The following is a 60,948-nucleotide window of genomic DNA, read 5'->3' on the forward strand; positions in this document are numbered from 1 at the left end:
ATGGGTTATCCGGTAACAATACAGACCCACCACAAAATCACAGAACTGATAAATCAAGGAAAGTTTGTGATGACTCAGGCAAGATGTTTACAGTACATGCCACTTTTAACATATCCAGATGTAACAGTACAAAGGTGTACAACAAACAACCCTGCTGACATGGTACCTCTAGACTGTGAAGGAGAACCACACGAGTGTCTTGCAGAAACAATGAAATTCACAAGACTAAGACCCGATTTAGAGTCAACTCCGATAATGAACGCGGAAGTCACTTATTTTGTTGACGGGTCATGTTTCAGAGATCATCTTGGAAACCACGCAGGTTATGCTGTGGTTAAACAAGTAGGAGACAATTTTGTAACAGTCAAAGCAGAAAAATGTGAGCAACCATGCTCTGCCCAAAAAGCAGAACTAAAAGCTTTGACAGAAGCGTGCAAACTAGCAAAAGGAAAAGTAGCAAACATATTCACAGACTCGGCTTATGCCCATGGGGTGTGTTATCTGTTTGCTGCTGTTTGGAAACAAAGAGGTTTCAAACGAGCAGACGGCAGTCCAGTATTACATCAAGAACAGCTAAAAGAGCTGATTGCATCGATGATGCTGCCATCAAGACTGGCAGTGATCAAATGCAACGCCCATCGTAAAGGTAATGATTTAGTCATTAAAGGGAACAACGCCGCAGATGAGGCAGCAAAACTAGCATCAAAGTGCCAGATGGCTATCTTGGCACCAGTGGTCACCTTGGAACCAATGGTGACACCAGAAGACATCATTTTGATGCAGCAGGAAGCAGGTGCGAGTGAGCACTCTCTCTGGGCGCAGAGAGGTGCGACAATGAGTGAAAATGGTTTGTGGAGATCACAAAGTGGACATTTAGTTGCACCAGTAGCATTGTTGACAATGTTGGTCTCAGAAGCACATGGTTTGGATCACTGTGGTAGAGGTAAAGTGATGGAGAAGTTGAAAAAGCAAGGTTATTGGTCGCCTTACATGCAAGCAATGGTGGATGAAATCTTGAGCCAATGTGAAATATGTGCAGAAAACAATGTACGAAAAGGCATAAAATCACCGATTGGACACATTCCGGTCCCTGAGGGACCCTTTAAACATCTTGTGATAGATTATGTTGACATGATAAAGCCAGTGCAAGGGAAAAGGTACATGCTGGTTGTGATCGATCGGTTCAGCCGATGGGTTGAAGCAGTCCCATCAAAGACATTGGGAGCTGAGACAGTGATTAAGTTTCTGACAAGAGAGGTGATTCCGAGATTTGGCATCCCATCAGAAATCAGTTCAGATAATGGTTCAGCTTTTATCCAAAAGGTGTTAAAAGGTGTTTTGTCAAAGCTAGGAATTAAACAACGCTTTGGAGCAGTCTATCACCCGCAGAGTCAGGGTATTGTTGAGAGAATCAATGGGACTTTGAAAGCTAAGCTGAATAAAATCTGTGCTTCTACTAACCTAAACTGGGCTGATGCTTTGCCGCTTGCGCTAATGAGCTATCGCATGCAGATGCACCGCAGCACACATTTAACCCCGCATGAAATGCTAACAGGCAGAACAATGCCAGTGCCTGAATGGAGGCTTCCATTCAAAGGCCCGGCACTTGAACAGCTACAGACAGAGTTGAAAGCATATATGGACCAACTAACTGCTATCCATAGAGCTATCTATCTGCAGGAAAAAGCCAGAAGTTCCTGTCCAGAGTCGGTGGTGAAGAGACCAGTCGAACCAGGAGACCTGGTGTACGTGAAGGTGTTCAGACGTAAATGGAACAGCTCGAGATGGGACGGACCATTTGAGGTCAAACGAGCGACCGCAACCGCCGTCCAAGTTCAGGGGAGTGATACGTGGTATCATTTGACTCATTGTACTAAAGTACACGCCAGAGACACTGTGAAGCCAGACAATGGAAAAGACTGTGAACAGAAAGTTTGCAGCAATGAAACTGGTATTGACATTTCACCTGTGGATGTTGGCAGAGGTGGTGAGCCTAACAACAGCGAGGCCGGAGATGAACTCTCACAGCCTGCAGACAGCACCACAGCATCAGCCAACGTCAGCTCAACCACGAGTGAAACAAGCAACGAGTAATGAGGGTCGAGACAATCGACATGCAACCATGAAATGTGGGACTTCAGTCTATAAAGGGAAATCCACCCTTGCAGAACAAGATAAGTACAACACAACGTTAATGGGTTTGACAAAGTACACACCAGTGTTTTTGCCAGCTGAACTGAAGTTAATGACTCATCTAGGTCTTAAAGAACAGTTAAGAGAAAAAACAAAAAGGTTGCGTAAGAAAAGAGAGACCCATGCTGAATTAAAATGGAAAGCAACGGTAACCGATACAGGATTTCGTACAAAATAAGATACGGAATTTGAGGTGAACATTTATTACAATGATCAAAAATTGTGTGGAAAAAGTGTCAAAAAGGTATATACAGAATATGGGATAAATCAGTGCTCATTTATTCTGTACATAAAGGATGATGGTTTTGAGGTAGAAAAAGAAATAGAATCCCACAGGGATCCCGAGGACATTTACAAATATAACTTAACAATGAAGAATCTACAAAACCACAATGTAGTATCAGGAAGTGGTGATTTAGAACGAATAGGAAATAAGGAGTTAAATGCTACAGTCCAAATGTTTAATGACCGAATTAGGATACATGTGGAGCCAGACAGTGATAAATATGACTTGGTTGAAAGAAACGTGATTATCTCTAGATTACTGCAAAAAGGTGACAGACGAAGGATGTGTAATTCGCATACTAATGTAGGTCATCCATTATCAAGTCAAAATGAAGAAAACATTAATTGTAATATGACTGTTTGGAATGCAGATTGTGGATGGATTATTGAAGCAAATGTAATAGCTTTCCGGATTAATAAAACATACGAGTTGAAATTCGAAGACGTCACCTCGAGTGGAAAAGTAGATTCAACTATATTATGGACCATACCACGTAAAGAGACTTTACCAGAAGATGTAAATTGTTTTCCCCCAACAACTATGGCTACTAGAACTACAGTAGAAGTGAAGAAAATGACTGACCCTAGTGGAAATGTGACGTTACCTACTTCAGTCACTAAATCAGGACTAAATAAGTCGACAACTTCAACGGAAAATACATTAACGGTCACATCAGCGTCTAAAATTTTCAATAGCACAATACAAATTTCAACAAATAATAGTGATATTACAAAGGTAAATACAAGTAAAATGGAAGTGCAACCTACAGAGGTTGCTAGGGACTTGGACAACGTAAAACCTACCGTGATTCGACCTGAGAACATAATAACTGAACCTCCAACAACTGTTATAACTAAAACAAATCTACAGCCAATAGTTTCAAATACAATTAAAACCACAAAGGAAGTGTTAAATACTACTAAACCCTCACTAATAAGATTAATTACAATGGCACCTCCTCCGGTTGAGGTAACATCAGATCAGGACAACAACATAATATTAGAATTCGCAGAACCAGATCCAAAACAGTATGGATGCTCTGAAAAGGAAGGATGTGAAGATTTCTCAGAAGGGTTGGATAAATTTTATGAAAAACAAAATCCAAAAATAGCTACACCAAGAGCAATAAATAAATTACAGGATATTAAATGGCATGGAATCAGACCAAGGGGTGATCCTTTATGGCAAAGAGCCATACGTAATACATGGTATAGCTGGTCATGGTATACAGCAAGAGAGTTAACTAAAAATGATTGCTTAATCTGTACTGCTGCTCCGGGAGCAGTTCCTATGGTTATTCCAGAAAAATATACGTCAAAAGAATGTGCAGGTGTACAACGTCAAAAATGTAGGAATGGTGAGTTCACTTCAAGAGAAGACGCAGTGTCATTCTTTAAATTACCTATGTGTGGTTTGAGTTGCAGACTCTTATATGGCTCAAGGAACTCTCATCAATACTTAGAAAAATGGAAAGGGTATAAATTAGAATCATTGTGTGCAGAATTTAACATTAGTACTACAGATAATGTTCCACCCACTGATTATGAAAAAGATTATGATGCAAACTACGAATGTTTTGTAAGTGGAGGTTTTGAGGACAATGAAGGAATTAATGTAGGAAACACCACTGGAAAATGTAATGTAACCTGGGTATTATCTTGATTTAAGCATGCAAATGTAACACCAGTGTTTGCTACAAAGCCTGTTTGGTTTGAAAACCCAAATTTTATAGAAGAGGACTGTAAAAATATAACTATGACAATTCCCAAACTTTTCTTTTTAGGAGATCAAACGTATCCAGTGGCAGACAGTTACTGGATGTGTGGTGATGACATGCTAATGAACACCTTACCACTTAAGTGGGTAGGGCTCTGTGCATTAGTACGAATGAAAGTACCAATAACTTTAGTGTATGAAGGGGTAAAAGAATTAGCTCAGATTGAAACAGGTAAAAATAGGTCTCGTCAGAGTCTAGACGATTACGGACTAAATGAAGGAGTTTATTTAAATCTTATTGGTCAACCAAGAGGAATTCCAAATTAATTTAAATCACAACATGAAATTAAAGCAGGTTTTGAGTCTATTTTACCCCAAATTACTATTAATAAAAATGTTGAATGGATAAATTACATTTACTATAATCAGCAAAGGATGATAAATTTCACGGTTGAAGGATTTATGGCACTGGGAGACCAAGTACATAAAACAAGTAGAATGGTAATACAAAACAGACAAGCTTTAGATTGGCTTTTAGCAAATAAGGGAGGTGTTTGTCACATGTTCGGTAATCAGTGCTGTACATACATTCCCATGAACACAGCTCCTAAAGGTTCGTTTAGGGCAGTAATGGTTAAACTTATGAAACTTAAAGAAGAAGTAAAAGAGAATGCTGGTAGAAACAACTGGTCGTGGAAAAGTCTGGAAGAAATTTTAGGAGAATGGGGTGTTTTAGCCGCTAAAACAGGACTAACTTTGGTAATAACACTGATTGTAATCTTATTGTTTCTGTGTTGTGTTGTGCCTATTTTGAAAAGGTGGATTGTGGGGACGATGTATAGATGGATGACATCAGGCAGCAGCCATCGAAAAGGCTGACATCCCGGCCGCCTGGTCACGTCTATGGCCTCACACGTATGCTACAGACTCATTCCAAATGGAAAGGAGTACCCGTGATCGAGACGGACTCTTTTGTTTTGCTACGTGTCCATGGACTCATCAAACCAAGCACACGAACTGAAGACTGACTAACCCTATTAACCTTGTTTAAGTTACTCAATCTAAGATTAAATGAATAAAATATAATACAATAAAGCATTAGTAGATAAGGTAGCACAGGCGGCCGGTTAGTTTAATCTGTCATAACATTATATTTTAACATTCGTTTCTGTTTAACCCTCCGTATCAGTTTTATTAGCAAGATAATTTGCATATATATAATCCATGTGTTTCATATGTTGTTTATTGATGGTTGTATATGTTACATTCTATTAGGTACTCTTTTTGAATGATAAGTGATGGATTTCATTGCAAGTAGCATGGCTGATTTCCAATTGATGCCGGTCGACCTGACTGGCGGATGCTCGATGGGGAACCGAGATCCATGGGAGAGTTTTTTCCCCTGAGAACAGTACATGAATAAGTGCCAACAACGGGGTTTTTCGCTTCCATATCAGCTGGATTGATGCCAATGTGAAAGCAATGACTATTTTGTCTCTCTCTCTCTCTCTCTCTCTCTCTCTCTCTCTCTCTCTCTCTCTCTCTCTCTCTCTCTCTCTCTCTCTCTCTCTCTCTCTGAAATGTGTTATTGATTGTAATTTGCACTTATTACAAGTCAGTGTTGATCAACAATTATGTGGACACCGTGATCACATTAGTATATTATCCATTGGTTGTGTAAGCAATTACATTTTTAGATGTGTTATCATTACAGCTAAGCTTGATTAGTGTGGAGTCAGATTTTCTCTTTATACGATGTTTAGTCTATGTACTTTAGTATATAGAGGGTTCCTTAGGAGTGTTACGTAAGTAACGTAACAAGGGAGGATGTGTAGGGGTTGGAAAACATCTGAAGTCTGTTTGTCCTGAAAGCGAGGCAAAGGGAGCACAAGTCCAGAATACGACCAGGACATGACATCCTGTGTGACCCAAACAGAGGTCAACTGACAAGATAAGGTTGTCTGTTTTTCAACGTTTGTGGAGCTGTTCCCAGAAATAAGACCAATGTCTGCCAAAGGAGGCTGGAAGGACGTGGACCAATGGATGCATGTAGAATCTTATTTGTAACACACACCCATCTGTGGGATATAAAATGCATGTACACTATGTTGTAATCAGAACCCTATCTCACACCCGTTCGTACGTGCTTGAGAGGTAAAGCCTGAAATAAATTGGGTTCCCAGTTGGCAAGCAGAAAGACCTCGTTTCCCGTGTCATCATTCTTTTATATAGTTTTATAGTTAAAAATCTCCCACACCACACAAAACAAAAGCTGGAGATTTAATACATCACTGCTTAAAGATGAAGAATTTATAAAATTCATTAAAGAACAGTGGGCCTCATACTTAGAATACAATGATCAACCAGGTACATCGGCATCGATATTGTGGGAAGCTGGAAAAGCAGTGATGAGAGGTAAAATAATTTCTTTCTCATCTCATAAAAAGAAAAAAGAAAACAAAAAGATTCAGGAATTAGAAGAAAAACTTAAGTTACTAGATTTATCTCAAGAAGAAGGGAAGTTAGGTAAAATCCGTGAAGTAAAATTAGAACTAAACCACTATATTGAAAAGCAAAATAGATTTCTAATACAAAGGCTCCGAATAGAAAATTTTGAACATGGCAATAAGTCAGGAAGCTTTCTAGCTAATCAGCTTAAAATAAATAAGGAGAAAACTACTATATTTGCAGTTACAGATTCAACTGGTAATACAGTAAGTGAACCAGAGTGTATAAATAATACCTTCCGCGATTTCTACAAATCTTTATACACACCACAGATAAATCCATCAGAGAAGGATATTAAGCAATTTCTGGATAAAATTACACTTCCTAAATTATCAGATAACCAAAGAATGACACTGGATTCCCCGCTGACAACAGCTGAAACCCAGGAAGCTCTTAAAAGCATGCCTAATAAAAAGGCTCCAGGTCCAGATGGATTCCCCACTGAGTTTTATAAAGAGTTCTGGAATATTCTAGTCCCAACGTTCCACAGAATGTTGCAGGAAATACAGGAAAAAGGTAAATTTCCAGCTAATATGAACTCTGCCACCATCAGCCTTCTGCTCAAGCCAGACAAAGATCCTGTGTTGCCCACTAGTTATCGTCCCATATCCTTAATTAATGTGGATATTAAGATAATCTGTAAAGCTTTAGCAAAAAGATTAGACAAAGTAACTCCTCTCATAATACATCCAGATCAAACTGGTTTCATCAGAGGAAGGCAGTCATCCACAAATACACGCCGATTACTTAATTTAATTGATTATTCCTACAGTAAAAACATTAAAACCAATATATTGTCTTTAGACGCAGAAAAAAGCATTTGATAGAGTAAATTGGAAATTTTTATTCGCTACTCTTCATAAATTCGGTTTTGGCGATTTATTCATAAACTGGTTAAAAATTCTATACAATTCTCCAACAGCCTGTGTCAGGACAAATAATCAAATATCTTCCAGTTTTTGTCTACAGAGGGGCACCAGGCAAGGATGCCCTCTTTCTCCATCACTTTTTGCCATCTTTATAGAACCTCTAGCAGCAACAATCAGACAAACAAAAGCTGTAAAAGGTATAAAATGCATGAAAATAGAGCACAAGATTAGTCTGTACGCGGATGATGTATTACTTTATCTCCAGCATTCAAATAATTCTCTTTTACAAGTAATTAGAATACTAGAATCTTTCTCCAAAGTATCAGATTACTCGTTAAACTGGTCTAAAGCTACGGTACTGTCAATTAATTGCTCTCTCGAAAACTCCCTAAATTTACAAATGCAATCAGGAAATATTAAATATTTAGGTATTACTGTGTCGAATAAATTAACAGATTTACTTAAACTTAACCATGCCCCACTTTTAAACAGGATAGAAGAGGACCTTGAAAGATGGAAATCGCTTCAAATCACACTTATGGGTAGGGTAGCTTCAATAAAAATGATGGTCCTACCTAGAATTAATTATTTATTTTCAATGGTCCCCAATAAACCATCATCTGACTGGTTTAAATCTCTAGACTCTGCCATTTCTAGATTTCTTTGGAAAGATAAACCCCCACGTATTAGCTTAAAGACAATACAGAAGACTAAAGACAGGGGAGGATTAGATCTGCCTAACTTCCATAACTATTACTTAGCAAATAGGCTACAATACATCTCTAAATGGATAAAAAATAGTCTTTTAGATGAGCCTTGGTTAGATATAGAACAGGAAATGTGCAATAATATCATGATTTCAGATCTGCCGTTTATAAGCTCAAATATAAAACGGCATACATGCTTCAAATATATCAACATTAGTTCTACTCTGACAGCATGGTGGGAGTTCCTCAAAATGACAAAGTCATCCCTTATCCCATGCAGTCGTACACCTATCTGGAATAACCCTGATATTCTGCAAAATAATAAAATGATAAACTTTACATACTGGAAGAATAAAGGTATTAAATATCTGGGACATCTACTTGACGGAACCGAGTTCATCAATTTTGCTAAACTAAATATGCAATATGGCATTAGTAAAAATAAATTCTTGGAATATGAACAACTTAAATCTATAATTAAAAATAAATATAAGCATATTAATGGTGGTTTACAAGTCCCAACTAATATAATAGAGTTCTTAGATTTAACCCCCCCCCCAAACTACTGTCTAAATCATACAGGACACTGACTAAAATAGATGATTCGATATCTCTTCCTATAATGAAGTGGGAAAAAGATTTATCAGGCACCTTTGAACAAAATTTCTGGGCTCAGACATGTCTAAGAACTTTCAAATTGACTAGAAACACCAACTTACAACTAATACAATACAAAATCCTTCACAGAGTACATTACACAGGACAAAGATTATTCAAGATGGGTCTGGCACAATCTAATATCTGCCCACACTGCATAGGCAATCATCCTGATAATTATTTTCATGCGTTATGGTTATGCACACCAGTCCAGAGGTTCTGGACACAGATATGTAAGGACTTATCAAGGTGCTTGAGCTGTAAGATTACACCATCCCCATCAGTTTGCCTGCTCGGTAATTTTGAGGAAAGTCCTCTGAAAAAAGAAATAGTTTACATGGTTTTTACTGCTTTATGCATCGCAAAGAAAACTATCCTCATGAATTGGAAAAGTAAACAAAATCTCAGTATCAATCAGTATAGAGATCTTTTGTTGGATCATATTAATCTAGAGACAGCATCTGCTTCCACATCTGATTGGTCTTTTTGGGCTCCTCTGATCAACACCATCACTTAGTGGAATAGGGGGCGGTGGGTTGCTTCCTGCAGGGCGCAGTGGCTGGATGGAGGGGTTCCTGGGGCCCTGGGGGCACTTGGAGTAGGGCGCCTGGTGGATCCGGCTCCGGGGTCTGTTGCCCCCATCTGGGAGGAGTTTGGGAGGCCTACGGGTGGCCTACTGCAGCCGCTTGCGGCGCTCTTTGGGAGCTGCGTGTTGACGGACGTGGGTTACTGACCTGGTAGCTGTGCTGCCGCTGGGTGGGGCCGGGGTGGGTCTGGGGGTCTGGGGTCCCTGGGGCGCGCCGCCCTCGGGCGCGGGCCCCGGCGGGGCCTCGGGGGTTCCGGTTCCGGGGGGTGTGCCGCTTTTGGTGTGGGCCGGCGCGCGCCCGGGTGTCCACCCCTGCACGGGGCCTCTGGTGCGCCCAGAGGCCCCGCGGGGCCCGTTGAGCTGGTAGGGGGGCATGGTCATTAACACCTCTGGGCAGATGCTCTTCTCCTTTATTGGAAAGGCACTCTGCCAGTGGGGGGAGGGGGAAAGGAGGGGGAGTAGGGATCTACCCAGCCTGGATGTCTACTGTCGAATGTATGGTGAGTTGTTTGAACGTTAGTGTTGGGGAGGGATTAAATCCACGGGTGGGGGGGGGGGGGGGGGTTGGGGGGGGTTGATGTTCTGGTGGGCTTGTGTCCGGCCCCCTGTCCCGGTCCTGGTCCGTGTCGTCTTCTGGTGCGGGTTTCACCTGGGGGGTGGGGTTGGGGTGGCTCGTGCGGGCCGGCTGGCCAGGGTCCCCCCCTCTTATTATTATTATTATTATTATTATTATTATTATTATTGTTATTGTTATTTATTTATTTATTAATTTATTTATTTAGTTTAAGTAGGCTTGGTGGGTGGGCTGGGGGGGGGCTTAGGTGTTGGTCCTGGTGGGTGGTTGGCTGGCGGGCCCTGCGGCCTCTCCCTGGCCCCCGGGCTACGGTGGTGCCGCTGGCGAGGCCCCCTTCTCTAGGTGGGGCTTTCGGGGAGCGGGGGTGCCTATTGGAGTCAGTAGGGGAGCTGGCTCCCTGGGTTGGCTTCCCAGTCATTTGCTCCCCATCCCCGGACTCCTCCCTCTGCCTGCTCCATCACGCCGCCACACATGCAGGTCATTAGGGAGGGGGCGTTACTGGAGGTTGCCACTTTCTGGTGACGCCCCTCTCCCCAATTTTATTTTGCATCTTAGACACTTTCACTTCAAACATTTTTCACATCACACACTCATATAGGCCATGGTAGGGGGGGGGGGTGGGGGGAAGACGTCTGGGAGGGGGCTTATGTTGTGTGGGCCTCACCTCGGACGGCTCCCTTCACCTCCTCTCCCACTTAGACATTGAGGGTTCTGGGCAGTCACACGGAAGGGGTGCGCTGGCAACAGCTACCTTCCGAAAGGGGGGTGGGCTGTGCCGTGCATCCCCTTCGGCGCTCCCAGTTTTTAAACGCACTTGAGAACAACATGCAACAACACAACATTTGAGCAGGCGTAGGGAGGGTCGGGGTCTTCTGCACACCCCCGTTCTCCGATGGAGGCAAGGAGTCTGGGGCCTGGAGGAGGTGCGGGCCACTGTGTCCGGGGTCTTGGCGGGGGGCTGCGGTGTGCAGTCAGCGGCCTACCAGGTCTGGGGCTGATGCCTCCGCTCCCCCCAGGGGGCGGGGGGCAGGGATGGCAAGGGTAAGGTGGGGGGAGGGAGTGGGTTTATTAGGTATTTAGGGGGAGGGGGGGCTCTGGCCGGGTGGCTCGTGCGGGTCGTGTTGGCCCGCCCTCTTGGGGGGGCCCGGTCCGGGGGGCGTCTGGTCGGGGGCCGGGGCCGGGGGTCGGGCACAAGCAGTCGTATAGTCGAAAAAATAATAATAATAAAAAACCCAATATGCTTGCATGTTTATTTGATGTTAACACGCGGTTCTTTGTTGTTGCTTTCGCGCGTGCATATAGTGAATGGCAGGGCAAAAACACATGGAGTTCTCACCGTAAAGCGAGACTTCTGTGGGTGCGGGCCGTGAGCTCTTGCAATTGCAAGTGTGGTATTTCCCCCACAGACCACCAGGGCGGCCGAGAAAACCTTTGTTCGAGGGTCGGGGTCTTCTGCACACCCCCGTTCTCCGATGGAGGCAAGGAGTCTGGGGCCTGGAGGAGGTGCGGGCCACTGTGTCCGGGGTCTTGGCGGGGGGCTGCGGTGTGCAGTCAGCGGCCTACCAGGTCTGGGGCTGATGCCTCCGCTCCCCCCAGGGGGCGGGGGGCAGGGATGGCAAGGGTAAGGTGGGGGGAGGGAGTGGGTTTATTAGGTATTTAGGGGGAGGGGGGGCTCTGGCCGGGTGGCTCGTGCGGGTCGTGTTGGCCCGCCCTCTTGGGGGGGCCCGGTCCGGGGGGCGTCTGGTCAGGGGCCGGGGGTCGGGCACAAGCAGTCGTATAGTCGATTTGGGGTGACCCCCCCCCCCCCCCCTTTGGTCAGTGTTGGATGTGAGTGTTATGTGGGAATGTGTGTACAGCGTCTTTTTTTTTTTTTTTTCTGTGTGTGGCGAGTGGGGCACAAGGGAGGGATGGGGTGAATGAGGTTTTTTTTTTTTTTTTTTTTTTTTTTTTTTTTCCGGTATGGGTGTGGTCCGCTCCCTCTCCCAAGAACATCTCAAGTCTCCGATAGGTGCGGAGCCCATCCCCCCACGTCCTGCCCTCCTCCACTTCGTTGGCGGGCGCCTTGGCCCCCTGGCGCATTAGTTGGCTTCGGGTTTGGGGCGGGTTCCCGGGCGTGCGCCGGCCCGCTCCTGGCGGCCTCTTCGCGGGGCCTGGCCCCCCGGGGGGCGGCCGGGGCCCTCGTCGCGGGGGCGGGGCGCCCCTGGGGCCTCTGGCCCTCAGGGCCCATGGCCGGGACCACTTCAGCGGGGCTGGCTGCCGGCGGAGCCCACGGGCTCGTCTCCGCGGCTCTTGAGGGCGTCGGCATTGCGGTGGCTGGGGGATTTCCTCGGGGTCGTCTCTGCTCCTTCCTTGGGGGGGGGTTGCATATATCCTGTGTCGGCCCCTCCTGGGCGACCTGCTTTAGGGACCCCTTTGGGAGTCCGGGGCTACGGGTCCCCTGACGCCTGCCTCTGTGCTCGGGGAAGGTGGGTCTTTGGTTCTCCACAATCACTATCAAGCTATTTCTGGATAATCTTCACCTAAACTAGTGCACTTTCACATCTCCCACTGGTGCTGGGTCCCAGGTATTAAGTGTTCACTTATATACAGTAATCTTATAATTTATTTATTTATTTATTTATGTTGTGTCACTTTCTTTTTTCAAATATCACATTACACATGTCAGCTTACATAATAATATATATGATTTAGCAATGGCATCTAGGTGTTATTCGAGTGTATCTGTTGCTTTATGTCTGTTGGTTGTGCTGTTCTTTTTGTGTCTCTTTCCAGGTGATGGAGCAGACAGAGGACGTTTTATCATTCTCTTCCTTTTATCTCCTCTTTCTTTCACCTCTACTCTTTTTTTTTTCTTTTCTTTCACTTTTTGTTCTTCCTTTACTCTCCCATTGTCATGTCCATATAATTTGAAATTCTCCTTGCAGGAATCATAATAAAGCTATTTACAAGCATAAATCAAGTGGAGCACTATGGCGAAAGCTGTTTGCTCCACTTGTAAAAGTAAAATCTGTCGAGCTCCATCTGGCATTGAGATATCAATTCCTATTGCCATAGTGCTAGACAGGACACTGGGGAAAAGAAAAAAAATAAAAAAATAAAATAAAAATAAAAAAAATAATAATAATTATTATTTTTTTTTTTTTATGTTGGCGAGACGCTACCGCCACCGCCTCGCCAAGCCGCGGTAGCGTCTCGCCAAAATAAAAAAAAATAATAATAATAAAAAACCCGATATGCTTGCATGTTTATTTGACGTTAACACGCGGTTCTTTGTTGTTGCTTTCGCGCGTGCATATAGTGAATGGCAGGGCAAAAACACATGGAGTTCTCACCGTAAAGCGAGACTTCTGTGGGTGCGGGCCGTGAGCTCTTGCAATTGCAAGTGTGGTATTTCCCCCACAGACCACCAGGGCGGCCGAGAAAACCTTTGTTCGACCTGAAATGACTTATTTAATCACCCAAAACGGTATGGAACACATTAATTAACTGAAAAATGTTGCATAGTATGCCTTTAACCTTCTGTGACTGCTTCCTCTTTGTTTCATATGAAGAAAATGTCTTTCTGGTATTTACTATGGAACATATTTCCAGAAAGGGTGAAAACAAGAATGTATTTAAGACAACATGTTAAGTACATATGTAAAATCTGATGAAAATAAATTATTTTTCTAAAAAAATACAAAGTCACCCTTAAAAAGTTAGCAACCACAGATGTATAATAAGTCCAGCTCCAAGATCAACAAACCAGCTGATCCTAGCCTGAGCTTAATAGAACAGCAACAACGTTTTATGCAGTATTAGCCCTCTATGTTGCCGTTAGAAATTTAAAGTCAGACATGTTTTGTATTTGAGAAAGTGTGAATTTATTGACTCTCCACCGAGTTAAACATTGTCCTTTAATCTTCTCCTGCCAAGACAAACAGCAAAATGTGAACTTTTGCCTGTTACAGTAAATACAATACCACTCATTCATTAAAAAAAAAAAACACTTCAAGAAAGAATAGTTACCATCAACTTGCTTGAATCCTGGAATGTAAAGAATAAACATCATTAAGGAAGAATGGAATTATCAGCTAATAAATCTCTAATATTAACTTCAAATTCTGTCATGTAGAAAATCCATTGTTTCCTCACCATTACATTTCCTCAACAAGAAGACGCCAACAATTACAGAAACTTCCAGAAGAAATGCAACACCTCCAGCAACAGGAATCTTTGGAGAAGACGCTGAGAGGGTCTAACAACATGGGCCAAACAGTTAGGAAATTAAGCTGTGCGGTTCTAAAATAGTTTTTTTTAAGGATTTTATGTTGTTTCAAAAAAAACTTAGAGTTTAATGGAAAAAAGTTCCCTCAAGAAATTCGGGGCTTAAATAGTAAAATGTGTTCTATGTCCCTAAATTCCCATGTGATGGACATTTTGTTAAAAATAAAAGGACAAACCTCACAAAACATCTACCTGTAAATTCACCATATTAGCAGAAAAGAGACAACATTCTTCATATAATTCTTAATTACTGACATTACATTTTCTTATTTGTTTTTGGCTGCAATGCTCTATAAGAGCCTGTTGATGGGGACAAGTAACTCATGCCTTTTGGGATCCTTTTTCTTCTTCACCAGCATATGTGCTCAAAGTGGTTTTAAAATGCCTTGTCCAAATATGCATGAATATACCAAGAAATAATGTGCTCTTAAAGGGTACTACATATGTGGCTTAATCATTTCAGTTTGCGCTCCTAAATTAGTGGAGCCATCACAGAGGTCTATCTTACCCCAGTTTGTACGGATCACAGATTTATCCAGTGTGACTATTACGTCATCTTCAGCACCAGAGAGCTGAAACACACAGTCATATCTCCTCCAGATCCAGGCTGGACGGATGAAATGTTGGGTTCAGCACTCATCTGGAAGGTCCCATCATTGTTCATGAGGATCTCTCCTTTTTCCACACCCTCGTGAATCTCCTCTCCGTCTTTCCTCCAGAATATTTCAGCTCTGTCAGGGTAGAAACCTGTAGCGTGGCAGGTAACCACAGAGGAGGGAGTCTTCTGGAGCAGAGATACAGACGGGCTTTCTGCAGAGAGAAAATATTCCTAAATATGATACGTATCATTCCTGCTGATTCAGGTGTTGCAGCTATTAAATATAGTGTCAAATACCTGACCTCTGCAGAAAACTCCTCCCATGCTGGACATAATTCTTTAACCAGGCAGGACATTTGTTGTTGTAGTAGTTTTTATTACTTTGTAATTTAGCTTTATTCCCCTCCCATGTGAGTTTTATGACCACAGCTTGTGATTTAGGAGCAGTCCATGTCAGTGTGTTCAGGTCCAGGGCTAAGAAGTCCTCACCATTAAACCCATACTGATTATACCCTTTAATGTCCCCAGTCTCATCATCCCACTCACAGCCATTCATTCTCTGCAAAATGTAGGGACCTGAAAGACAAGAACAAACGAAGAAAAAATAGAAACACAGCTTTTACATGTACAGTTACATCTTATGGCTGAATAAGACAAATGTACATTTGAGACATAAACTTATGATACTCAAAATAGCTTCAGTGTGTTACAAAAAAAGGAATTTTTAAGGGAAACAACATTAAGAAAGTCAGACTGAATTTTGCAAAAAATTAACAGTAAAATTAGGTTAAAACTATACTGGTTAAAACATCCAGTGAAATAAAATCAGAGTACAAGGTGGATTAAGCAGAGAAATGATGAGGCATAAAGAAGTCAAAGCAATAACTAAAAGTCAAAAGAAAGTGTTTTATTTTCAGTATGCAGCTTGGCCACCAAACACTGTCACCTGGACAGTGTTTGGTGGCCAAGCTGCATACTGAAAATCATGTGTCGGAAAAATAAAAATTACACCTAAAACTACATATGGAATAGATAATTAAATGTAGATAATAACTGCAGATTGAATGCAATGAAAAATATGAGTATAGGAGAATGATAACTCAGGAATATTCTTGGTCGTTTATATTTCATCATGATGTTGTGATGAAAACTGTGAGGTGTAACTTTTCTGCATCTTCCTTCATCCTAGCTGGGTTGAGAGATATATCCAAGAGTAATATTTATGTAAAGTCTGTGGACCTTTTATACCATAAAATTACATTTAATGTAACAAATTAAAATGCATGATGCCTCCTAGAAATACCACAAGAGAGAAACTAAAATTGGTGAAGATTATCCAAAACATTACCTTGAGTCAGGTTTAAACATTGCTTAAAGTTATCAATGTATGCTCTGAAGACATGCTGCTCTTTAAGACACCTCCGAGAATACCACTCCAGATGTCCAGGATCTCCTTCCAATAGTCTCCTCATCCAGTCTTGTCTGGGCATGACTGTCTTGATGTTGCTGTCGCAGTAGCCCACCTGAACTTCATCCAGTGCTGCAGCAGCGATGAACTCTGGAAAGCCTGGGACTCCATAGGTAGCAGTAAGGAAATATCTCAGGGAATGTTGCACTGAAGAGAAAGAATATCACAGAAAAGGTGATGTAGTAACCTCATGCTCAGTGAGGAATGCATTTTTACACTCTACTGATCCGCAAACATGCCATTAATCTTCACCAAAATAATTTCCCATGTTGCAGTATGCTGGCTGTCTCTTGTGATGTTATGGTAAATAATGATCTGTTAATACATATATCAAACACAGCTCACGTTATGTTTAGCTAGTGCTGGAACAAATCTCCATTTATATAATTGGCTGAGAGGAATAAAATAAGTGGCACCTTTGGAAGCACAAGACCTAATAGGAGGCTCCTGTCTTCCATAAAATGCATGAAGTAGTAAAACACTTAATTGCATTTTTGTTTAAGAACATTTCACAACTTCATTGTTACAAAAACATGTATTTGTTTGTACATTACATATGCAATAAAGTTAATGTAGGCGATGAAAGCTTGGTACATCATGATGAGCCGATCTTTAATGATCACATCTATAGGCCTACTGCAATGTCTCAGTGTTTTATTGGCAAATGGTCACTCCATCCATCCATCCATCCATCCATCCATCCATCCATCCATCCATTTTCTGTCACGCGTTTCCCTGTTGGGGTCGCGAGGGCTGCTGGTGCCTACCTTTGAATGCTGGAGATAGTATCTTCAGCATTCAATGGGCAAGAGGTGGCGTACACCCTGGACAGGACAAACAACCATTCACGCACACTCACACCTAAGGAGAATTTGGAGAGAACAATCTACCTAACAGTCATTGTTGAGATTTATAAATATTGTGCTCTCGTTTATATTTTTTTTTTTTTGGTACCAAGCAATCATATTGCAAAGTGTATGTCATGTGACCTAATTAGTGCGTGAATGGACATGTCTGTTTAAATAAAATGCGCCAGTCAGAAAGAAACTGGTTGATGTGAAAGTATCCCCTGTTGTTTGCGTTACTCTGCTAACAGTCGTGTTTTTGCAAACGCTCACTGTCGACTGAAAATAAAAGTATCAAAATGTCGCGCTGGGATGGAAAACAGGTAACAACATGTAACCCCGTCTTATCTGAAGATGCGACGTGAAAGAGAAGCAGTGGGCCAAAATAGTTCATGATCGTGCTTTGTTCGAACAGAAACGGTTTAAAATATGAGGTAAAGTCGGCCGCACACATAACCGGAACCAAAACAACTTGACGGAAAGGGGTGTGTCCACCTTCGGCCAGGCAGGACTAGCGTGAGAAGGAAGAAAGAAGGGGGAAAGAAGGGGGAGGGAAGAAAAAGAAGGGGAGAAAAAAATAATAAGTATAAACGTCGGTGTTATAAACATTTATGTAGTCCCGTGAACGGAAATTGGAAGATCTGAAAACATTGACCCACGTCTGACACTCCATGAACGGGATACGAACCTGCGGCTGGTACTGGGGCGCTGATCAAAGATCACAAGACATGGCATCCATCATCTGCCGCTGAGAACATCATTCAATGTGAAATAAACCGATATGCATTTATACAGAAGAATATTTTCTGGGACGAACACGTTTTGTGAATAGAGACTTTTTACCTCTTTTTCATTTACTCATCTGTTTATAATTTCTAATATAGATTATTATAAGAATGTATCTTGTTTTCTTGTCCTTCTTTGAAAGAGCCCTTAGGAAGGACCAGAAAATGAGATTTGGAAGGCCGACCTACCATCTCAAAAGGTAGGCGGGTCCATAGATATACGGCTCGACAGGAAGCAAGCCTTTCAAAGTAAACTAAACTTCACAATAAAATTGCCCGAACAAATCTTCTTACTGAATAGGATAAAAATAAAAAGCAAACTATCATACAAATAACTTAACATTTTAGATTTATGGCTCCAACACCACTTTTTCCTCTTTAAAAGCCACTGTTAAATGATGTGTTTGTCTGTTTATAACAGCCACCAAGAAAAATCTCTACACTGTCGCGCTGCGCTAAAGGATCCTGTCTATTGCGCAATACGCGATTAATTCAAAAAGCTCTGCAAATTATTCTTGCACCTTCCGCAACAGGTTGCAGTCATAAAAATGGACATGGCTACGGCAGACTTCCCTATCTCCTCCGCTTATACAGCCGTGATCTAATCTTGTTTACATGAAATAAGCCTGCTCTGGACCAGGCTCAAGCTGGCGCACATGTTGCTATGACAACAAGTGCAGAAAGTCTTTCGAAGAACCAAACGATCCAAGATCATGCCAAATCGTCAACAATGAAATCCTGCTAACTGAGTTAGCGACGTACGAAGAACGGACCCCAGCTCGGAGGAGCTCAGCTATTTCTTTATTTTTCTCTGCCACCTACTTCTCTCTTTCCTTCTCCTCTCCAACCAGTCATGATTTTTGTTAAATAAATCCCATTTTAAGTTATCCCATGCGGGGCTTCCCTTTGATTTGTTATGGTTCAAGAGCCAGGCCATAACAAAAAAAATAAAAAGTCTATCTATCTATCTATCTATCTATCTATCTATCTATCTATCTATCTATCTATCTATCTATCTATCTATCTATCTATCTATCTATCTATCTATCTATCTATCTATCTATCTATTGTAGCTGCTCTGTGAAGGCATCAGAACAGACATTAGCGAATATATATATATATATATATATATATATATATATATATATATATATATATATATATATATATATAGAGAGAGAGAGAGAGAGAGAGAGAGAGAGAGAGAGAGAGAGACTAAGTCACAAAAACTTGGACGTGTATACCTGTATCTCTCTACCTAATGTTAGAAAAATCACATAATATAAACAATATCTTTTAATCTTACTTGTGACTTACGTCAATAGTCCGTCGATTTAAATAAAAATACGCCGCACAGTGCCGGGGTATCGTTAGTGTGTTCAGCTTGAATCAGCAGGTTAGGGTAGCAGGTCGACCGCCCCAAGATGGCGGCCGTAATTCCTGCGCCGCGACAGTCAATGCGGGGTCTACTCTTATATTATGTCTATGGGTGGGTCTCTCTCTCTATTTTTCTCTTTTTTTTGAAAAGTTGACACGTTGGCATGCTGTCAAACTCATACCAACAGTGAATTGTTCAGTACGCAGCCTTAGCCATTGGAGTAGTGGTAGATTGTGATAGCGTGAAATCTGCTTCCCGTATGAATGCTGGTTAGTCCAGCTAAAAAGATTATTATCTCAAATGCACCCCCGTTTATTAAAATGATCTCCTTGTTAAGTTGTCACACTATGGACATAGTTTCACCCATAAAGATGGTTTGTCTCGGTTATAAATCTGTGCTTCTGAAAAATGTCGTGTGTCATAGAAGGCAGGTATTTATGATTCATAAGGACACTAATGATCTTAACCTGTCCTTTAATTACAAAGTAGATGGGTTTAATTATATGGTTTTTGCCTCTTATGAGAAAATGATATGTTTTGGTTGTGGCGCAGAAGGTCATATATTTCGATCGTGCCCAGAAAAGCTCAAGAATACACAGGTGGTGAATGCTGAAGATGGTGGCGGTTCCACCGAAGCGGGCCGCGGTGCCGCCGGAGAGGGCCATGCGGCCGCTGATGGTTTCACGGTAGTCGGTGCCGGTCTTTATGTTGCTGGTGCCGGGGTTCCTGGTGATCCTTTTGTAACTGCAGAGGAACAGCCTGAGGTGCGATCCTTTATAAATTGCGATCGTTCTAAGGGAATTGATATCACTGATGAGATGAAACACAATCAATCTGTGAATAGTTTTGAAGCAGATTCAGGGGGAAAAAGAGCTGATAAAGGTGTTTTGTGAAAGCTTTTGTGAGGATGACAGCATGCTTGAAGAGGAATTGTTGAAACTATCACAGAAAAGGAAACGTTCTGAACCAACTAACAGCAGCGCTAAACCTCAGAGTTAAGAGAGCGAACAAAGCAGGAGAGGGCAGTTTGGAGTCTGATGGTAGCCTGCCCTTGAGCCAGGAGCAGCAGATCCTTCTACTGAAAATCAAGAGGGTTTTTTTTTTTTTTTTTTTTTACATAAAACTATAGGACTCAGGCTGATTAAAATAGAAACATATTTTCCAGATTTAAAAAAAATTTGTTGAATCCTCTCGGGCTTTAACAAACAAAACTGAACATTTAGTTGATGATGTGTTAACAGATTAATGTGTTTTGCAGTTTTGTGTTAACAAAACTGCTGATGAAGATGAGGATATAGAAAGAAAAAGTTTATATTTCCTCGTGTCTTTTCTTTTGTTTGTTCATTTCTATGTGTGATTTTAAAATAGACACATTACATTTTAATGGTGCCGGAGATGAAGTGAAAAGGACTGAGTTTTTTAGATTTATGGCTTTAAAGAAAATTGATATAATGTTATTCAAGAAAAACACAGAATCAGAAATATTTTAATAATCCCAGAGGGATATTTAATGAGATGATAATGACAATGATAATGAGTGATTGAAAGAAAGAATGAGGAGGGGAGTTTTTTTTTTCAGTCACAAGTCTAGTTGTAGTGGCGGTGTGGGGATTGTGTTTTCTAAGAATTTGTTCCTATTTCTTGTGAAGCAGAATGAATCGAAGGTAATTTATTGAAAATGAAAGCCAAATATGAAAATGTGAATTTAGTTTTTCTTATAGTGTATGCTCCAACTAAGAGGGTGGATAGAATGTTACTGTTGAATATTTTAGGGGACACTAAATTATTGTAGTGATAATGATTATTTGTTTTTGTTTGGAGATTTTAATTGCACTGAAAATGGATTTTGTTGGCAGAAAATATCTTCAATCAGAGAACAGCAGCAAATCGTGTAGCTGTTGGAGCAGTGCAAAAACCTTTCTTTGTGTCACAAAGTTTCAAGTTGACTTTAAATAACAATAAAAAACAATCATTTGATCTAAAAAGAACCAAAGTTCAAAAACGTTTTAGTATTTTTTTTTCTTATTTGAGCAATAACGATAGAACCAAACAGGTAACAAAATGTATGGTTTCTGTCTCCCTCTAGTGGAAGGTTGCTGAATCGTACCTTTAAAAGCAAGAAAAGAATCTCCTTTCCATCTTTCCTCCAGAATATTTCAGCTCTGTCAGGGTAGAAACCTGTAGCGTGGCAGGTAACCACAGAGGAAGGAGTCTTCTGGAGCAGAGATACAGACGGGCTTTCTGCAGAGAGAAAATACTCTTAAATATGATCTGTACCATTCCTGCTGATTCAGGTGTTACAGCTATTAAACATAGTGTCAGATACCTGTCCTCTGCAGAAAACTCCTACCATGATGGACATAATTCTTTAACCAGTTGGGAAATTTGTTGGTGTAGTAGTAGTTTTTATTATATTTTAATCTAGCTTTCTTGGCATCCCATATGAGTTTTATGACAACAGCTTGCGATTTAAGAGCAGTCCATGTCAGGTTGTTCAGGTCCAGGGCTAAGAAGTCCTCACCATTAAACCCATACTGATTAAACCCTTTAATGTCCCCAGTCTCATCATCCCACTCACAGCCATTTATTCTCTGTAAAATGTAGGGACCTGAAATACAAGAACAAACAAAGAAAAAAATAGAAATACAGCTTTTACATGTACAGTTACATCTTATGGCTGAATAAGACAAATGTACATTTGAGACATAAACTTATGATACTCAAAATAGCTTTAGTGTGTTACAGAAATGAAACAGTCATTTTAAAGTAAAATTCAATTGAGAAAATCAGACTGAATCATCAAGAAATTAACAGCAAAATTAGGATAAAATCATATTGGTTAAAACATCCAATGGAACCCACAAACTCTGCACAACATTTGCATTTTTTGCACATTTTGCATCATTGCAGCTCATATAGCATTACAAATGCTATCGGACTCCTAGTCTTACATTGCACAAATAAATGCATTCATGCACAAATGCCCTTGCACAATCCTATTCTGTACATAAAAAAATTCTCTTTTTTGTTACATTTCAATTGTTTGTATACTGTATATTTAAAATCTACTGTTTACTCCTAAATCTCTGCCGCACCTAAAACTGTGATTTAACTTCTACTGCAATTTACAAGAGCTGTATGAAACGAAATTTCGTTCTGTACGCACTCTGTGCATACCGAATGACAAATAAAGTTGTCTAAGTCTAAGTCTATAAATTTGCAAACAACTATTATCTAAAATCAAAGTTCAAGAAGTATTAAGCAGAGACAAAAAGAAGGCAAAAAGAAGTCAAAGCAATAACCGAAAGTCAAAAGAAACCGGTTTATTTTCGGTATGCAGCTTGGCCACCAAACACCGTCCTGGTATGTGTAGCTGTGTTTCAACAATTAAACACCTTCTTAACAACGACCAGCCGCTTTGACGTTTTCCAGTCAGGTTTCCGTGCTCACCACAGTACAGAGACCGCCCTTATCAAGGTTTTTAATGACATCCATATAAATACAGACTGTGGAAGAACCACCGTGCCGGTACTATTGGACCTTAGTGCAGCATTTGATACTGTTGATCACTCCATTCTGTTAGAATGCCTGGAGAACTGGGTCGGCCTTTCTGGTACAGCTCTGCACTGGTTTAAATCCTACTAAAAGGACACACAGCTTTACATCACCATGTCACCAGGTGACTATAAACCAGTTCAAGCACTGAGTAAATGCCTAGAAGAAATAAATGCCTGGATGTGCCAAAATTTTCTTCAATTGAATAAAAACAAAACAGAAGTAACAATATTTGGACCAATAGAGGAGAGATCAAAAGTTAGCACACAGCTTCAGTCTCTTCAGCTAAAAACCACTGATCAATCTGAAATCTGGGTGTAGTGATAGACTCAGACCTGAACCTCCAAAAGCATCTAAAGACAATTACAAGGTCAGCTTATTATCACCTGAAGAACATTTCTAGGATTAAAGGACTAATGTCTCAGCAGGATCTGGAGAAACTAATCTATGCGTTTATCTTCAGTAGAACTGATCACTGCAACTGTGTTTTCACAGGTCTGCCTAAAAAGTGGACCAGACAGCTGCAGCTGATCCAGAACACTGCTGCCCGCGTCCTCACTAAGATAAGAAAGTAGAGCACATAACCCCGGTTCTAAAGTCCTTACACTGGCTCCCTATATCTCAGAGAATAGACTTTAAAATACTTTAAAATACTTCTGTTAGTCTATAAATCCCTGAATGGCTTAGCACCTAAATACATCACAGACTTGTTATCAGTGTATCAACCATCCAGACCACTAAGGTCTTCTGGCTCCAACCTGCTCTGCAGAACCAGAACCAGAACCAGACATGCTGGAAAGAATATCACAGAAAAGGTGACGCCGTAACCTCATTCGCATTACCGCCACCAACTGGTATGGAGCGTGGATCAGAATGGCCACTACTTATTTATACTAAACAAAACAAGTCACACTCAAATAACAAAACAATATAAAAAAAAAAATAAGATTTCAAATACTCTCAATTAGCTTTATTTATCTAAGATAATTAAAAACAATTACATAACACTTATCTCTTGAGTTTTTTTCTAAGTATATCTATTAAATCAAATTGCATTCTTTCCTTTTTTTAGATTTTGAACCATTTCTCTCCTTTCTGTCATACTTCCTACAGTATACCATAACTTTTTCAGCTGTCTGTTGTTGCTCACAATATTCACATCTGCCATGGTTATGTTTACCTATTTTGAATAATGTACTGTTTAATCCTGTGTGCCCAAATCTAAGTCTTGATATAATCTTTTCTTCTCTTCTGTTCCCCCATGCACATCTCATTTCTCCCACTCTCCTCTGAATCATGTAAAACCATCTTCCTTTCCTCTCTTCCTCCCATTGCTTTTGCCACCTTTCCTTCATCTTCTGTTTAATAATGCTCTTTATATCCATCTTACTAATTTTAACTGACACATCAATGTCTTTTCTTGCTGTAGCATCCTTTGCAGCCTCATCTGCCATTTCATTTCCTTTAACTCCCATATGTGCCGGTACCCACAAAAATATGACTGTAATGCCCATCATTTGAATTGTGTATAATGTTTGCTGGATTTCTATCAAAATATCTGGTCTACTGTCTGAGTGACTTGTTTGTCTCCGTAAACTGATTAGTGATGAAGATGAATCAGAACAAATAATCCCTCTCAAAAGTCTTATTTCCTCTACCCATTGGACTGCAAACAAAATTGCTAGCATTTCTCCTGTGTATACTGATATTTTATCACTAGTCCTCTTTCCTACTGTAATATGAAACTCTGGAACAATAAAAGATACTCCTATGTTATCTAAACTTTTTGATGCATCTGTGTAGATCTAAATGAAACTGTAGTAACTAATATTATATTTCTGTATTGTATTTGAATTCAAAATAAACCCCCTGACCTTGTTTCCCTTTTGTAATAGTGTTAGATCTACTTTAGCTTCAGGTACTATCCAAGGTGGTACTGCTGGCAGTGGAACTGTTGGACTGAGCATTAAATCAGTTAATTCTAATTCCGTTGCTTTTTGTCTAACTGTCCATCCAAAGCTTTTTCTTTCTCTCTTCTCCATTTCCCAACAAAATGTTAAAGTGCTCTGTGCTGGGTGATCTTCACTATGACCCTGTAAATTAGCCCAATAGTTTAGAGATAACTGAATTCTTCTCAACTCAAGTGGCATTTCTCCCATTTCCACCTGTAACGCTGCCATTGGAGTTGTTTTAAAGGTCCCTGTACATAATCTCAAAGCCTGAAACTGGATGTTATCTAAGTTTTTTAGAGATGAACTTGATGCAGATCCATATATCACACAACCATAATCCAGTACTAATCTAATTAATCCACAGTAAATTGCCTTCAACGCTTTTTTGTCAGCCCCCCAATCACTTCCCACCAAACATCTCATAACATTTAACAGCTTCCTACATTTGTCTTGTATTTTCTGGATATGTACACTCCTCTATTCCCTCATCAAACCATAACCCCAAAAACTTAAAATGTTTTACTCTTTCTAATTCCTAATTATACAGCTTTAGTTTTACCTCTGTACCAATTATTTTCTTTGTAAAGAACATTGTCTTTGTCTTATCTATTGAGAATTTAAAAACCCATTTATATGACCACTCCTCTATTTCTGTAATAGCATGCTGTAGCTTTTTAACAATAAATTTCAGATTTCTTCCCCTCGTCCGCAAAAAAACCCCATCCCATTTCCTAGTTCCCTGAAAACATTGTTAATTAATATAGAGAATAATAAAGGACTCACTATGCTCCCTTGAGGTGTTCCGTTCTCTACAGTAATTTTTCTCGAATAATTCTTCCCAATTCAAACTTGTATTGATCTCCCTTGTAAAAAATCCTGTATCCATCTATATATTCGTCCTTTTATACCTAATTGACACAGTCTAATTAACAATCCTTCTCTGCACATCATATCATACACCTTCTCTATGTCAAAGAAGACAGCCACCACACTTTCTTTGTTAACTTGTGCTTTTCTAGTTTCGTGTTCTAAACATACTGCTGGATCCATTGTATTTCTTCCTTTCCTAAAACCACTTTGGTATTTAGCTATATATCCTTTCTTTTCCATACAATACATTAACCTTTCACTGATCATTTTCTCCATTATCTTACATATATTAGATGTTAAAGCAATTGGTCTATAATTTCCTGGATTTGTACAATCTTTTCCTGGTTTGTGTATTGGCCCCACCACAGCCTCCTTCCAGCTCTGTGGCAGTTTCCCATCCTCCCATACTTTATTATATAACTCCAGTAATACATCCTTTGAATTTTCACTGAGTTGATTTATCATTACATAACAAATCTGGTCGTTTCCTGGTGCTGACATCTTGGATTTCTAGAGAGCGCGTTTTAGTTCTGTCATTGTAAAAGGGTGTTTAATAAGTCATTATAATTTTCTTATAAATGATGGATCATTTTAACTGCACAGACATGTTGAAGCACTGAGGTAATTTTCTTTTCACCATCAAATCAAAATCAGGTTCCATCAGATGGATTCTTTAAAATTTTATCTGGAATACTAAGAATATTGTTCTTTTTTATTTTAGGATGTATTGCGAAGAACGCTGGAGATAGGCACCGGCAACCCCTGGGGCCCCATGAGGGATTAAGCGGGTCAGAAAATAAATTAATGGATGGATGGATGTATTGTGAAGTGGATTTTCTGTGGTTGGTTGTTGGAAAGTGAAAGCATTTGTGTTTTTTTCTAATTTAGATACTTCATATTTTACCTGATAACAGTGAAAACATTTTAAATTGTTCTTCCTATATTTTTAATAAAAAAGTTTAAAAAAAACATCTTCTGTCAGTATCTATCAAACCTGTCATTTAATATTTGAGAACACTCAATGTTTTTCTCTGTTGATGTGGACAAGACGGGTTCAATAGACTATATAGATTCTGCAGTGAGATACAAAATAATAATATGTTGTATGCTGATGTGCTGGTTAAAGATGTAAAAATATTGGTGTTAAGGAAATTTTGATAAAAATCAGCATGAACCAATCATGATTTGAAAAGAATGTCTTTATTCTGTAAATTTCAGTCAAAACTTTATTGGACAGATGACAAGAAAAGAAACAGCAAAAGTAACATCAGTAAGAATATCAGAAATAGACAACTCCCAGTGAGGGACATCAGGACTGGGAACACTGGTCTCTGGTCAGCGTCTGTGTGACTGCAGGCTGGGAGCCCTTGGAGGCCTCACAGGTCACAGAGCCCACCTTCCTCCACTGGTCTGCAGGGAGCCTCAGGGTGCTGCTCCAGCTGTAGAGGCCGTCCTTCTGCAGCACCCCGGGGCTCCTGCTCTGCTCCCAGCTGCTGCTGCTGCTGCTGCTGCTGTCGTCCACCTTCCAGGACAGACTCCAGTCTGAGGGGAAGCCCTTGTTGGCCAGACACATGAGGGTGGCCTTCCCCTGCTGCAGCTCCTCACTGGAGGGGGGCAGCACTGTCAGGGTGGGACGGCGTTCACCCACTGCAGAGAGAAACGAAGACATTGCAAAGTCTAGATTAAATCTGCCAGGTTTCACTTCCTGCTCTGGATCTTGTAACCATGGTAACACACATGCATCACTGCTCAACCACAGCAACAGACAGGTCTCAGTACCACACATAAAAACTGACATTTCTAAATGTTTTCATGTTTTCTCATTAAATTTGTTCCATTTTTGAAATCAGGTCTAATCTTCTAAAACCACCTATAATGTATTTACATTGTTTTTATAAGATATGTGCTGTTACCTGAATCTCACAAACTACGTTTTTTTCCGCGTTAAAAAATAATGTTTTCTTGAAAAAAGAAAACAAGCTTTCAGACATTTTCTTTTCCAAAACTGTCATCAAAACATCAGAGAAAATGGATAATAAAAAATATAATTAATATACATGAGCCAGAGATCACATTCCACACAGTGACACTGATAATGTGGCTCAGCATATAGTCCACACCACTTGTTAACGATAAGTAGAAATAAGAAAACTTTCAGGAGAAAACTGGAAACTTTGAGCAATGCTGGTTCTATAAAAAATTATGACTATAGTAATGTAAAAAATAAAAATAGAAGAACTTTATTTTGCTAAGTTTTAAATGAACATTTTATTTAACATGTACAGTTTTCTGATTATTATTTTTTATACCTTTTCATATAAAGTGGAATTTCTTTGTCTTTTTTAAGTAAGAATATTTTTTCAGTGTTAAGACTCATATTAGTCCAACTCAGACATCACAGAGTTTCCATTAAACACGCCAACTTAGAAAAGTAAAAACTAACTAAACTAAAAAAAAAAGTGTTTTTCCTCTCAGAAAAACACTTTAAAACTTGACATTACAGGGATTGTTCATTTTATTTAAGTTAGTTGTACTTACAGTTAACATCCAGTCTGGTTCCTCCACCAAAAGTCCACCACAGTGATACAAACTGATGGAGCCGTCGTACAAAAACCTCTGACTGTTAGAGACACGGTTCTCTGACTCTGACACAAACAATTTATGGAGGGTGAGAAACTTTTAGAAAGAGGAAAAGATAAAACTTTGGTACATTCATTTAATAATTACAGCTGTAAACTTTTCAAATTAGTTGTCTAATGTCTAAAATGTGGGTTTACCAACCAAAGTGATATTTCAGTATGAGTTCTAAGGCTCTAAGAGTGATGAGTGAGAATGGTTGTTTTTCCTGTCTGTCTCTGTGTTGGCCTGCGACAGACTGGCGACCTGTTCAGGGTGTACCCTGCCTCTCGCCCAGTGAATGCTGGAGATCGGCACCAGCAACCCCATGTGGGATTAAACGGGTCAGAAAATGGATGGATGGATGGAGCTCTAAGGCCACTGTGTGTCTGTGGGTGAAGCCTTTGTCCACCAACCAGTCAACTAAATTTTGTTTATATATTAATAAAAAAGGCATTTTTAAATTAGTTATATTTATCCAACCATCCATTGACTTTCTTGCTGGGTGCCTAACTCCAGCAGCGATGGACGAGAAGCGGGGACCAACCTTTAAAGGTCGCCGTTCAATTACGGGTTTCAGGTCACAAACTGCTTAAAATCATTATCCACCATGAAAAAGCTAAACTTCCATGTCTGATCAGTTTTTGATTTTCAACAGCTGAGAGAAATTGATCCCAGCTCCTACAGGAATCACTACAGAGCATTTCCATAGAGAGGCACTTTGCATCAGCAGCACCATGCTCCAGTGCTCTGGGAGAGTTTATAGTCCTGAGAGTTGAACACTGGAGGACTGACAGCTGTCCTTCATGACAACAGAAGACAAAGAAATCCTCCTCATCAAAAACATGACTTTGATCTGCGTCCTCATCTGGACTCTCCTCTGCTGCTGCTTCACAGGTAAAGTCCAGAGGATCAAACTCCTCTCCTCTATCAACATCTGTCCCTCTGAAATGAAGCCCTCAAAACCATCAAGCTGCTTTATGTTTTTGTCTCTGTGTCCTCAGAGTCCAGAGGTCAGGTCACAGTGACTCAGCCTGCAGCAGTGACAGCTGATCTGGGAGGATCTGCCAGGATCACCTGTAGAACCAGTCAGGATGTGTTTTATAGCTTCTTTCTCACCGACAGCAACGAGTGTTTAGCCTGGTATCAACAGAAAGATGGACAACCTCCTAAGCTGCTCATTTATTATACCAGCACTCGAGCATCAGGGACTCCAAGTCGTTTTACAGGCAGTGGATCAAACTCTGACTTCACTCTGACCATCAGTGGAGTTCAGGCTGAAGATGCTGCAGTTTATTACTGTCAGAGTTATCATGCCATCAACGGTGAGGTTGTGTTCACACAGTGAAAAACAGTCGTACAAAAACCCCCCTCAGTCAGCCTGAACAGAAACTGAACTGCTGCTGCAGAGACTGATCCTGTTCAGTGAACAGAATAAAACACACCTTCTGGTTTTAATCCTTCAACCTCAGAGCTTTTATCACAGAAACATAAAATTATGCTGTTTTAAAACTTTTAAACTGAAATTATTAACCTCTGCCTCACATTTGTTTAAAACTCATTTTACAGTAGCGACAGTATTGCTATCCCAGTCAGTAAACTATTCACTGTGATCATAAATAAATGAACCACATTACAAACATTCCTGAAACATTGTGAGAATAAACTGAAAACATGGAGGAAACATGTCAGGATTAAATGTGATGAACTCTGTAAACATGCTCAACTTCACACCAAGCTGACTTTTCACATCTTCAGTCCTTCAATGACATCAAACTTTTTTCATGATGAATAATGAAAACAGATCAACAATGTTTTTGACCTTTGAATTCTTTTTCAACATTGATGTAACAGAAAGAAAAATCCAGATTGTTTTGGTCAACTAGAAGTTTGGGCTCACCGTGTTTTATTACATTCAAAGCTGAAGCTGTATGTGATTTATTGGAGTGAAAATGCTCTCTGACTTTCATGATTTCTGATTTACAAAAGATTAAAACTTTAATTTACAGAAACAGACACTACATAAATATATGAAACAAAATAAGTGCAGTTTCCTAAAAGATCACATTAAATATAAAAAAACATGAATTTAATCTTGAAAAATCTTCTTTTTCTTTTATTTTTTCCCATTCAAGGTTTTGCCACAGGGAGTCATCTGTCTCCATCTATCTTTCTTCCTCATCTTCTTCTCTCACACCACCTTCCTTCACGTCTTCTTTCACTCCATCCATAAATCTCCTCTTTGGTCTTCCTCTAGACCTCCTGCCTGGCTGTTCCAGCCTCATCATCCTTCTACCAATATACCCACTATCTCTCCTCTGTACATGTCCAAGCCATCTTAGTCTAACTACTCTGGCTTTATTTGGCTGCTGCCACTAATTACCCATAAGTCATTGCACCTCATTCTCTGCCTACTTACTCCTGCCTCATTCTACCACTCTCTGCCAGAACGTCTCATCTTGTTTTACCTCCTGCATGTGTTGTTTTCTCCAGCAAAATTCCTTAATTTTTCAAACTCTGTGTCCGGCTTGAATATGGGGTTCCCAGAGCCCCATCCTTTCCATCAATGACCTCCTCACCTCCTTCACCATCTTCTGCAGGCCCATCCTGATGCTAGATTGCAGCCAGAGCACCATCCTGAGCTCCTGATGGGTTCTGTGTGCCTAACCCATGCAGGATGGTGGCTCATACATGCTCATACTTACTTCTTGGCCCAGAGTTTGTTTCTTTAAAGAAAATCTTTAGCTCCAACAGAGAGCATCAGATGTCAAAGGTTTTAACACACAGCATGCCCATAAAAAGCCATGTTTCCCTCTGGGTTAGCTAACTCCAGAAACAGAGATGCATTTTCCCATTTCTCCACCGTCCTGCAGGACTGTATCCAGCTCTGTGGACCTGACCCTCATGAGATGACCACCATCCTTGGGAGTGTTTACCTACAGCCTTCTCCTTCATCAGTCTTTCTTTCCCCTTCATCCTTTCCCTCCTCCTCTCAGGGCAAAAACTCCTACTCCATTTTCGATGGGGGAAGCCTCTTGGGAGAAAGCAGCGTTCAACGAAAATCCCCACAGGCAGAAGTGTGAATGGAGACTCAGCTGATTTTATCCCTGGAGAGTTGAGGTGGTGGGAGCTTTCCAGGGTAAAACCAGCAGCTGAGGATGAGGAGCAGGTGGCAGAGGAGGAAGCAGAGCAGCTCTCCACTGAGCAACGTGATACAGAAGACATCCCGTACAAGATGAAGCACTTCCGTTGGAGCGGCCCTGTGGCTAGCAAACACTACGGGGGCTTCATGAAGAGCTGGAAGGGCCACAGCAAGGGGCCGCTGGTCACACTCTTCAGAAACGTCATCAACAAAGGAGAGGAGGAGAAGAGAGTGAAGTGAGGATGAAGAAGGGAGGAAAAGAAGATGGACAGGGGGAAAAATTATAGAAACACAAAATATTATTACATTTGTCCTACAATTTCATAAGTAACAAAATCACTTTATAATACAACTTTTGTAAATAGATACAAAATAATATTCGTCCACCAAACTTTTATAGTTTGTTCTTAGTGTGTAGATTCTGGAAGACACTGCTTCTTAAAACAGTGAAGCCTTTTGTTTGTTTAAACTTATAGATATGCAAATATCACAAAAGCACAGAAACAATTATCTTAAACATATAAAACAGGTTATTGTATTTATTATGTATATTTTTAAAAACTATTTATTACTCAAAAAACTTAACATTTTGGTTATGTAACTTATTTTTTAATTGTTTGAAGTGCTTCTCTTCTGGCTTGGTGAACAGACGTTTTATCAAGAGACAGTAGAGGTATCTCCAACTACAGTTTTGGCCAGAGAAACATAGTTTGAAGACACAGAGCATGATTATTTTGATACTGGTTGTTTGTTAATACCATATTTCTCTGTTTCCTCCATGCTTTAAAGTTGCAACTTCTTGCTTGTTTTTCAGATGCAAATGGTTGAGCATTCAGGTGGAAACATTGCAGAATGTAGAGCTGAGCTCCATGTGACTGACTCTGTGTGTTTGCATATGTGTCCTGCCTCTCTGCTCCCAGCTGTTAAGAGGTCAGTGTTGATCAGTGGCTGTCCAGGCCTTTCAGAGCCACTGACACACCAGCAGCACAATGATGATGTCACTGACTCTACTGCTGACCACCCTGGGGCTCCTGGTTCACGGTGAGACTCTCTGCTAAAATCATTGTGTTAAGATGTAACCATGTTCCCCAGGATATCTAGAATATCAGCTTTGGTCTGGATGGTGATAATTCTTCAAGCCTGATTTTTCTCCAGGAAACCTTCTAATCTTTTGTTATATTTCTAGGATCTTCAGGACAAGTCACAATAACTCAGACTCCAGGATCTCAGTCTGTTGTTCCAGGACAGAGTGTCTCTATTAAATGTAAAGTTAATCCAGCCAAGTGATACTGCTTCAACTGGTACCTTCAGAAACCAGGAGAAGCACCTAAACTCATTGTTAGATGTACAAACACCCATGAGTCTGGAGTCCCTGATCGTTTCAGTGGAACAAACCCTGAAAATACAGACTTCACTCTGACCATCAGTGGAGTTGAAGCTGAAGATGTTGGAGTTTATTACTGTCAGAACAGTCAAAGGATCAACACTCAGGATGTGTTCACAAAGTGAAAAACCTCCCTCAGTCAAACTGAAGAGAAACTGCAGCTGAACATCACAGCAGACTCTGACAGAGCTCACTAAACACAGACACACACAGTAACAATCATTTTATGGATTGAGTTTTTACTCACAAATACATTTACATGAATAGTTCAGATAGGAATTTTTTCCTTGTTTTTAAAGTTGATTCGGCATATTATTTGACTTTTTCTTAGTTATGTCAGTAGCTCACTCTGGAACCATACAAAGTTTTTATGAGAGATCATCACATCCTCCTCGTGTATTTGTTGTTCAATTTATTTTATTCAATTCAATTTTATTTATATAGCACCAAATCATGAAACATGTCATCTCAAGGCACTTTACAAAATCAAGTTCAATCATATTATACAGATTGGGTCAGATTATACAGATTGGTCAAAAATGTCCTATATAAGGAAACCAGTTGATTGCATCAAAGTCCCGACAAGCAGCATTCACTCCTGGGGAAGCGTAGAGCCACAGGGAGAGTCGTCTGCATTGTCCATGGCTTTGCTGCAATCCCTCATACTGAGCAAGCATGAAGCGACAGTGGGAAGAAAAACTCCCCATTAAAGGGAAGGAAAACCTCCGGCAGAACCGGGCTCAGTATGAACGGTCATCTGCCTCAACCGACTGGGGTTACAGAAGACAGAGCAGAGACACAACAAGACAGACAAAAGCACAGAAGCACATTATTGTTTATTGTTTGTTATTTTGGCTTTTTACACTTTGTTTTTTACTCAGTTTTCTAGTAAATAAAGCCTAAACACAGACACACACAGAGAAACATTCATTTTATGATGGTAGTTTTCCCCTCACTAATAGATTCACATAAAGAGCTCACATTGAAATGTATTCCTGTTTCTCAAGAAGACTTGGTGTTAGCTAATAGGTTTTAATATTTTAATTCACCTGGAAAATATAGTAGATGTGGAAGACATATTTTGACCTGAGATTAAAATTACATGTGAACATTTAGGTCCACATGGAAGAAAACATAATTAACAACCTGATGAAGATTTAGCTCTCTTGGCTGAACATATATCCTCAGGTTCTGACTGGGGGTTCTTTTAAGTGATATAATTGTTTTAGCCTTAATTTCTCCCAAAGACACAACATGACTTTAAGAGAAACTTCAGGTCCACTAAGAAAACAGCAGCACAATGATGATGTCACTGACTCTACTGCTGACCATCCTGGGGCTCCTGGTTCACGGTGAGAGTCTCTGCTCAAAACTTGGTGTAACCCAAATTGCATTCTAGGTCAACCCACGTGATTTCTTAAAGACTAGGTCCGTCTGCTGGAGGAGGTGGCAAATTGTAAAACACAGAGACCGTTTGATGGTGCAAAATTGGTGAGTTGTATTAATATTTACAATATATACACAAGTTAGTCCACAATTTTAAAGTCCAAATGGATTCCTTAAACCAAGGAAGTCAACCAGTCTTTGTTGATGATGAAAGGGAAAACACAAAAATTAATAATAATAATAATAATAATAATAATAATAATAATAATAATAATAATCCAGTTTCTTCAGTGAGAACTTGTTGGGCTGGATCTCCAACCAATTCGGAAGAGGTTTCTCAGAAAATAGGTGATGTATTTCCGGATCCGCTGAATGGTTAGCTCGCCAGTCTGGTCAGCATGAAGCCAGACAATCTTTGCTGTATCCTAGACCCTTTAGCCACGCCTGGAGCGAGGGGGGGGGGGGGGGGGGGGGATCTGCAATATACCTGGCCTGTGTAAACAGGCCTAAGTAAGCAATTTACATGTACATGTATTTTCTTATAATTGCAGGAGTTTACATAATGGTTAAATGCAACTTATGCAAAACAATATTTCTACACAACAGTAGTTTCGGTAAGCATTTCAATTTAGATCAGTGTATAACCAAAGCAGGCTGGGGAGGCTAGTGCTAGCATGCTAGCTCCCGAGCTAACACTCACCAGTTCCCTCTTGACCAACCGTGATCTTTACAACGTTCAGTTGATTGATCACCCGTCTGTAAGTTAACAGAGGCACACGATTGAAGATATACCATAGATATCTGAAAACCGCTTGGAAACAGACCAGAAGCCTACCTGCACGTCAGGTTCCCACAGCATTTTCCTACCTACTTCTTCTTCTTCTTTTCCTTTTATTGGCGGATTGCAAATAACTTATAGGTGCATACCGCCACCTACTGTACATGAGTGTGTAGCTCTATGGTTCCACCTACTATATTCTATTTTTTAATTTTGTGTTATGTAAAAATAAAAACAATGCTTTATTAATTTCCATATTTTCTTCCCTAACTCCATCGGTCCCTAAAATTCCTTTAATACTCCAATCTCTCCCTGTTTCCATAATTACTTTCCTCATCCTCTCTCTTTCCATTGCATATTTAATACAATTCATCAAAACATGATCCACATTTTCTTTTTCTGCACAACCCTCACATATATCATTATTTCTCTTCCCTATTATATACATAAACTCATTCAAGTATGTGTGTCCAGTTCTTAGTCTAGTAAAAATTATCTCTTCCCTTCTGCTTCTTTTTCCATAATTTTTACATATTACAGATTTTTGAACCCTATATAATCTTCTTCCTTTCTCATCTTCATCCCATATTTTTTGCCATATTTCTGTTTCTTTCTTTTTAATTATTGATTTACCTTCCCCTTTCCCAAATGAAATCTGATCTTTATTCTGCTTTCCTAAAGCCTTTTTTGCTAGCTTATCTGCTGTTTCATTTCCTTTCACCCCTTCATGTGCCGGTACCCAACAGAACTGAACCTCTATTCCATACCTATATAACCTATATAAACTCTGATAAATTTCTATTACCAGGTCTTTCCTACTATTTCCTCCTGAATGAATGCTTTCTATTGCAGCTTTTGAATCTGTACAAATTACCACCCTATCCGGTCTAACCTCCTCCACCCACAGTAAACTAAAAATAATTGCAACCATTTCTGCTGTATATATAGATAAAAGGTCTGTTAATCTTTCACATATACATATATTAAACTCTGGGATAAATATCCCTATACCCACATTTCCCTTTGAATTTTTTGACCCGTCTGTGTATATTTTTAAAAAACTATAAAACGATTGTCTGATATATATGCTAGATTTAACCCCAACTTCATTATGTTTCCATTCTCTTTTCATTTCATGTATTTTTAAGTCAACTTTTGTTTCTGGAAACAACCATGGAGGCACAGCACTAATTGGATTATTTTGTGAGAATGTCTTATCCTCCAGCTCGTACATTTTTGCCCATTCATTCACATTCCATCCAAATCCCTTTCTTGTGAATTTAGAATATTCCCAACAATTCTTTATAATGCTTTTTGCTGGATTTCCTTCACTACTGCTTTTAACTCTGATCCAATATGACAGTGATATTCTGACCCGTCTTACTTCTAACGGAGTTTCTCCAGCCTCTACTAAAAGAGCGTTAATAGGGGTAGTCTTAGTTGCTCCAGTAGCTATTCTTAATGCCCTATATTGTAATTTATCTGCAATTTGTAATGATGTTTTTGCTGCTGCTTCATATACTATACAACCATAATCTATTGCTGATCTCATAAGAGCTCTATATATATATATTCAATAATGACTGCTTATCAGCCCCCCAATCATTCCCAGCCACTGCTTTCATGAGATTTATTACTTTCTTACATTTTGTTTCTAGCTGCTTAATATGCGTTTTCCATGTATATGAACTATCTAGCCATAATCCTAAATATTTGAATTCATCTACTCTTTTTATAGGTTGATCATATAACTTTATCTCTCCTATATCAATATTCCTTTTATTAGTAAAAATCATATAACAGGATTTACTTACCGACAATTTAAATCCCCATTCATATGACCATTTTTCTATTTTATTAACAGCTCTTTTAATATTTTTAGCTAAATGTGGGACATTCCTTCCCCTCATCCATATAGCTCCATCATCTGCATAAAGTGCTGATTTAATGCATTCATCTAGATTTAAGAATATATCATTAATCATAATATTAAAAAGTAAAGGACTAATTACACTTCCTTGAGGAGTGCCGTTTTCTACTTTAAAATCTCTTGAGTATTCATCCCCAACTTTAACTCTAATTTTCCTTTCTGTAAAGAAACTTGCTATCCAGTTATACATTCTTCCCCCTATTCCCATATTTTCCAACTTTATCAATAAACCTTCCCTCCACATTGAGTCATACGCTTTTTCGATGTCAAAGAATACTGCTATTATCAATTCTTTCATTTTTAATCCTTTTTCTATATCATTACTAATTCTCACTAATGCATCCATAGTAGACTTTCCTGTTCTGAATCCACATTGATAACTACTTATTATCTGCCTCTGCTCTAACATATACCCCAATCTTTTTACTAATATTTTCTCCATCCATTTACATAAGTGAGATGTCAATGCTATTGGTCTGTAATTATTTGGATCTGAAGAATCTTTTCCTGGTTTATTAAATGGGAGGATTATTGCAGTTTTCCATTTATTTGGAACTTCACCTTCTCTCCAAATTTTATTAAAAAATTGTAATATTAATTTTAATGTTGCTTCCGGTAACCTTCTAAACATTGCATAGCATAAATTATCCTCCCCTGGAGCTGAATATCCAGTATCTTTAATAACTGTTTTTATTTCATTCATACTTATTTCTTCATCTAATGCTGAAACCGATCTATCTTTCTTTTTATAAATATCATTATATTCTTTTAATTTTTGTTCTTTTTGATTTCTATGTACATTTCCTAAATGCTCCCCACTATGCACTGCTGCAAAAGCCTCACCCAAAACATCTGCCTTATCTTTATTTAATACCACAATTTCTTGACCTCTAACCAATGCTGGAATTTTAACTTGACTTCTATTCCCACCCATTTTCTTAAACATTTTCCAAACATTTTGTAGTTTTACTTCTGCTCCTATGGAAGAACAATAATTTCTCCAAGTTTCCTTCTTAGCCTCTTTGATTATTTTACGAGCCTCTGCCCTTTTTTTCTTATATTTAATAAGATTTTCTCCTGTTAAATTTTTCTGTAGATTTTCAAAAGCTTTATTTCGTTCTTTAATCACTCTGCTACAATCCTCATTCTACCATGGCACAATTTTTTTCTTCCCTTTAATAATTGTTCTTGGAATACTTATTTCTGCAGCATTAAGTATATGTTCCGTTACCTGTTTAGTACACTCATCTATATTTCCTTTTAATGTTACTAAGTGACTTGTTTGCTCACATATTGTTTTAAAAATTTGCCACTTAGCTTTATTAAAACACCATCTTGTTATTTTTAATTCATCTTGTTTAAATAAATTATCTTTAATGATTGTACTAACAGGATAGTGATCACTTCCTATTGTAGACTCTCCCCTCACACCAATTACAAGAACTAACTATCGAATTGGATACTAATGTTAAGTCAAGACATGACAAAGTACCTTTATATATGTCAATTCTTGTTCCTTGTCCATTATTAAGACACACCAGTGACCTTTCATCCATTATTTCTTCCACTATTTTACCATTATTATCCGTCTGTCTGCTTCCCCATAGGCTATTATGTGCATTGAAATCCCCACACAAAACTTCTCTTCTCGTTATTGATCCTGAAATTTTATTAAATACCTCACTTTCCAACTTTTTACATGGATTATAGTAGTTAAAAATCCTAATATTACCATTTTTTTCCAAATTAAATATTTCTACACTTACACATTCATACTGCCCAGGAACTTGATGTTCTCTATATGCCAATCCATCTTTAATGAAAGTTGCACAACCTCCTCCATTACTGTTGTTTCTCCTATCTCTTCTTACAGAACTGTAACCGGGAATTTTAAAATCCAAAGATGATTTTAACCAAGTTTCCTGAACACAAATAACATCTGGAACTATTTCTAATTTATGTATATATTTTTTTAATTCTTGACCATTTACTATAAGACTCCTAGCATTCCATTGAAGAATATGTATGACCATTTATTTTATTTATTTAATTTTTTTTTTTTTTTTTTTTTTTTTTTTTTATCCTTTTCTTGATCATTTCCAACTGTACTCAAAAGTTTGTGTATTTGATCTGCTTGGACCTCTTTCATGTCTAGAAACCTTCCTGCTGCTTCTACAACCGTTTTGATTTTATCACTTTTCTTCTTCATTTGCACTGTAACATTTATAATGTGACAGATAAATGCCACAAAATTATCTTTTTTCACCACCATTGTATTTTTATCCACATTACATTTGTGCTTACATACATTACTTTCATCTGTTGAACTGACAATGGTTTGCTTTTGCTTTCTTTGTGATTTATTTTCCTGATTTAAAACTCCTTGAATTGTTTCTTTATTTCCCAAGTTATTTATACTTTCATTTCTAACTTTCCTTAATGCCTCAGCATATGACACCTTCTCTGTTATTTTTATTCTTTGTGCTTGCCTTGCTTCCCTCTGTACTATGCACCCACCATATGCTGCACTGTGTTCTCCTCCACAATTACAGCATTTAACTTTGGCGTCTTTCTCACATTTTCCATACTCATGCGAACCTCCACATCTTGCACACCTTATTTTCCCTTTGCATTCCTTAGCTACATGACCCATTCTCTGACAAATAAAACATCTTATTGGATTGGGAATGTATTCTCTGACCCTGAAGTTTATGTATCCGATCTGCACAGATTCTGGTACAACATTCTCAAACTGCAATATTACTGCCATGGTGTCTTTAACAACTCCATCCCTTTTATGTTTTATCCTTGTAGCTTCAACAACTTTGCCTCCTTTAATCTCTTGTTTGATTTCATCAACTGTCATGTCAATTGGAACACCTGTAATCACTCCTCTTAATCTTGCAGCTGCGCCAGGGATGAATGTTTTGACTCTCTCACCTACCAAATTTGTCATTTTGAGAATCTGTTCTTGTTGTTTTTTACTAACAGCATAAATTAATATCTTTCTATTATTCATAATCCTGGCTGACTTGATTTGTCCAATTTCTTTCTCTATTGCTTTAGTTAGTTTAACCGGATGTAAATGTCCTCCCTCTACTTTGAACTCGACTGTAACTTTCCACTCCTCCTCGCCATTTGCTCTCTCTCCCTGCACTTGTTTTCCCGGGCTTGTATTTGTTTTTGTCTTTTTACTTCTTTTCTCTCTAATCTCACTCCCATCTGACCAACTTCTATCTCTTTCCTGTCTTTGCCTCATTTCTCGCTTTCTCCTTGCAGACCTAGACATCATCCACTCCATTTCTTCTCCACTATTTCCACCTGATGTGGAAGCCATAAAGCTACATTCAATGTACAGTTTATGCAATCCGCCAAACAATTCTCAGCTCCTACCAACTTCTCACTCCGCTCGTAATCCTCCTCTCTCCGGCACTCTCCAACTGACGATCTCTTTCCCCCAATCGCTCAGTGCACGAATCCCCATTTTCCTACCTAAGGTGCAATTAGCAGCTATATAAGCCGCAGCTGTCAATTTAGGACGCTGACGTGCAGCTGTCACATGACGTGAAAACCGCACGAGAACAATATTGTTCTCACTTGGTGAGTGTTGAATAAATTAAGGAAAGGAGGATTTTAATTAAACCTTTAGATAAAAATAAATACAATTAAATCTAAAAAAATGAAAAATAAAATAAACTGAATCTAATATAGAAAAATTATCCTGGTTACATTGGTTTCTATCATATTTTCATCTTTCACATTATTTAATAGACAGGATCACCAGATTAATATTATTCCGGCCCAATATTAATATAATTACTGAGCATCAGCTGTTCTTCCTCTGTGGAACAATCTACCTCTACAAACATGCAGCACTCAGTCAGTAGAGAGCTTCAGATGTTTATTAAAGACTCACATGTTTACTTGGACGTTTAATGAGGGTTGAAGTTGAATAATTGTCTTAAAAACCTTTAGATCTGTTTTGTTTTTGTTTTGTCTTTATTTAGCTGTTTTTCATCATTATTATCAGTTACTGGATTTCTAAAGCATATTTTAATGTTTTACTGAGGCATTTGGTCTAATAGTTGTCTGGCTTATAAGAGCTTCAGTACGACGTTGTTTCACATGATGAATAAAGTTGACTTTGAATTTTTGGGCCAAATGTAGATAGTTTTCTGCTTTAAACCTTTAATAAAAAAACTCACATGACTCAGGTAATTATCTAAAGATTAGCTGTTTTATCATTTGATGAATGTTGAATAAATATGTAAATGTAAAATATAAATGTATTGATAAATACTAAATTATATTTATTATTATCAGAATACTTTAAAAGGATGAAAAAGAAAATTGTTCTGAGGAATAAATCAGCCTCACCAGATGTTCTTGCACCTCTTAATTTAAGGAAAAGTCAATCATTTGTTGTATTTTTCAAGGTACCAATTAAGCTTAATAATCTAATAATGCATGATTTAATTGGAATGAATAAAAAAAAAACAGGAGTGATGATTTGTATTTTATTGTTTTTTTTAAAGGAGTTGAGCAACAAACAACAGAGATTCTGAGGATAAAATCCAACAGACAGTTTTCAAAGCAAGCGATCTGTAGCAGAATAAATCTTTAGAAAATCCATGAATGAGCTCAGGACTGGGAACACTGGTCTCTGGTCAGCGTCTGTGTGACTGCAGGCTGGGAGCCCTTGGAGGCCTCACAGGTCACAGAGCCCACCTTCCTCCACTGGTCTGCAGGGAGCCTCAGGGTGCTGCTCCAGCTGTAGAGGCCGTCCTTCTGCAGCACCACTCGGCTCTTGTTTTCTTCCCAGGTGAAGCTGCTGCTGCCGTCCAGCGTCCAGGACAGACTCCAGTCTGAGGGGAAGCCCTTGTTGGCCAGACACATGAGGGTGGCCTTCCCCTGCTGCAGCTCCTCACTGGAGGGGGGCAGCACTGTCAGGGTGGGACGGCGTTCACCCACTGCAGAGAGAAACAAACACATTGCAAAGTCTAGATTAAAGTCCTCCAGGTTTCACTTCCTGCTCTGGATCTTGTAACCATGGTAACACACATGCATTACTGCTCAACCACAGTAACAGACAGGTTTCAGTACCACACATAAAAACTGACATTTCTAAATGTTTTCATGGTTTCTCATTAAATGTCTTCCATTTTAAAAATCAGGTTTAATCTTTTAAAACCACTTAAATTTTATTTTTATTGTTTTTAAGAGATATGTGCTATTACCTGAATCTCACACACTAAGTTTATTTCCCTATTAAAAAAAACTAGCTTTCTTGAAAAAACAAAGTTTTCAGACATTTTCTTTTCCAAAACTATTATTCAAAGATTAGAGAAAATGAGTTATTGATAATTAATATACATGAGCCAGAGATCACATTCCACACAGTGACACTGATAATGTCGCTCAGCATATAGTCCACACCGCTTGTAAACGATAAGCAGAAATAAGAAAACTTTGAAGAGAAAACTGAAAGCTTTAAGTGATACTGAAATATATATAAAAAAATTAAAAATATATGATTATATAAATGTAAAAATTAAAATTGGAAAACTTTAAATTATTATGCTTTAACTTAACATTTTATTTAACATGTAGGATTTTCTGATTATTAATTTTTATACTTATCATATAAAGCTGATTTTCTTTGTCTTCTTTAAATAACAGCTGTTTTATCAGTGTTAAGACTCATATTATTAGTCCAACTCAGACATCACAGTTTCCATTAAACACAGCAACTTAGAAAAATAAAAACTAACTAAACCCAAAAAGAAGTGTTTTTCTTTTGAGAAAAACCCTATAAAACTTAACATTACAGGGATTGTTAATTTTATTTAAGTTAGTTGTACTTACAGTTAACATCCAGTCTGGTTCCTCCACCAAAAGTCCACCACAGTGATACAAACTGATGGAGCCGTCGTACAAAAACCTCTGACTGTAGAGACACGGTTCTCTGACTCTGACACAAACAATTTATGGAGGATGAGAAACTTTTAGAAAGAAGAAAATATTAAACTTTGGTACATTCATTAAATAATTACATCTGATAAACCTTTCAAATCAGTTGTCTAAAGTCTAAAAGTCTAAAATGTGGGTTTACCAACCAAAGTGATATTTCCTCAGTATGAGCTCTAAGGCCACTGTGTGTCTGTAGGTGAAGACTTTGTCCACCAACCAGTCATCTAATATTATTTATATATTTAAAAATGATTTATATTTATCCAACTATCCATCGACTTTCTTGCTGGGTGCCCAACTCCCAGCAGTTGATGGACGAGAAGCAGGGGCCAAACTTAAAAGGTCGACGTTCAATTACGGCTTTCAGGTCACAAACTGCTTCCTCCTGCATCACTGTCACCTTAAAGAATTATTACTCTTGGTAAAATTGTTATTTACTATGAAAAAGATAAAGTCTGATCAGTTTTTGATTTTCAACAGCTGAGAGAAATTGATCCCAGTTCCTACAGGAATCACTATAGAGCATTTCCATAGAGAGGCACTTTGCATCAGCAGCACCATGCTCCAGTGCTCTGGGAGAGTTTATAGTCCTGAGAGTTGAACACTGGAGGACTGACAGCTGTCCTTCATGACAACAGAAGACACAGAAATCCTCCTCATCAAAAACATGACTTTGATCTGCGTCCTCATCTGGACTCTCCTCTGCTGCTGCTTCACAGGTAAAGTCCAGAGGATCAAACTCCTCTCCTCTATCAACATCTGTCCCTCTGAAATGAAGCCCACAAAACCATCAAGCTGCTTTATGTTTTTGTCTCTGTGTCCTCAGAGTCCAGAGGTCAGGTCACAGTGACTCAGCCTGCAGCAGTGACAGCTGATCTGGGAGGACCTGCCAAGATCCCCTGTAGGACCAGTCAGAATGTTCATGGCTCTAACGACCTAACCTGGTATCAACAGAAAGATGGACAACCTCCTAAGCGGCTCATTTATTATGCCAGTACTCGAGAATCAGGGACTCCAAGTCGTTTTACAGGCAGTGGATCAAACTCTGACTTCACTCTGACCATCAGTGGAGTTCAGGCTGAAGATGCTGCAGTTTATTACTGTCAGAGTTTTCATGTCATCAGCAGCCAGTATGTGTTCACACAGTGAAAAACAGTCGTACAAAAACCTCCCTCAGTCAGACTGAACAGAAACTGAACTGCAGCTGAATGTCACAGCAGACTCTGACACAGCTCACTAAACACAGACACACAGAGTAACAATCATTTTATGATGATAGTTTTTCCTCAAATGAATAGTTCACATTGAAATGTATTGCTGATTTTGAGGAAGCTTTGAAGTTAACTTATAGGTTAGAATATTTTAATATATACCTACTTGGAAAAACTTTGTTGTGGAAGATAACATTTGACCTGCATTGATCAGCATTTAGGTACGAATTATAGCAAACATTAACAACCAGATGAAGATTTAGTTGTCATGGCTGAACACATATCTTAAGGTTCTGAATGGAGTTTCTTTAAACAGTGATATATTTGTTTTAACCTCTATCTCTTGTCAAGACACAACATGGCTTTAACAGAAACTAAAGTTAAAAACTTTATATTAGCCAGATAATGGACATTAAACATCTTGTTTGAACAGAGAGTGAATTAAACTCTAGCTGCTCATTATTTGGCCAATAGAATTTAAGTCCATGTGGAAGAAAACATTATTAACAACCTGATGAAGATTTTTCTCTCTTGGCTGAACTCATAAGGTTCTGGTTGGAGTTTATTTAAACAGTGAAACAATTGTTTTGGCCCCAATTCACCTCACAACACAATATAGCTTCAAAAGAAATAATAAAAAATGTATATGAGCTGGATGTTGGCTCATATACTCTCTAATTGCTCATTATGTGTCCAACAGCAGAGTTTCAGGGACTCTAAATGGTTTCATAGGCAGTAGATCAAACTCTGACTTCACTCTGACCATCAATAAAGTTCAAGCTGAAGATTCTTTCAGAGCGACACTTTCAACAGCCAAGTTGTGTTCACACAGTGGAAAACAATCAATGAACTAACTCATTCAGATTGAATAGAAACACAACTGATGACTGGTGAAGCTGACTGAATGCAAACACATGAGAACATGACATTCTGTTAGTCCTGTATCAAGATTTTAAATCTATATTTTTCATCTGCCACAGATTAAGTTTAAACATTACAATATAGTAAGACGGAACAAAACTGTAAATAGATTTTACCCTGGTTTTCACAGAGGATCAGAAGTTCATCCCAAAACAAACTAGATTTGACACAGATTAAGATAAATATGTGATCATTAATAAATAACATTAAATAGACCCTGTGTATGTAAGTCCTGACTTTAAGTCAGAACTCACATAAAAGTCATAAACTCTGAGTTTAACTGTAGTTTTGTTCTCTCAGCAGGTTGGAGGAAATATCCTGACATGTAGCAGGAGATGCAGATTAATAAATACACGACAAATGTTTCAGCAGAGAAAAGGAGGCGTTATGAGCTGTAGAGCTGAGCTCCATGTGACTGACTCTGTGTGTTTGCATATGTGTCCTGCCTCTCTGCTCCCAGCTGTTAAGAGGTCAGTGTTGATCAGTGGCTGTCCAGGCCTTTCAGAGCCAGCAGCACAATGATGATGTCACTGACTCTACTGCTGACCACCCTGGGACTCCTGGTTCATGGTGAGACTCTCTGTTTAAAACTGTTTCGGGGTGTAAAGAGGTTAAATAAAAAAGAAGCAAAGGAACCATCCTTCTACATGTGGATGCTGTTTTTTTTATCTGGTCTAATCTTAATAATTCTCTCGTCTCATTTTTTTAGGTTCCTCAGCAGAAATCACCTTGACTCAGACTCCAGCATCTCAGTCTGTTGTTCCAGGACAGACTGTCTCCATCACATGTAAAGCCAGTGCTGCTGTTGATGATGATTTGCACTGGTACCTTCAGAAACCTGGAGAAGCTCCTAAACTCCTAATTTATAGTGCTGTATCACGTGGGTCTGGAGTGTCTGACCGTTTCAGTGGAAGTGGATATGATATCGATTTCACTCTGACCATCAGCAGAGTTCAGGCTGAAGATGCAGGAGTTTATTACTGTCAACATGATGAGAACGTCCCGTTCACACAGTGATACAACGTCGTACAAAAACCTCAGAGCTGCAGAGGAACTGATCCACAGCTGCACTGAAAAAAAAACCTGCAATAGAAACCATATCTGACAGTCATTCAGTCATTGGGTGCCACTAGGTTGGAGGGATGGTCTCCTATTGTAGGTTTATCAAGGCCTCTTCATAATGCAGGCTTGCTGGCTGATGTCACCAACGTTTCAGTGTAGAACCTCTTTGCTGCTTTGATCTCTTTGGTCAGTGTGTTTCTGGCCTGGTTTAGGTTTTAAGGACTCTGTTCCCACTTCTGAAGTTCTTCTATTTGGTCTGACGAAACTTCATCATTAAAGTCAAAGCAGGCCTGTCATTGCAGGTCTAACATAGCAGGTCTGTAATTCTATCTTTTCACGTTCTTTACAACAGGTTAACTGTCACCCTCAAAATATCAAAAACACATACATATGCACAGATTCAGTTAGATTCTGTACTCGAACCCTTTGGAACAGAAAAAATAACTTGGTGTCACGTTTTCCTTTTTCTTACCTCTGTGCTTTACAAAAACTTCCCTCCACGAACTGTTCTGGACACAGTTGATGATATACAGCTAAATGTCATTACCAAATGCTTCATCATATGTAGAAGGATTTTCAACAATGGAAATGAGCATGTTTATATGACCAGATTCCTTTTTCTGAGGTGAAATACACATTTGGCACAGTTTTGGCCAATTTGGCTAAGTTGTGCCAAGATCACAGGTCCACTTGGCACACTGCCCCCCTAAAACCTTTGTGGAACAAATATGCTTCAGCTCATTCAGTCCAGAATAGCTTGATCTGTAATATCTAGGGCTTCTCCTATATTTTCAAAAGGGTTTCTATGGCATATTTTACACTTCATCAACACTGGCCTGATGTGGAATGTAAACAGTGACTAGCAAAAACCAGTAAAACTCTTCCAGGGAATAAAAGGGTTTATAGCTAATGAGTAATGTCTCTGAATAAGGGCTGCATGATTGTTTTCATCGTTGTGACATCTGTACACCAGCCTTCATTTATGTAGAGACAGAGTCCGCCTCCTTGTGTTTTACCTGTGAGCTCCGTTATGCAGTCCGCCCAGAAAAGATTTTATAAAAATCCACATATATTAAAATATTTGATTAAGTCCCATAAAAATATACATATATTAATGCACTGTTGCAGCTGATTTAAAGTACTGATCCTAATTAATTATTTGCAGTACCTTAATATCTCTGCAGGATATAATTTGACTGTGTTAATTCTGCAAAACATAATTGATCTGTGCTGGAAATACAACTTGACTTATGATGAAATAGTTTGGCCTTAACAAAAGCAAATATCAGTATTATGACTGAGATCCAGAAATCATAAAACTTTGTCTAAACTAGAGCCAAAAGGATATTCTAAGCTGTTTAAATGCCCTTGTTTGAAAATGTCCAGCGCAAAGGTTCTAGTAAAGCAATAAACACATTTAAGTGATAAAGTAAAACCACAATTATTTTTTGTCAGTTTTATTTCAATCATCAAGTTGTACATGAACAGATATACACTTATGGAAGAAACACTGAGATAAACAATCGAAGAGCAAAAACAGAGCAGTAGCAGAAAAAGACCAGCAAACTCCCAGTGAATGAGCTCAGGACTGGGAACACTGGTCTCTGGTCAGCGTCTGTGTGACTGCAGGCTGGGAGCCCTTGGAGGCCTCACAGGTCACAGAGCCCACCTTCCTCCACTGGTCTGCAGGGAGCCTCAGGGTGCTGCTCCAGCTGTAGAGGCCGTCCTTCTGCAGCACCACTCGGCTCTTGTTTTCTTCCCAGGTGAAGCTGCTGCTGCCGTCCAGCGTCCAGGACAGACTCCAGTCTGAGGGGAAGCCCTTGTTGGCCAGACACATGAGGGTGGCCTTCCCCTGCTGCAGCTCCTCACTGGAGGGGGGCAGCACTGTCAGGGTGGGACGGGCATCACCTAGGAGACACCAATCAGGTTAGACGACAGGAACTAGAATCTAACAACAGTCATTTCAACTCTTGTCCTGTTACAGTTGATTTTCTGCATAAAGAAGTTTCTGACAGATGTCTTTCTGCTCTAACAGCCACTCAGCTCACGCTATGTTTCACTTCCCTTTCAAAATTGTTCATGCATATCAGCTCAGGAAGACTCAGAATACAGTTTCAACTAAAATATATCAGTACTGAAATGTAGAACCAATATATTAAGTTTTTACCTGATATTCAAAATAACATCGGTTGTCATTTTCTTTAAACAGGGAATAAATGTTTCTATACGGTTCTATTTATCATTTAGTAACATTTCAAATACATTTAAACTGTTCAGAAGCTCTGATCAATATCAGAAGTTCTCTCATGTCTTTCATGAATATTTTGAGATTATGCTTCAAATAACTCAGAAACAAAATGTATATTCTTGGACGACTGACCCTTATTGTCATGACGATTACTCTTCAAAGTCTTGACATTTTACTTCCAGTGTTGCTTTATACTTTAACCCCTGTTTTATGGTCTTATTTGAAACACAGTATAAGAAAATAATAAAAACAAAGATATTGTTTCTACTTTCAACAGGACACAGAACTATAACTAAAAAACATCCAAATATTCACCGAGGCTGATTCCACGACCCAAAGTCCTCCACAGACATACAAACTGATTGAGCTGCTGTAGAGAAACCTTTGACTGCAGAAAGACACAGTTTTCATACATTTTCAGACTAAACTGAACCTTCAGCCTAAGATTATCCACTAAAACGATTACAATTTAGTCTCATCCTTTATCAAATTGAGATACTCTAAAGAGACAATTATTACTGAATACAAGCTTTTACTGTGACTTACTTCCAACCTCCAGTCTGGTTCCTCTACCAAAAGTCCACCACAGTGATACAAACTCATTGAGCCGCCGTACAAAAACCTCCTACTGTAGAGAGACATGGCTCTCTGATTTTTGACTAAACTAAACCTACAATTTAGATAAAACACCTATAAAATCTGTCTAAGTTTAAGCCTGAAGCAGCTCCTAATCATCTACAAATTCAGATTTCAGATTTTCATTCACAAAATGACTTCTTTATTTAGCTTAATATTCTGTTTGTTTGAAACAGAAAATATACCTATTTTTTTCCAGGTATTATTTGAAAAAGAATATTGATAAAACAAGAATGCTGTTTGTAAAAGAATAGCTTTAAATTTGACTTACTTCCGACCTCCAGTCTGGTTCCTCCACCAAAAGTCCACCACAGTGATACAAACTCATTGAGCCGCCGTACAAAAACCTCTGACTGTAGAGAGACACGGCTCACTCGCTTTCATGAAAACAAACTTCATAAATCTGCTGCCTGTGTAAGATCTTTTAAATCTAGATGTAAACTAGTCAAAATTATTATTATTATTATTATTATTATTAATAATAATAATAATAATAATAATAATAATAATAATAATAATAATAATAATAATAATAATAATAATTGATGCTTTCATTTACAGCACATAGATTTATAAATGACTTTATTTCCTCAAAAAAGTTACTATAACTAAGCAGTTGTTAGTCTAAGGAAAATAGTTTAGATTAATAATCTAATAAATCCCTCTGGTAAACTGCTATTCAATGCAATGCAGCCTCACAGGGGCACAGTGTCCTGTGTCCTGTTCAGGGTTTGGTCACAAGCCTGGATAAATGCAGAGTTGCATCAGGAAGGACATCAGGTGTAAAACTTTTACCAAATTTACCTTGTAAGACAATAACATGATCTCCATCCTGGATTGATTGAGAACAGGGTGAACAACAACCACTATTGATGCTGGTGGAAACTGGCCTACTGTTGGTCAGCAAGGAAGAAGAGAAAGAACAGAAAGAAAGAAAGACAACAGACAACAGACTATGACTGAGAGTAGAGAATTAAATGGAGTTCTCCTACATGGTAATGTAATTAAGGATAATCAGAAAACAGGTTGGACAGTCATCCGTTGGTGTGGCTGCAGGCTTTTGGCATGCTGAGGTGAGTGAAACTTCATCAGGGCACACAGAGCGTCTGCATGAATCATTAACTCATTTATATTTGTGTAATAGTGGAAAACCGTTGGTGTACAATATTATGCAGTTTCATATACAGAATGTGCAGTTTACGTGGTATCTCAGAGCTGATTTTTATGGGGTATTATTACTCATTTGTTCTTGGTTGCTTATTTTAGCCAGTGGTCAAACTGCATTTCTTTAAAATCAAAAAGTGTAGAAAGACATTGTTGGGGCTAAGCCAGTGGATCTTTATATGCCTTTAAAGTAAAGGTATTACATACATATGATTTTAATTTGACTTGGTATGTTTCATTCTCATCATCCACAAAAATTATTTAGATGTTAGTACAACAAAATTCTCAATTTAAATGCTTTTAAAAATATTGGAGGTTTCCAAAGAATTGTTTAATAAGTCAAATCTAGAATTGCAAAACACAATTAAAACAAATGAAAACTTTGGGGTGATATGTGCTCTTGAAATTATGTAATTTATCTGCAAATTGAATTTATAGAAAAGTAAAGTAACATTACCACAAAAACTAAATATTGAAACAATTTGAAATATAAAGAGTCAGTGGAAAGACGTTAAAAGTGGAGATTGGGCCTCATAAATTGTTCAAAACAGTTTCAAAAAGTAATTTGAAAAACATTTTCTATAAATCATTAATTGTTTTTTGCACAGAAACAGAATATTCTGACTGAAAGAGCAACTGCAACTTAAAGATCCCAGTTCCTACAGGAATCACTACAGAGCATTTCCATAGAGAGACACTTTGCATCAGCAGCACCATGCTCCAGTGCTCTGGGAGAGTTTATAGTCCTGAGAGTTGAACACTGGAGGACTGACAGCTGTCCTTCATGACAACAGAAGACACAGAAATCCTCCTCATCAAAAACATGACTTTGATCTGCGTCCTCATCTGGACTCTCCTCTGCTGCTGCTTCACAGGTAAAGTCCAGAGGATCAAACTCCTCTCCTCTATCAACATCTGTCCCTCTGAAATGAAGCCCACAAAACCATCAAGCTGCTTTATGTTTTTGTCTCTGTGTCCTCAGAGTCCAGAGGTCAGGTCACAGTGACTCAGCCTGCAGCAGTGACAGCTGATCTTGGAGGATCTGCCACCATAAGTTGTCAGACGTCACAGAATATTTATAGCAACCATTTATCCTGGTATCAACAAAAAGATGGGCAAACTCCTAAGAGGCTCATTTATTATATCAGCTCTCGAGACTCAGGGACTCCAAGTCGTTTTACAGGCAGTGGATCAAACTCTGACTTCACTCTGACCATCAGTGGAGTTCAGGCTGAAGATGCTGCAGTTTATTACTGCATGGGTCAATTCTACATCAGCAGCACATATTCATACACACAGTGAAAAGCAGTCGTACAAAAACCTCCCCTGTTCAGACTGAACAGAAACTGAACCGTGTGTCACAGATGGCGGCTTCAGTTGACTGTTACAGTTAGTTACAACACAAACACTCAACCTTGTTTCAAGTACATAGTGAGGACTGTGCCTTGTCTTCCATACACTTCAATTCATCTTCTAATCTTTCTATGGCCTAACCTTGACCATAGCCCTAATCCTAACCTTTACAGGGTTTTATTTAACCCTAACCTAAACCTTATTGAGTCCATAGTGCTAACCCTACCCCCTAGACCAGAATAAAAGTGAGGACCAGCATAAGGTCCTCACTCTACATCAAATTCCTCACTTTACTATTAAAATTATAAAAAAAATGTTTTTGCTCAGCTGCAAGTACAACAGCACACACACACACACACACACACATATATATATATATATATATATATATACACACACACACTGGATTTCACACTGCAAGCTGGAAATTGTGAAAGGACTTTAGAGACACAAAATGTCAATCTACAATACAATGAACACAGTGTGTATTTTTGTAAATGCTGCTTGCCATGTTGCTGTTGCAGCCAGGTGATGTTACTTTAAATAAAGCTAAATCTAACCAACACCAAATCAAATATGTACTAATTTCAAATACTTCGATGACTAAATATCATTTTGTTAATTTTGTTGAAATTCATCAAATTTACCTTGTGATATCCTCTGCAAATATTTGATCCAAAAAAAGTTTTTTAGTATTTTTTTAATTGAATTGAATCTTATTCCTAAACTTTTGTCCATTTCTATACACAGAAAGATTTTATTGTTTAAATGACAAATACGCAATGACAAATAATTTACCACAAGGTGAGGCATTAGGTTACCTTATTGTAATACCTAACAAATATTTTCAAAACAACAAATACCAGCTTTTGTACCTGTAAAAAAAAAAGAACACATTTTCTAAATGGTAAAAACTCATGTAGAGAAGTACAACTTGATTCAAAATAAGCGGCACAAATGTGTTAATTCACATTGTTTGGTAGAAACAAAGGATCATGTGCAAACATCCTTTAATCATTTTAAGACATTTAAAATGGATCAAGAAAATTACTTAATAGACAGAAAAATACTTCACAAACTAAGATGATGTTCTTTATTATTTTCGACAAGAGCATATTGGTGATAATTACTGAAATCCTGTAATCTATGTTCTAAAAGGCTTCTGTGAAATGATGAGAATATTCAAAGGCATTTAAATAATATGTAATTATCTGTATTAAAGTAATGCAGTCAAACAACATTTTGTTTTGTTAGTTTTATTTCCGTCAACAAGCTTTACAAGGACATATGGAAAAATATGGAAGAAAAACTGAGAGAAACAATTGAAGAGCAAAAACAGAGCAGTAGCAGAAAAAGACCAGCAAACTCCCAGTGAATGAGCTCAGGACTGGGAACACTGGTCTCTGGTCAGCGTCTGTGTGACTGCAGGCTGGGAGCCCTTGGAGGCCTCACAGGTCACAGAGCCCACCTTCCTCCACTGGTCTGCAGGGAGCCTCAGGGTGCTGCTCCAGCTGTAGAGGCCGTCCTTCTGCAGCACCACTCGGCTCTTGTTTTCTTCCCAGGTGAAGCTGCTGCTGCCGTCCAGCGTCCAGGACAGACTCCAGTCTGAGGGGAAGCCCTTGTTGGCCAGACACATGAGGGTGGCCTTCCCCTGCTGCAGCTCCTCACTGGAGGGGGGCAGCACTGTCAGGGTGGGACGGGCATCACCTAGGAGACACCAATCAGGTTAGAGGATGAGAACTACAGAGGAGTTAAGCAGCAGATACTGTGACATGGTTACAGTCAGGGAGGGATTTTCTACAACAGGAAGTTTCTGCCAGATGTTTTCATGCTTCACTCGTCACTCACAGAGACATTGTTTCACTTCCTTTTAAGAGGCTCAGATCAGCCCAGAAATAATAACTAAATAATTGTAATTTAAATATTTTAATAACCTCTAACAAACTAAAATAACTTTAATATTTCAACTGTACAAGCAACAATTTATTTCATCTGATGTTTTGAATCATTATTTTTGGGTATGTTTAGTAGATTTTATTTAAACTGTTTGTATGGCTCACATTCATGTTTTAAATACGAACAAAACTGAGAGAAAAGAGTCATCAGAGTAACATTTTCTCTGGCTGTGATCAACAGTAGATTAAGACTGATTATTCCTCCAATAACAGTTTTAGTCCTGATCAAGCTCTGATGGAGCTTTTTTAGACCAAATCACCAAACTGGTTCACAGCTGGTAGAAGAGCATTAAAGTTAAAAAAGTAATAACATTAACAAACATAACGGACCTGAGTCAAGACAATTATTTTAGAAACAACATTTGACACTAGCTTATTAAATAGTTAATGTTTAATTTTAGCTTAAACTGCAACTTTACATTCTGGTCGGTTTAAAGAAGAAATTAATGCAAATATACAATTTTCTGAATGAGAGTAGAAATAATATTTCAGCATATTTTAAATGTTGCTATCAAACATGAAGTAAACTTACCTCCAACATCCAGTCTGGTTCCTCCACCAAAAGTCCACCACAGTGATAGAAACTCACTGAGGCGCCGTACAAAAACCTCTGACTGTAGAGACACGGCTCTCTGACTCTGTCTGACTAAACTAAACCTACAAACCAAGACCAACTAAGGAGAATCAAACATCATTTAAGCTTTTGATCAATACTAACTTGTTACTCGGTTATAATTTCTTATCTTAACTATCAAAAAACCTATCTCTGAGAGCGCTCTTTGCAAAATATTAAATATTAAACAATGCTTTTTTCCAGCTTCAATCTATAAAAAAGCATTAAAACATAAGAATCAAATCAATAAAATAGCAGATTTATCTTTTACTTACTTCCAACATCCAGTCTGGTTCCTCCACCAAACGTGTACCACAGTGATACAAACTCATTGAGCCGTCGTACAAAAACCTCTGACTGTAGAGACACGGCTCTCTGACTCTGACACAAACAAAATATCAGGACTACAAATTTCTAAAAGATGAAAATAATAAAGTCTGGCACTAATATGATAAATACCACGTTGTATTTTTTTTTATTTGACTTGCAGAAGACAGATAATTTTGCCTTTTTAATCAAACATCAATTATATGGACTACAACTTTCTAAAAGATGAGAACTATAAACTCTTAAAGCTTAATAACTCTTAAACCAATAACTCGTAAAGCTTTTTTTCCCCCAAACCCTAATATTTTAGAAAATGTTGAATCATTTTTAATATCAAAAACACATACATGTAAAACAGCTAAAATACAAAAGTTGTATGATGAGAATAGTAATGCAGAAATCTAAACATCAAAACAAGACAACCAAGAGTTTTAGACTTTTAAAAGGAAATCAGAGTTCTCCTCAAACTGTATATAAAATAATGATATCTTAATCTTTAGAGCTCTATTACAAGTTTTATCAGTTAGGTTTTATTTGGAGTTAAATGTGCTTAGTCATAACAACCAGTTTCCTCAACATAAATTCTCTTAAAATGATGAAAACTCATTAAATTACAACAGAAAATAACTGAATTGTGTGGTATGCTCTATGGAGCTGTGGGTTTACCAAACATTCAAATATTAACTCAGTGTGAGACCTGAGGGAAATTAATCTAAGTGGTCAGATATGCTGTTCTCTTAACCAGCATTGAAACATGTCTTTTTTATGTATCATAACCACATCTCAGCTGTTTGTAACAAACCAAACCGTGTGAAAATCAGATAAAAATTCTGATTTATTGTAGTTGGGCAAACAGCTTCCTCAGTACAAATAAATGCACTGGGGTCGCATGAGAGACCCATCCAAGATGGCGGCCACTCAGCAACATCAGCTCCAGTAAACAGCGCCAGTCCACTGGGCATCTAAATATATTAATGCAGTACATTAATATATTTTACAATAATAGAAATGTAAAAGATTCATATATTTTCGGGGCAAAACACAATATAAGAATAGACAAAAAGATGTAGAATCTTCTTCCTTGAACAGCATCACATTTAAATCATTCCCTGGTGGAGTCATTCAGAGCATTTCCATAGACTCTGTGTTTGCTCATTAGAATAGAACAAAATGACGCGTAGAGCTGAGCTCCATGTGACTGACTCTGTGTGTTTGCATATGTGTCCTGCCTCTCTGCTCCCAGCTGTTAAGAGGTCAGTGTTGATCAGTGGCTGTCCAGGCCTTTCAGAGCCACTGACACACCAGCAGCACAATGATGATGTCACTGACTCTACTGCTGACCACCCTGGGACTCCTGGTTCACGGTGAGACTCTGGGATCAGAACTTGGTTTTACTCCAACACATCAGCTCTGACTTTCAGTCACATTTCCTTTAGTTTATTAATTTTTGTTCTTCTCTTCCAGGTTCATCAGGAGACATAATCATGACTCAGACTCCAGAATCTCTGTCTGTTGTTCCAGGACAGACTGTCTCCATCACATGTAAAGCCAGTCAATATGTCAGCGATGAGGTAGACTGGTACCTTCAGAGACCTGGAGAAGCTATTAAACTCCTGATCTATTGGACATCACGTCGTCAGCCTGGAGTTTCTGATCGTTTCAGTGGAAGTCAGTCTGGAACTGATTTCACTCTGACCATCAGCAGAGTTCAGGCTGAAGATGCAGGACTTTATCACTGTCAGCAGGATTGGAGCACACCGTTCACACAGTGATATAACGTGGTACAAAAACCTCCCTCAGCTGCAGAGGAACTGATCCACAGCTGCACTGAAAACACAAGTGGTACAAATGGGGAACACAACAGCAGTTTGTTACAAATATCTCACTAAGTTATTATTATTATTATTATTATTATTATTATTATGATAATTATTATTGCTATTATTATTATTATTAATTGCAAAGATAAGAATTTGAAAAGAAAGATGAGTCTGGATAGACCAAAATACGCCTTTTATTGCTGTTCATCATTTTTGATTCAGCATCATTAAATAATTTTTTACTATGAAATGTGTTTTTTGTTGAGTACAAGAAGCAACATACAGATTTGAAAAAATGTATTGCCAGAAAAATAATGTTAGATCGTTAACAAGCAAGCACCAACATGATATAATTCAGCAGTTATTTAGTCAAATTCACTGAAATATTGTTGAAAACGGTAAAATACAAAAGTTGTATGATGAGAACAGTGATGCAGAAATTTAAACATCAAGACAACCAAGGATTTTAGACGTTTAAAGGAAATCAGAGCCATACTCAAACTCTATATAATATAATAATATCTTAATCTTTAGAACTGTTTCATAGGTTTTTATCGGTTTGGTTTTATTTGTAGTCAGGTGTGCTTAATCATAACATCCAGTCTGTTTCCTCAACATAAATTGTCTCAAAATGATGAAAACCGCTGAATTGTGTGATATGATCTATAGAGCTGTGGGTTTATCAAACATTCTGATATTACCTCAGTGTGAGACCTGAGGGAAATAAATATAGGTAGTCAGAGATGCTGTCCTCCCAACCAGGAGGTCAGCATCTGGACCTCAGGCCTTCAGTTTATCACAGCATCCTGTGTTGTTCCCCTTCTCTCTTCAGCCATTTCCTCTCTGGCTACTGTCAAAACATAAAAAGTCAGAAGCAAAAGAAAAAAATAAGAGATTTCATGTTAATGAACTATAAAAGATTTATAGAACATTTTCAAAGAAAATAAACATTTAAAAGACTCATGAGAATAGATCTAATGATGTAAAATCTTCTTCCCTGAACAGCGTAACAGATCAAAGTCGCTGCTGAAGTCAGTCAGAGCATTTCCATAGAGAGGCACTTTGCATCAGCAGCACCATGCTCCAGTGCTCTGGGAGAGTTTATAGTCCTGAGAGTTGAACACTGGAGGACTGACAGCTGTCCTTCATCACAACAGAAGACACAGAAATCCTCCTCATCAAAAACATGACTTTGATCTGCGTCCTCATCTGGACTCTCCTCTGCTGCTGCTTCACAGGTAAAGTCCAGAGGATCAAACTCCTCTCCTCTATCAACATCTGTCCCTCTGAAATGAAGCCCACAAAACCATCAAGCTGCTTTATGTTTTTGTCTCTGTGTCCTCAGAGTCCAGAGGTCAGGTCACAGTGACTCAGCCTGCAGCAGTGACAGCTGATCTGGGAGGATCTGCCAGGATCCCCTGTAGGATCAGTCAGAATGTTTATGTTGATTCTCATGGCCAACGCTTAGCCTGGTACCAACAGAAATATGGACAACCTCCTAAGCTGCTCATTTATTATGCCAGTACTCGAGAATCAGGGACTCCAAGTCGTTTTACAGGCAGTGGATCAAACTCTGACTTCACTCTGACCATCAGTGGAGTTCAGGCTGAAGATTCTGCAGTTTACTACTGTCAGAGTATTCATAACATCGGTAGTGAGTGGCCATTCACACAGTGAAAAACAGTCGTACAAAAACCTCCCTCAGTCAGCCTGAACAGAAACTGCAGCTGAATGTCACAGCAGACTCTGACACAGCTCACTAAACACACACACACACAGAGTAACAATCATTTTATGGAGATATTTTTTCCTCACTAATACATTCTATGAATAGTTCATACTAAAATGTATTGCTGGTTTCACAGGAAACTTTCGAGTTAGTTTATAGATTTGAATATTTTCATACACCTGAAAAAAGTTTATTTGTGGAAGACTGAAGTTAAAATATCAACATTTTGGTCGACCTGGGAGAAAAGATTGTTAAAAATCTGATAAAGATTTAGTTCTCTTGGCTGAACACACATCCTGTAACGATTACTGCTGGTGAACCCGATATTCAGCCGGACACAGATTTACATTTAAAAGATTTACTGTAAAGAGTATGAGTAGTACCAGGGAAGGCAGGCAAGCAGAAGCAGACTTGACAGATGAGTTATTGCTGAAGGTATGTGTAGGTAGGAATTGTCAGGTTTCTCTGTGCATCCGTGCTCTAATTCTGCTTCACAGGTGGTTCTAGTCGGCTGAGGGGGCATGGCCGCTCAGACTCTGCAGTTTACTACTGTCAGAGTCTTCATTGGATCAACAGCCAGTGGGTATTCACACAGTGAAAAACAGTCATATAAAAACCTCCCTCAGTCAGTCTGAACAGAAACTGCAGCTGAATGTCACAGCAGACTCTGACACAATTCACTAAACACAGAGACACACAGAGTAACAATCATTTAATGGAGATTTTTTTTCCTCACAAATACATTCACATGAATAGTTTACGTTTAAATTTATTGCTGGTTTCACAAGAATTTCTTTTAAATTAGCGTTTTGTAATGATTGCAAGTACAAACCCAATATTCAAACCAGACACTGAGTTATGTTTAAAAGGTTTATTTCAGAGGTGGAGTTGTGGTAGATGAGGCAGGCGAACAGAACCAGATTGACCAGATGCAGGCAAAACAGCAAAGCACTAGCAGAGCATGACCAGATGAGACATTCTGGCACTGGAAGCTTAACTGAATCAGGTTTATGTAGGGAGAGAAGCAGGTGGAATGACTTGAGGTAATTAGTGGCAGCAGCAGGTGGAGCTGATTAGGTGCAGAGTGGTGGCATGTAGGTGACTGAGCAGACTGAGCTGATTGGGCAGAATCTAATCAGTCCTGAAAAGTACAAACAAAAACCTAAATCATGACACTTTTTATGGAAGATAAAATTTGACCAAAGATTGAAATCAAATGTCAGCATTTAGGTCCACATAGAAGAAAACAATTTTAACAACCTGATAAACATTTATCTCTCTTTGCTGAACACATATCCTAACGTTCTGGTTGGAGTTTCTTTAAACAGTGATATAATAGCTTTAGCATTAGTGTGTCCTCAATACACAACTAGGTTCTAATAGAAATGATGATTCAAAACTTTATAAGTGCCAGATATAGGACATTGAACAGCTTGATTAGAACATAAAGTAAATTAAACTCTCTAGCAGCTCATTATGTGGCCAACAGCAGAGTTTCAGGGACTCTAAATGGTTTCATAGGCAGTAGATCAAACTCTGACTTCACTCTGACCATCAATAAAGTTCAGGCTGAAGATTCTGTCAGAGCGACACTTTCAACAGCCAAGTTGTGTTCACACAGTGGAAAACAATCAATGAACAAACTCATTCAGACTGAATAGAAACACAACTGATGACTGAGAAGCTGACTGAATGCAAACACATGAGAACACGACATTCTGTTATTGTTTTATTTATAAAGACATGATGTTGAAGTTATTTTTGATTAAATCTGCCAATGATTATTTTTAAACACTATGACACAGCGATAAATCTATAAAACTGTGAATAGTTTTTAACCTGATTATGATAACCTGATTATCAAAGGTTTGAATCAATATAGACGTTTATCCCAAAATGAACTACATTTGACCAAGATTAATATAAATAATCTGTGGTCATTAATAAATCTCTAATTAAATAGATCCATTTTAATTCTGTAAATTTGCATTAATTACAAACGGTATATAAATGAGAGACAATTTTGAAGTCTATCTGGAAGGAAGAAGTTTATTAAACAACGTCACATGACACATTTAATGAAAACATCACTGGAGAGGCTTTCAGTCAAATCTCATGTTGATTTTCAGCTTTTGGCTGCATTTTGTATATAGATGTTGATCATAGGTTTATTCTGAACTTTCAAATATTTGCCAAACATCTTCTGATGGTAAACTTTAATTTTTAAAGTATTTTTATTGGTTTAAATTTCTCATGTTTTTAGGAGAACTGAATTAGATAAAATCCATCAAGACACATCTTTTTTTCCCAAAAAAATATTGTTAAATTCAACCACCCTTACAACCTGTTGAAACATTATAAAGCTCATCATATTTAACCAAAAAAATCCACAAAGAAACCTTCATTTTTGTTTTTCTTGGATGGATACGACTCTTATACCAGTGATAGATTGTATTTAAAGTAAAGCCAGAATCCTGACTTGATTCTGATATAAAAACTGAGAAAAGAGCTAAATATTAAGGTAATGGCCAGCAGGCCTTCCAAAATTAAAGACTTGGAGCTCATCACCAAAAATAAATCATTAAAATACCAGTGGAGACATGGAAAAAAGCTGGTCAGCAATTATAGGAAGGAAAGGATTACTGTAGAGCTAATAAATGTTTTTTCTATTGATAATTAAAAATAGTATAATTCATTTCCATGAAATCATGTTTAAAGAAAATATAAAAGTAAACATTTTTATCCCAAAAACCTCCTTTTACTTTTTGAGAGGCACTATTGTTATTTTCAACAACAAATAAACTTCTTAGCTGCGTTAAAATAACTTCAGTGTGAAAACAGAAACTGGACCCAAGATTCAACCAGGACAAGTCAGTGACGTTTAAAGTAA

The 60,948-nt window shown here is 38.7% G+C and overlaps 3 protein-coding genes, 1 pseudogene and 7 gene segments (V, D, J or C); 6 read left to right on the top strand and 5 right to left on the bottom strand.

The window, feature by feature from the left end:
* The window catches only part of LOC118562029 (protein NYNRIN-like), a 3,810-nt gene extending 1,300 nt beyond the window's left edge, over positions 1-2,510 (top strand). Inside the window, exons 1-2 of the mRNA XM_036134324.1 lie at positions 1-1,839; positions 1,983-2,510. The exon at positions 1-1,839 is cut by the window's left edge and continues 1,300 nt beyond it. Of these exons, the coding sequence (XP_035990217.1) occupies positions 1-1,839; positions 1,983-1,991 (1,848 nt within the window). The 3' untranslated portion in view covers positions 1,992-2,510. The remainder of the gene's footprint in view (positions 1,840-1,982) is intronic.
* Positions 2,511-14,286: 11,776 nt separating this feature from the next.
* LOC118562031 (major histocompatibility complex class I-related gene protein-like) lies at positions 14,287-16,550 on the bottom strand. 2 transcript variants are annotated; one of them, XM_036134329.1, is made up of 4 exons: positions 16,309-16,550; positions 15,258-15,536; positions 14,871-15,172; positions 14,287-14,323 (listed from the first exon to the last, which is right to left on the bottom strand). In XM_036134329.1, the coding sequence occupies exons 1-3, from the start codon at positions 16,448-16,450 to the stop codon at positions 14,910-14,912; spliced, it is 684 nt and encodes a 227-aa protein (XP_035990222.1). In that variant the 5' UTR covers positions 16,451-16,550; the 3' UTR covers positions 14,287-14,323; positions 14,871-14,909. The 2 variants fall into 2 exon arrangements, with proteins under 2 accessions (XP_035990222.1, XP_035990223.1); XM_036134330.1 differs by having other exon boundaries at positions 14,294-14,309.
* Positions 16,551-27,051: 10,501 nt separating this feature from the next.
* On the bottom strand, positions 27,052-28,383 carry LOC118562058. The segment is given in 2 exon segments: positions 27,052-27,460; positions 28,352-28,383. A coding segment is annotated over 1 exon segment (264 nt).
* A 765-nt stretch (positions 28,384-29,148) lies between these two features.
* Positions 29,149-29,789, top strand: LOC118562060. The segment is given in 2 exon segments: positions 29,149-29,326; positions 29,434-29,789. Coding segments are annotated over 2 exon segments (435 nt in total).
* A 1,444-nt stretch (positions 29,790-31,233) lies between these two features.
* On the top strand, positions 31,234-31,847 carry LOC118562037 (annotated as a pseudogene).
* A 9,756-nt stretch (positions 31,848-41,603) lies between these two features.
* Positions 41,604-42,946, bottom strand: LOC118562067. The segment is given in 2 exon segments: positions 41,604-42,019; positions 42,915-42,946. A coding segment is annotated over 1 exon segment (255 nt).
* A 2,729-nt stretch (positions 42,947-45,675) lies between these two features.
* Positions 45,676-51,563, top strand: LOC118562038. Its single transcript, XM_036134336.1, has 5 exons — positions 45,676-45,721; positions 45,861-46,164; positions 47,843-47,927; positions 51,103-51,136; positions 51,244-51,563. Exons 1-5 carry the CDS (start codon positions 45,676-45,678, stop codon positions 51,561-51,563), a joined length of 789 nt encoding a protein of 262 aa, XP_035990229.1.
* LOC118562068 lies at positions 47,655-49,065 on the bottom strand. The segment is given in 2 exon segments: positions 47,655-48,121; positions 49,008-49,065. A coding segment is annotated over 1 exon segment (255 nt).
* Positions 51,564-52,919: 1,356 nt separating the features above from the next.
* On the bottom strand, positions 52,920-55,727 carry LOC105924543. The segment is given in 3 exon segments: positions 52,920-53,321; positions 54,458-54,596; positions 55,713-55,727. Coding segments are annotated over 3 exon segments (480 nt in total).
* Positions 55,693-56,288, top strand: LOC118562063. The segment is given in 2 exon segments: positions 55,693-55,873; positions 55,974-56,288. Coding segments are annotated over 2 exon segments (360 nt in total).
* Positions 56,289-57,515: 1,227 nt separating this feature from the next.
* LOC118562039 lies at positions 57,516-58,006 on the top strand. The segment is given in 2 exon segments: positions 57,516-57,567; positions 57,675-58,006. Coding segments are annotated over 2 exon segments (384 nt in total).
* Positions 58,007-60,948: the final 2,942 nt, after the last annotated feature.

The sequence above is a fragment of the Fundulus heteroclitus genome, unplaced genomic scaffold (assembly GCF_011125445.2).
Source record: "Fundulus heteroclitus isolate FHET01 unplaced genomic scaffold, MU-UCD_Fhet_4.1 scaffold_80, whole genome shotgun sequence".
Classification (NCBI taxonomy): Eukaryota; Metazoa; Chordata; class Actinopteri; order Cyprinodontiformes; family Fundulidae; genus Fundulus; species Fundulus heteroclitus.

What these genes read in the sequence shown, in the direction of transcription:
- LOC118562031 (XM_036134329.1), bottom strand. Translation starts at nt 16,450, where the DNA reads ATGCCCAGACAAGACTGGATGAGGAGACTATTGGAAGGAGATCCTGGA. An exon ending in ATGTTTAAACCTGACTCAAG is followed by an intron (nt 15,537 to 16,308) that starts GTAATGTTTTGG and finishes CTTGTCTTTCAG; the next exon opens with GTCCCTACATTTTGCAGAGA. An exon ending in GAGTTTTCTGCAGAGGTCAG is followed by an intron (nt 15,173 to 15,257) that starts GTATTTGACACT and finishes TTCTCTCTGCAG; the next exon opens with AAAGCCCGTCTGTATCTCTG.
- LOC118562038 (XM_036134336.1), top strand. Translation starts at nt 45,676, where the DNA reads ATGTCACTGACTCTACTGCTGACCACCCTGGGACTCCTGGTTCATG. An exon ending in GAGAACGTCCCGTTCACACA is followed by an intron (nt 46,165 to 47,842) that starts GTGATACAACGT and finishes GTGTGACTGCAG; the next exon opens with GCTGGGAGCCCTTGGAGGCC. An exon ending in CCTCTGCTGCTGCTTCACAG is followed by an intron (nt 51,137 to 51,243) that starts GTAAAGTCCAGA and finishes CTGTGTCCTCAG; the next exon opens with AGTCCAGAGGTCAGGTCACA.